The sequence below is a fragment of the Chiloscyllium plagiosum genome, unplaced genomic scaffold (genome assembly GCF_037043375.1).
Source record: "Chiloscyllium plagiosum isolate Xiang-an unplaced genomic scaffold, Cpla_swu_hap1 HiC_scaffold_15, whole genome shotgun sequence".
Lineage (NCBI taxonomy): Eukaryota > Metazoa > Chordata > Chondrichthyes > Orectolobiformes > Hemiscylliidae > Chiloscyllium > Chiloscyllium plagiosum.
In genome coordinates, this window is record NW_028270153.1 from 32,129,673 (window position 1) to 32,201,761 (window position 72,089).

Sequence of the window (72,089 nt, forward strand, 5' to 3'; positions counted from 1 at the left end):
ATATCCTGTGACCATGTCACCCTTTATTTACACAGGGAATGTCCTTGACACTGGTACAATTCCCTCAGGCCAACTCCCAGAGTGTCCAAATGTTTGACACTTTTTTTTCTATTTCTTTTTCTTTCTTTTTTCTTTTTTTCCCCTTTTTACCCCCATACTATCACCTAACAGCGGTAGTGCTTATTCTTTCCCCAGCACCCATGTTGTGTGTGTGCAGGTGTGAGACACAGTGAAAGACACAAGGTGCACAAATCTTTATTCAAATTTCCATCACCAGGAAGAAAGGAAACACCCGAGTGGCCTATGACAGGCAGTGCCCTTCACATCAAAGACACTCTTCTTTTTATCTGTCAGCCACGGCTCCCTGATTGGACCAGATTAACAGCCCCAATCTGGAAACTCATATTCTATGAGGTCTATCTGGCTGACATTGTTACAAACACTACAGGCTGTCTTCTATTTTCTTTTCTTTTTGCTCTTCTGTAAATAATGTTATTCAGCACTTTCCAACAACATGACAGTTTCATTAGAACCAACAAGTTTAAAATTACAATAACTTCTGCGGTGATATTTATTTTTGTAATGTTGTCAGTATAAATGAAAATTTAACAATGGGCTTTTTGTATCCGAATTGATTTTTCCATTTGATGAAAAACATTGTCAGCACTGCAAAGCAAAAAGCCTTCAAAGAAAAGAGCCAGGAAATTAAGCAGATTTACCTTTAATACAACAATGGATTGGGATCTATATACAGACACTAGTGAACATAATTTTCTCTGCCAGAGACTTAGGGTAGGTTTCGCAACAGTTCAGTGGTCAAATGAGTGGATGAGGAGTCAATCTAGGGGTGAAGCAAAGACAAAAATATAGGACCATACTCAAATAGTTGGAGGATAGGCATGTCGTAGTAGCAACTGATGAGTTGTGGAGGTAGGGAGCAGAAGAAAGCAAAGGGAAAAGGATAGAGGGCAGATGATGGGAGAATTCTTTGGCTGCCAATGGACTGTAGTTTTAATAAGGATCAGTGAGGGACATGTCTGCATTTCCCAGATTGACACTTGAGAAAATGTTTCTAAATAAATCGACCTTTTAAATTCTGTTCATTAAGTCATATGTAGACTTAGTATTCCTGCATGAAGGAATACATTTAGTTGGAATAAATTTGAGAAAGAAACATTAAACTCTTCTTTGCCTATGCAAGGTGTCTGGTGCCTTTTATTAGCCATGGGACTGGGACACCTGTACTGATATGATAGACATCACATTTCTGGTTCTGAATGTAAAATGTAATTGTGTACATACCTCCAATATTTGGTTTCAATTTCATGTGTGTCTCAGATTTCTAAGTCTTTGTATTTTTCATCTGGTATAACACTTTTACAAAGATGCAAGCATTAATCTCAAATACTCAGATGAGCAAAGTAGTCATCTGTTCATATCTAACATAATCCAACAATTCCTGCATAGTTCAGATACTTTTTTAGTTTTATTAAGACAGTTTTCTTTCTCAACCTCAACTACCCTTATGTATATTCATAAGACATCATTAATACTTAAAATAAATTACTTGTAAGCTTATGGTTGTGAAATGACTCAATTTGTGATTAATTCAGCAAACATTATCTATGTAGCTGGGACCATTTTTAAAAAATGATCAGTATCTCTGCCATGTCAAAGCTTATTGTATATCTTACTTAGGAGAAATGATGTTTGATTTCATAATAATATGCTTAGTATGACATCTAATTCAGCCATAAAGTATTTTATCATCTGAATTTGCCCGATTTATTTTCTACATCTTGACTTTCCATCATTATCTCTATATACTTACTTGTTGATTAAAGCTTTTAGATTGCATCATATCCAATTATCGATCCCACAGGAATATTGCTTAAAGTCTAGGAAATTGTGTGATCCTTCATTCAATTTTCATTTGATGTTAAGAAATTATTAGCTCTCTTTTGGAAAAGGAAGTTAATGATTGTCAATAAAGTAACAATATAACAGTCATTAATCTAAACGCAGGACCGAAAGATTTCAAGGATTATATTTTGGTTGATACTTTAGGCTGACAGATGTAAGTTAGCAGTATACCTATTTTACTAGAGTTTCAAGAATATCGTTGCCTTCAAAGTGGTAATGTAATAAGTAGTTGTTTGTGGCACAGAACAAAAGAAAAAGGTTTCAGCAGTCATAGAGTCATAGAGATGTACAGCATGGAACAGACCTTTTGGTCCAACCCGTCCATGCCAACCAGATATCCTAACCCAATCTAGTCCCACGTGCCAGCACCCGGCTCATATCCCTCCAAACCCTTCCTATTCATATACCCTTTTAAATGTTGCCATTGTTCTAGCCTTCACCACTTCCTCTGGCAGCTCATTCGATACATGTACCATCCTCTGCATGAAAACGTTGCCCCTTAGGTCTCTTTTATATCTTTGCCCTTTCACCCTAAACCTATGCCCTCTAGTCTGGACTCTCCCACCCCAGGGAAAAGACTTTGTCTATTTATCCTATCCATGCGCTCATAATTTTGTAAACCTCTATAGGGTCACCCCTCAGCCTCCGATGCTCCAGGGAAAACAGCCCCAGCCTGTTCAACCTGTCCCTATAGCTCAAATCCTGCAACCCTGGCAACATCCTTGTAAATCTTTTCTGAACCCTTTCAAGTTTCACAACATCCTTCCGATAGGAAGGAGACCATAATTGCACTAAAAGTAGCCTAACCAATAACCTGGACAGCCGTAACATGGCATCCCAACTCCTGTACTCAATATTCTAACCAATAAAGGAAAGTATACCAAACGCTGCCTTTATTGTCCTATCTACTTGCGACTCCACTTTCAAGAAGCTATGAACCTGCACTTCAAGGTCTCTTTGTTCAGCAACACTCCCTAGGACCTTACCATTAAGTGTATAAGTCCTGCTAAGATTCACTTTCCCAAAATGCATTTATCTGAATTAAACTCCATCTGCCACTTCTCAACCCATTGGCCGATCTGGTCAAGATCCCGTTGTAATCTGAGGTAACCTTCTTCACTGTCCCCTACACCTCCAATTTTGGTGTCACCTGCAAACTTACTAACTATACCTCTTATGCACACATCCAAATCATTCATATAAATGATGAAAAGTCATGAACCCAGCACCAATCCTTATGGCACTCCACTGATCACAGGCCTCCAGTCTGAAAAACAACCCTCCACCACCACCCCTCTGTCTTCTACCTTTGAGCCAGTTCTGTATCCAAATGGCTAGTTCTCCCTGGATTCCGTGAGATCTAACCCTGCTAATCAGTCTCCCATGGGGAACCTTGTTGAACACCTTACTGAAGTCCATATAGATCACATCTACCGCTCTGCCCTCATCAATCCTCTTTCTTACTTCTTCAAAACACTCAATCAAGTTTGTGAGACATGATTTCCCATGCACAAAGCCATGTTGACTATCCCTAATCAGTCCTTGCCTTTCCAAACACATGTACATCCTGTCCCTCAGGATTCCCTCCAACAACTTGCCCACCACTGAGGTCAGGCTCACTGGTCCATAGTTCCCTGGCTTGTTTTTACCGCCCTTCTTAAACAGTGGCACCATGCTTGCCAATCTCCAGTCGTCCGGCACCTCACCTGTGACTATCGATGATACAAATATCTCAGTAAAAGGCCCAGCAATCACTTCCCTAGCTTCCCACAGAGTTCTAGGGTACACCTGATCAGGTCCTGGGGATTTATCTACCTTTATGCGTTTCAAGATATCCAGCACTTCCTCCTCTGTAATATGGACATTTTTCAAGATGTCATCATCTATTTCCCTACATTCTATATCTTCCATGTCCTTTTCCACAGTAAATACAGACGCAAAATACTCATTTAATATCTCCCCCATTTTCTGTGGCTCCACACAAAGGCCGCCTTGCTGATCTTTGAGGGGCCTTATTCTCTCCCTTGTTACCCTTTTGTCATTAATGTATTTGTAAAAACCCTTTGGATTCTCCTTAATTCTATTTGCCAAAGCTATCTCATGTCCCCTTTTTGCCCTCCTGATTTCCCTATTAAGTATACTCCTGCTTCCTTTATACTCTTCTAAGGATTCACTCGATCTATCCTATCTATGCCTGACATATGCTTCCTTCTTTTTCTCAACCAAACTGTCAATTTCTTTTGTCATCCAGCATTCCCTATACCTACCAGCCTTTCCTTTCACCCTAACAGGAATGTACTTTCTCTGGATTCTCGTTACCTCATTTCTGAAGGCTTCCCAATTTCCAGCCGTCCTTTACCTGTGAACATCTGCCCCCAATAAGCTTTTGAAAGTTCTTGCCTCATACTGTCAAAATTGGTCTTTTTCCAATTTAGAATTTCAACTTTTAGATCTGGTCTATCCTTTTCTATCACTATTTTGGAAATAATAGAAATATGGTAGCTGGCCCCAAAATGCTCCCCCACTGACAGCTCAGTCACCTGCCCTGCCTCATTTCGTAAGAGTAGGTCATGTTTTGCACCTTCTCTAGTAGGTACATCCACATACAGTCACATGATACACCTATCATATGTCATTATTTTCTTCCTCACTGCAAATCTATTATGGTATATAAAGTTGCAATCACATTTTTTGAACAAATTGATGTGTTGAGATGCATGTGGAGAATGCAGTTAAGATTTTCCTGGCAGGCACAATGGACACAAAATTACAATTGTTTGATCAATTTTAGGATGCTACATGTAGCCTTCAAGCTCCAAAGTTATGTTAGTGGCACAGATAGAGACTTTTGTGTCAAACTGTGTCAGTTGCCATGTTAGTAAAAGGTGTGATTAGCATGCAGTGAAAGATTGCTGGAAATATACAGAGCATGCAGATCACAATATCAATTAGCATGTTGTTTTTGAATTCAACATTCCTTGTGGAATTTAGAAGATGGGGACACAGTCTCAAAATAAGAGGCTTAAAATAAGAGTTAAGGACTGAGATGAAGATGAATTTCTTCACTCAAAAGGTGTGAAGCTTTGAAATTGTCTATACCCAGAGGGTTGTTGATTCTTTAAAATATTTAAGTCTGAAACAGACAGATTTTTGGTTACACAGGAAATAAAGGGATATGGAAATTGGGCAGGAGAATGGAGTTGAGGTTAACATGTTAGTCCTGAAAAGCAGATTCAGCTAAAATTATCGTATCTACTACTCCTTCTCCTATTTCTTCTGCCCTTCAAACTTGATTAAAAGGCTAAATCTTTCGGTGAGAGTTAGAAAAAGCTTTATCTTCTAGACAGCTTTGATTGACAGATTGGTAGAAAAGAATAGGCTTTGCTGTTCCACAGTTTCAGTACAAATCTTTGTTGATTTTGCCGACAGATGTTAATATATTATCATGAATGTTTGGCTGAGATTTAAAGCTAGTATTTTCTCAGCAGGCAGTTCTAAGTTCACAATTTGACTGACACCTTAAAAAAGCTAATGAGATTTTAAAACTTTGAATGGGCTTGAAGAAGAAGGGTTTTTTCAGGATCAAGTGTGTATGAGTGATGCCTGTATTAGATTGTTAGGTTCATTTTTTTGTCTCCCTGTGGCTTCTGAAGTCTGCTCCTGGTGGATACTGACTGAGTGATGATGGAGGTGACATGGGTGTATGAGCGGACATGAGGATGGGAGGGAAGAGTTGGCATGGAGATAGCATGGATGGAATGGGTGGGAAATAAGACAATCTGAGAGGTTAGGGCTACACAGCCTAACTGCTGCTAAAATAATTGGGTCAGTCCCAGAAAACCAAGCCAGTCCTTCTAACCAGCTCATCTCACCACTTGCCGATTTTCATGGTCCTGTTTAAGAAAAGATGGAGGCAGAAGTCAGGAAACTATAGGCCAGTTAGCTTGACCTCAATTGTTGATAAGATTTTAGAGTCCGTTATTAAGGATGATATTACTGAGTAGCAGCACAGCTTCATTAAGGGAAGGTCATGTCTGACAAATCTGTTAGAATGCTTTGAGGAGGTAATGAGCAAGTCAGACCATGGAGAGTTTATTTGGATTTATTTCGTGATCCATTTGACAAGGTAACCAACAGATGATTGCTAAATAAGATAAGAGCCCATAGTGTTAGGGACAAACTGCTGGCATGGATAGAGGTTTGGTTGACTAGCAAAAGGCAGAGAGCGGGGATAAAGGGATCTTTCTCAGGATGGCAGCTCATCATTAGTGGAGTTCCGCAGATGTCAGTGTTGGGACCACAACTATTCACATTATAAATTACCAATCTGAATGAAGTAGTTGAGAGTATAGTTGCTATGTTTATATATGACATAAATATAGATGGAGGCATAGTAGTGTTGAGGAAGAGGCAAGTCTGCAGAAGGACTTGGATAGGCATTAACTCTGTCCCTCTCTCCACAAATGCTGTCTGACTTACTGAGTATTTCCACAATTTTCTGTTGATTGTTCAAATTTCCAACATCTGTTTTTCTTTACTTTCCTATTATATGCTCCACAATGAACATTTGTAAGTGCGGTTAGTTTCTATTTAAGATGAGAAAAAACATTATCACACAATGCAATGTGTAATTTTTCTGTTTACAAAGTTAGTTTTCTGTTACGGGTGAACTCATTGGTGCTAATTCCTGGAAGGTTTTGCATTTTTAAACTTGTAAGAGAAACCAGGAGTCATGTACCAAAGATTCATGTACATAGTTAGCTCAAGATATTCCCATTTGTACATGGGATTGTTTTGTGTGGTCCTTGTGAAGTTCAAGTCTTTTGGATATTACTGTCAGGATATTATATAGACCAGATTCAAAAAAGGTTGGTGCATGATATAATTGAGCAAATTGTTTGTAGTTTTTTGAATAAGCTGTGATGGTAATGTTGAAGTCTTACCTAGCACAAAGGAACATGGATGTGTTTGTTGGAAGCCAATCATTTCAGCCACATTATATCAATTCAGATGTCCCTCAGCATAATGCCCTAAACCCAACTATCTTCAGTTGCTTCATCAAAGGTGTTCCCTCTATCATAAGGTCTGCATAAGGGAGTACACTCATGATTGCATAATGTTCAGTGCCATTCGCGACTCCTCAGATACTGATTCAGCACTGAAACATCTCCCTCTTTTCTCTGTATTGCATGGTATTAAACACAGCATCTGTCTCCCATGCCATTTATTAATCTTCTAACCTGCATATTTCTATGCTAAATAGTTCAGGTCACAGTCCAGAGATAATTGAAGTTCTGCTTCTTAATTTGGACGTTAACCCTTTAACCTCACCAGCAGAATATCAATCCTGGTTTTTCCTTTGTTATTGGTTCCTACAAGGATCATGACAATCAGATGCTCACACATCACTGCCACTCCAATCTCCTCTCCAGCTTCAAGGAGGTGTCTTCAAACCAGCACTGGGCAGTCAACACAAATATCTTCAATTTGAACATCTAGTTCCTGCTGTGCAGACCAGTAACTGTTCCCTGACTACACTAGTCACTATCTCCAACTGTCCTTTCCCTTCCACTTCTCCAACTTAAATGGCCTTCTGAAACTTGGTACGATGATCATTCTTCCAATCTAGTCTGCAGTCCTTGTTCTCATTCATAAGTCCCTTCTGCTTTCTGGTCAACCCAAGCAAAGAAAAAATTATCACGCAATTGACTCCATCACTATATGCTGAATTCCCATGCCTACCTGTCCCACAGTCACACTCTCCTGTCCTGACAACTAATTAACTCTAAAGATTATACTTAAATCTAAGAGGCATGACTACCTCCCTCTCCTCCCTAATGATTCATAATGTTAGCACCGCAGGCTCCAGCTCAACAGTTCTGAACCAAATTTCCTCAAACTACATTTTCTCCTCACGGATACAGTTGTCCTGGATCACGATGTTCTCTACAAACTTCAACATGTTGCAGTTATGGAACATCACTTGCCTAGTCATGTCCATCGGACATCAATTTACTGATGAGTTCAAAAATTTTAGACTAGCTTTAAACAATGCAAGCGTTCTTCAAATTGTGTTCAGCATTCATAATATTGACTCCCTGCTGATGCATTGCAACTAGCACTGGCTGGGTACTGAAAGACAGCAAGAAAATGCTATGCTTCCATACTACAAACAATGGATTTAGCTTATTCACATATTATACTTGCCGATTTCTTTATCAAATGCTTTTAAAATTTTGTCCCTATTATTCCCAAACATAGGTAGATCAGACTAATGACAATTACTTTCCTCCCTCAATCAATATCACTAAATACAGATTAACTAGGCATTCTTCTAATTTGCTGTTTATGAGATTTGTTTTCCACAATTCAGCTGCACAATTTGCATACTTAACAACAGTAACTGCAATTTAAAGGTAATTCATTGGTTGTGGAGTGCTTTGAGAAATATAATCCAAAATGCTGTTTTCTCTCCATAATAGAAAAGAGATTTCTTCGGCACCAAAGCAGCTCAGAAATAGGATTCTTAAAATGGAGTTAGGAAATTCAACCCAATCTGTTCCACTTTTATATCTGGCTTCTTATGGACCATATCCTTGCCAGTGTTGTTTTTTCCCCACTCTCAGCTGTGTTTGCAAATCCTTGACTACTGTCCTGTTGACCACAAATGTGATTTTAAAAATTCAAATACAGCAACCAGATTCTAAATGCAGAGGTTAAAGAAGAATTTTAAAAGGATAAAATATAATTTTGTTAATGTTGCAAGCAATATTCTCAAAATTACATAGTCAATTAGGGTCGCATGGTGGCTTAGTGATTAGCACTGCTGCCTCATATGACCAGGGACCTGGGTTTGGTTCCACCCCTGGGGGACTGTTGTATGGAGTTCACACATTCTTGCTATCTCTGTGTGGATTTACCCTGGGTGCTCCAGTTTCCTCCCACAGTCTAAAGATATGCAGGTTAGATGGGTTGGCTATGCTAAATTGCCCCATAGTGTCCAGGGATGTGCAAGCTATATGGATTAGCCACAGGAAATGCAGAGTTACAGGGACAGGATGAAGGAGAGGGCCTGGGAAGGATGCTTTTTGAAGGGTTGGTGTAGATTCAATGGACTAAATGGGCTGCTTCCACACTGTAGGGATTCTAATTATTTGTTGTTTGTTGAGTACTATTAAATAGATACTGATTTCACAATGGATAATAAGAACACTTTATAACTGTAAATGGCCATCTGGTATGTATTTGGACTTGCCATTTTAAAAAAACCAAGACTGAAAATGTATTTCAGTTGAAAAAGATAACTGTTATCCCCAAATTATCATAAAGTAAGTAACTAACTATTGTCCACAAAAGGCCCTGGGCATCTCTTTTCATTTAAAAGCGATCATTAACAATACAGGGAGAAAGTGAGGGTTGCAGATGTGAAGATCAGAGCCAAAAAATCTGGTGCTGGAAAAGCACATCTCGTCAGGCAGCATTCAAGAAGCAGGAGAGTTGACATTTTGAGCATAAGTTTGTCAGGAATGTGGGGGGATCAAAGGAGGCTGAGAGATAAATGGGAGGGAGATGGAGCAGGGAGGAAGGTAGCTGGGAATGCAATAGGTAGATGAAGGCCCTTGGTGGAGTGGGAGGGGGAGTTGAAGTGCTCGGTCATGGGGCAGTGGGGTTGCCGTGGTGGTGGTGGCTGTAGGGGCTGCGTGGCTAATGGCATGTGAGCAGTTCCGGAAGCCGGGAGAAGGTTCTGGGATGATTGAGGAATCCCAAGTTTGGAGCTAAGTACATGAAAGTTTGGTATACTTACGTTACACCACCGCCCTGTGGCCGAACACTTCAACTCCCCCTCCCACTCCACCAAGGACATACAAGTCCTGGGCCTCCTCCACCACCAAATCCTAGCTACCCGATCACTGGAGGAAGAGTGCCTCATCTTCCACATTGGGACCCACCAAATACAAGGGATCAATGTCGATTTCACCAGTTTCCTCATCTCCCCTCCCCTGACCTTATCCCAAATCCAACCCTCCAACTCGGCACCGCCCTCTTGAACTGTCCTACCTGTCCATCTTCCTTCCCATCTATCCACTCCACCCTCCGCTCAAACCTATTGTTTTCTCCCCCACCTTCATCTACCTATCACATTCCCAGCTACCTTCCCCCCCAGCCCCACCCCACACCCATTTATCTCTCAGCCCCCTTTAGCGTCCCCCACATTCCTGATGTAGTGCTTATGCTCGAAATGTCCACTCTCCTGCTCCTCGGATGCTGCTTGACCAGCTGTGCTTTTCCATCACCCACACTTTTTGACTCATTAACAATACATACAATCAAAGCTTTTCATGAAAGTATCAGTTAAAAATACTCAAGCTGACTCTTGTTAAAGTCCAAGATATACTGATTGATAAAAGCAATTTATTGTGAATATGCCATGATTAGTAAATTAGCAAGGTAACAAAGGATACCATGACTAGCAGACATATTTTACACTCCATACCAGTCTGTTTAATTTATTAAATGTTTTAAGAATATATTAACTTGGGCCAAATGATTCATTAATCTAATGTAGCCTTACTGTCAACAAATTATTTTGCATTCTCAGCTTGTTAATGAAAGTTCGTACAATGGAAATAAAAGACTTCAAGATATTTTGCTCCAATTAAGCAGGTATTTTCAATGTCTTTTGAAATATATGCTTTCTTTTCAGCATCACCTATCCTAGATTATACGTGAAAATATATAACTAACATTGGATAGACATACAAGACTAAACTCGACAGACCAGCAAAAACAAACCATTGAGCAGTGTCAGCCACGTAACATTTGAACTAGAAGGGCAAGCAACTTATGAAGGATCGGTTCAGAAGTAGCTTCTTATTCCATAAAAAAAATCCCTTTATAAATTTTGAAAGCAACCTGGTAGATTTGTTGTGTTTATTTAATTTATTTCTGAAGACTCAATCAGCATAAGGTTATTATTCTGCAGATATTGATATAGTAAACTGCAGATTAGCACACAATACAAAGTTGCTTTATTATGTTACAATCACATGGAGGCAAAGGTGTCTATGCAAGTTGGACTCATTCATCTATATACCCTAGCATTTGTGCACAAGTACAGGGGTGTTCTGCATTTGTGTTTCTACAATGGTTGTTTTAATTTCCAAGTGTACAGGTGTGATTCAACACTATCATCAGCTGGTTATGGTGAAAACAAATAACATTCTGTTTTTTTTAAAGACCAGGTCAATACTATCAGTGACCATATTGAACAAGCAGACTGTTTTGAAAATTGTAATTTTCTCCAGTAATCAAGAAACCCAGCACTTTATATCATCAATAAGTTTGTGAAATTCAAATAATTATTCAAAGGAAATTCATCTGAAGCACCATTATTCTTTGTTGCAAACTTATGTTATTTAACCAATTGCTCTGTGAATAACTAGACTTCAAGGCTGGTATCTTAAATTCTAAACTATGGTTGTGCATTTGCAACATACACTCGTAAATAATTGTTGTCTCTGGCTATGAGTCGAGAGTGTGGTGCTGGAAAAGCACAGCAGGTCAGGCAGCATCGAAGGAGCAGGAGAATCGACATTTCAGGCATAAGCCCTTCGTCAGGAAACTTTCTCCTCCCTGGCTATGAATCATGAGAAAGTTATAATTACATCACTATCAGACAACTATAGATTGAGCTATAGTAAGAAAGTCAACATAAGTCCAGGAAATCTGGAGGATACATAAGCATGAAAAGGTAGTGACACTTATACCAAAACAATCTGGGGTTACGATGCTGAAAAATAGATCCAATGCTATTGATGGATTATTCCAATATAAAAGGCCTAGGAAAGTTTGGGGATTGTGGTATCACATATATACTGTAATAATAACATATAATAATAATGCATGGTGATAAACTGTGTCTGCAATTTTTACTTCAGAATGTTTTCAACCTGGATTAGATTGAAGAATTTCTTCCTGAGATTCAATGATTCTATTGACATCTGAGCTACATAGACCTAAATGTTTGATAATGGTCTGAGCTAGCTATTTTTTGATGCTACCATAGTAGGATGTTACAATAGAGTCTCACCTAGGACAACAGAAATCAGCCAGAATTTTGCTATTCTTGACAGCTGCTGCAAAACCTGCACTTGTAAACATTGTGTAAAGTCTCGATTGCTGATGACTGAATAAGTTGACTCATGTCTGAAGAATGTCCATCGACATGAGGTACTGGAAGGTACCAGAGACTGATGAACAGGAGTCAATATCATCAGGGTATGGAGAAAAAGAACATATAAAGTTAATGACCATACGATAAAAAACCAAATCCAACATTTTCAGAAGTCATAGAGAGGTAATGGACAAGAAAAGAAGCCAAGGACATACATTTTTGGAGATGATGATCAGAATTTCCTTGAAGATGCTCCCAACAGTCCAGACCCAACTTTAATAGCAAACAGAAAATGGATGCATAAATGTAGTTCTGCTTTTACAAAACATACAGTCATTACGTAAGAAAACACCAGAGGAAATACACAGACTTTTAGATATTTTCTAGCCATGTGCTCCTTGAATACACTTCCGGTCAACCTGTTCAGAAATGCTATGATACACCTTCGAGCAGGTGGGACTTTAATCTTGAACTCCTGGCTCAGAGCTAGGAACATTATCACTGTGTCACAACACTCTCAAATGGTCCTTGTAAAATAAGCATGTAAATTGTATGCAGGAGCTGTGTAGTTGAGGAATGCACAACCAACCAAAAGTAACAATGCAGGTTAATAAGATAATACAAGTCCAAATAAAACTCAAGGATTCATTTTGAGAGGAATTAAAGTGAATATAGGAAGATAAAAACAGGAGTGGGTCATGCAATGAGCTTCAGGCTGATCTACAACCCAATTCCTTCCATCCACCTTTAGGTTTACCCTCATACTTAAGAAACAGCTATCATCCTCAGATTTAAATTTACTATTTGGTCCAGAACAATTGTAATTTGCAGAAGACAGTTTCAAACTTCTGTCATCCTGTGCATGTAGAAAAGTTTCTGAATTTCATTCCTGATAGTCTGGATGTAATTGTTGGACAAGTGACCTAGTTCCAGACCCCTCAGTCAGTAAAAATAGTTTCTATAAAGTATGTCCTGTTTCCACTAACATCTTAAACCTGTTAAACCTCCCTTCAACCTTCCAAATGGCAGCGAATACAAAATTAGTTTGTTAAATCTCTTTATCCCTTGGTGTGTAAGTATCATTCTGCTAAATCAATGTTTCATTTCGGAAAAAGCCAATATATCCTTCCTAAGTTATGGTGCCCAGAACTGTTCAGAGTACTTCAGGTATGGTCAAATCAGAACTTATAGCTGAAGCATGACATGTACTCCTTTGTACTCTAGAGCTCAATGTAAAATAGTCAGGTTTCCATTCAAATTATTTTAGATTAGATTAGATTAGATTAGATTAGATTAGATTACTTACAGTGTGGAAACAGGCCCTTCGGCCCAACAAGTCCACACCGCCCCGCCAAAGCGCAACCCACCCATACCCCTACATTTATACCTTACCTAACACTACGGACAATTTAGCATGGCCAATTCACCTGACCTGCACATCTTTGGACTGTGGGAGGAAACTGGAGCACCCGGAGGAAACCCACACTGTACCTGTTCATGATGTTTTAATGATTTTTAAAAATTCATTCACGGGATGTGGGCACCACAAACTAGGTCAGCATCCATTGACCATTCTTAATTGTCCAGAGGGCAGTATCAACCTAGTGAACCTTCACTGCACTCCCTGTATGGCAGCATTTCCTTTCTTAGGTAGAGTAATTGCTCACAATACCCCAAGTGCAGCCTTACTAAGGCCCTGGAAACCTGCAGTATGATGTCCCTACTTCTGAACTCAAATCCTGTTGCAATGAAGACCAATATAGCATTTGCCTTCCTAATTGCTGTACCTGCCTGTTTACTTTCTTTGACTGCTGTACAGGAATACTCTGATCCCACATTTCCCAATATATCACCATTTAAATAATATTCCATATTTCTGTTTTTCACACTGAATAGTATAACTTCACATTTAGTCACTTTATACTGCATGTGCCATATGTTTACCCACTCACTCAAATCGATTACCCTGGAACCTCCATGCATCCTAAATCTCACTCAATGTTGTTTGCTCAGCAAACTTGGAGATATTGCATTTGGTTCCTTCATCTAGGTCATTTCTGTATATCATGGATAGCTAGGGACCAAGCACTGATCTCTATATTATACCACTAATCATCACTATTTATTCCCACTTTCTATTTCCAATCTGTCAACCAATTCTTAATCTATGCTAGTATATTACCTCAATCCCTTGCGCATTAATTTTACCCCCTAACCTCTCAGGTTGGCCCTTATCAACAGCCTTCTTGACATCCAAATATGCTGCATCCACTGGTTCTCCCATATCTCTGACACTAGGTAGATCCTCAAAAACACTTCAGTAGTTTAGTTAAATGTGACTTCCCTTTCATAAACCCATGTTAACTTTGTCTAATCCCGTTGATGCTTTCTAAGTGTTCCGTTATCACTTTTTTTTAATAATAGACTATTATTTTCCCCACAATTAACATTAGACTAACTGGTCTGTCTTTGTCTATTTTTTGGTTTCCTCTTATTTTAAAAAAAAGTGTGATTACATTTGCCACCTTCCAATCTCCAGAATCTACAGAATTTTAGAGGATGAGCAAGATTCCATGCTAGGGCCACCTTCGTACTCTGGAATGCAGACTCTCTGGCCCTAGTGATTTGTTAGCCTTCAACACCCTTAATTTTTCTAGCTTTTTTTTAAAACTAATATTGACTTTCATGGAAGAGTACTGATTCATTAGCTACAGGGGGGGTTGGGCGATGGTCAGTGGAAATCAGCAGGTAGTTTTCATCATGATTGACCTGATGCCATCAGACTTCTTGTGTCCAAAGGCAATTTTGAGAACAGCAAATGAAATCCTTTCCAACTGTATATACCACAGTGCATAATCTCCCCTTTCAACTCCAGTTTGATTTAACTGTCACCCCACCTCTCCCTCACCTTTGGTGGTCTGCACTGCACTAACAGGCTTTGCATGTAAATGAATCAATTGGAAAACATGGGTGATTGATAGTGGTTAATAAGTGAAACATACCACAGATGATGTGATAAGGGAAAAAGAAAAAAACTGTTCAGTTGTGTGTAAGAGCACTTCCAGATATAGAAAAAAAAAGACAAAGAATATACCATGATGTGACCACACCTGGAGAGTTTGTCATCAGCTAAGTGTTCAACTTTCAATCTGGGGTTTCCTCATTTCACAATCCACTATCCCTCAAATTGCTCTCCCAATATCTCCCATTACCTTCATCTTTTCCTTCTCTTTCCTCCTTCCCTTCTGCTCAAATCTTATTCAAAGCCCTCCTTTCCCTTACTGTCCATCAATTCCCCTCTGTCTCATATTATCATTCTGCCTCACTGTTCCCTTTCCTCTATCCCTCTCCCTGTTTCCTCTCTCTCTTTCTCACCACTTCACCCACCTCTGTACCCTTAGACCCTCTCCCTTATCCTTTTCACCCTGTTTTACTGTGCCACCTCTAACTTTTAAAAAAAATCCATGTGGTTTTGCACTCCAATATTTCCAGCACAATACGCCACCAGCAAATATTTTGCATTGAAATTAAAGCCTCAACTGTCTTTTCTTCCAAAGAGACCTAACTGCAATTTGGCATAAGGCAAAAGCTTTTCAAATCTCTAGGCAAGAATTGCCATTCTGCTACTGTCCAGGGTTCTAACTGAGCTCCCCCCAGGATCTCCAATTAGTCAATTGGTGTGTCCTGACAGAATGACCAAAGGAGGGCACTGTAAGGCTGTCCAATCATGGTAGCAAAAGGCTGATCAAGTTCGAACATTTTTGCAGAGCCCCAGCAACCTGACTCTTATCCTGCTACTTGATACACCTTGTATGGTATGATTGCACCTGTAGAGCACGCAAAACAACACTTTTCACTGTATCTCAGTACATGTAACAACAATATTTCAAATCAAAACTTATTATCCCCTCACCATCCCAGCCCATGCTACGTCGAGGAGATGGTGGTGCAGTGGTAATGTGACTGGGTTTGTTACTGCTGGGGATGCAAGTGCTCCCATGTTGGCAGCTGATGAAATTTGAATTCAATTGGGTGGCGTGGTAAAAATAAATGTCGGCCCAAAACAGTCTCTCTGAAAGCCTCTCATTCTCAAACCCTGCCACAGACTCAGTGTGTGGCTTGCGGGCTCGAGGTTGGGCATCCAACCTACATTAAGGTCAGGCAGCAGACGTAGGAGAATCGACGTTTCGGGCATAAGACCTTAAAGGGTCTTTTGCCCGAAATGTCGATTCTCCGGCTCTTCGGACGCTGCCTGACCAGCTGTGCTTTTCCAGCACGACACTCTCTACTCTGATCTCCAGCATCTGCAGTCCTCACTTGCTCCATCCCTACATTAAGAGAAAGCCATCAAGGCCACCCCAATTCTGTTTTCTATTTCAGAGTTATAACACTGCTGTACACATGCATTAGGCAGTCCTGAATACACCTAAATGAACAAAACCGACAACTTGTCTAAACTTAACCCAGGTGCCTACCAACGTGCAAGGCAAACAGCAGAGACAGCATTTAACCCTGATTATTTAAACTATTCAGTTAAAACAAAGTTGAATTCTCGACTCCCTCTCTCGTGAAAAATAAATTTAAAAGGTGCAGAATTAAAAATAGTCACGAAGATGAATCACTATTTCAACGTGTCCTCATTAAATGTAGGCATTTTTACTTCTTTTGTGGATATCCGAACATTCCTTCAGACAGTGCAAACGGCAGTCAAATTCGCATTATAGATTTCTGTGAGAGATGTTCAGCATGTGCTCATTCTGAAAGAGTTAATTCTGGCTGCTGACCGTTTTCAATGCTGTGCCCAAAGGAAATGTGTAACCAATTTAGTTTACAGCAGGCCGCTAAATTAAATTAAAATGAATCCGTTTATTAACCAGACACAATCAAAATTACTAATTTATGACGTTGAATCATAATTCAAAATACGGCATGGATATTTGCAAAATGCGACAGTATGTCGTGCTTGGTTATGACAAATTAAAAACTGATCTGTTTAAGTAATTTTAGGAATATGTTAAGGAGGGATTCTGCTTATTCTTTGAACTATTACATCTTCACTTCAATCTTTGACCAAAAAGTCAATAAAAAATCTTAGTTTTCGGTACACCTACAATCAACAAAAGCTTATGTATAGAGAGTCCATCATTATCCAACCTGAAGAAACCAAAAGGTGATCAAGGTTGATCAGAATAGTTCAGTGTGCCGACTTCCCTCTAGTGTGTATCTGGCAGACTGCAGCCTGGGGGTGTTGCATTGCTGGATGGAAAGGCTTTTGTAAAGGTATCGGGACTTGGCAAGGGGCTGCACAGCAAAGCTAAGTAGCTGTTTGCTGAACGCGATGGAACAGTCTGAAAAGGGAGTCAGCACCCTGGAATAAAGAAGTTAAGGGATCAGACAGCCTCCTGCTCGATAATTGCCCGGGTGGAACATTTGCAAGTATTACATATGGAAAATTTCAAACATTCGGCGGTGCTGAAACGGTGATCATCTCCCTAGCCCCACCCGTGAAGGGGGAAAAATAGAACGTGTCTTAGGCTTTCAATTTATATAACTTGTAGATAATTTCAGCTTCCTCATTCTGATAGAGACAGCCATCGAGCTCTACTTTGAAATTGGCTCTTGTGGTCGAATTGCTGACCCAGAGTGTTCAAAATACTTAAGGGTTTAAGATGTAACTGTGATGTGTTGATTATTTGTAATGCGTTTATTTATATGTTTACATATCAATATGCATCGTCAGTCAAAAGCCATATTGTGATTATATCTTAATATTGTTTTACCCCAGGTCTGGCTGCACCATGGATATTGACACAGCCTGCGGCTTCGGGAGCCTTAAACAGTACAAATATTTTAATGACTCCGTTGCTGAAAATTACACGATTCTAATTGATCGCTGGTCCGAAAATGTTACCGACTTCCTCATGGAAGGGTCAAATACATTCAGAATTACCATCATCGTAGTGTATCTGTTTGTTTGTATCGTGGGACTGGTGGGCAACTGTCTGGTAATGTATGTTATCGTCAGGTAAGGTTTAGATTTTCATGTTAATATTGTTTTATGTGTATTTTGTTTTGAAAAAGAAAAGTTTATTAAGGTAAAAAGCAACTTAATGTTGTGGTAACTGCCTTAGAGCGCCCTCCCGAGGGAACAGGGCGCACTCGATTTAAATGGTTATAAATCTATAAATCCTTAACGTCTTATTAAGTACCGTGCAATAATACAACTATTTTACAAATACCGGCTACACTATGTGAACATGCGGTCAGATCTACAAACTGATAACGCCTTGTAAGATATAAGCGTTTTGATCCATCGGGATTCGAGTTGACGTTAAAAACAATTTTTTAAATCAAATATATGCATTTTTCGAATGTTAAGATTTTGCAATGAATCCATTGTAGTCGGGACCGTTTCTTCAAAGATTTTTAAACCAGTCATTTAATCTAAAGTCTTTCGATAATGTTGGGGGGAATGTGCAGTTTTTGGAAGCTGAGCAATTCAGCTTTTTTTTCTGGAATGAGCTTGTTAATGACTTTTTAATTGGGGTTTTGAGTAGTACCACACAGATCTGACCCCTTTGGACTAAGGAAGCAATCTACTATATTTATTTACCAAATTTAAAACTGGCCTTTACTGCATTTGTCCAGTCAGTAGTAATGGAGTAAATCATGATTGCAGTGAATATGTCACTTCTGCAGGGAAGGGTCAAATAAAAGCATTCATTTCACATTCCAATTGTCTGATAAACTTTAAGCCTTTTGTAGATAAAGAATAATGATACTCTGAACATGTTTGTTATTATTTACTGTCATCATTTACTGACCAATAGATAAACATTACTAAATTGTACTTTAGGATCAGTGGTGCTGGAAGAGCACAGCAATTCAGGCAGCATCTGACGAGCATTTTACACTAGTTTCTTTTCCCCATATCCTACACACAACTATGTGCCTGACTGATTTTTCTTCATTTTGTTTGGTGTGGAGATTATAATCCAAGAAAAACCCCATATGCTACGATATTTTCTTTTTGACAATTCCTCATGCTGCAAAGAACCGATTACATCTGTCTCTGGTCAATAGTATATCTGCCCTAAAGTTACTATAAAATTTAATTACAATAATCCATGCGCTGCTCTTGTGCAATTTTTACTTCTTTCCATGATAAAACTGGCATTTCCCCCCTTCCATTGTGAGGTTTGAGTCCAGTTCACTTTAATGTAAAATATCATGGGAAGTGATTGAGGGGCCATGAGGCCAAATCTTCATGTTGCTCAATGCTCAGGACAAAGCATGCTCCTAAAAAGACCTACCCTCTTTTACTAGTTGTTCATTCATCCTTCTCCTTTCATCTCCCTATTTGCCTTCTGTAAATTTCTTGGGAAGGATTAAATGTTCTTGAAACCAACTAGATATGACATAAAATGGCTGAGAATGAGGATAATTTCTTCTCCCCACCCCCCTAGATTTTCTAACCTCCTCTCATTTTAATTTGTGCAAATTTAGATGTGCTGAAGCCAAGGGTGTAGGCAGCACATTTACAATTGTACACAGACCTTCCATCTGTTCCTTACACTTCCAGCTCACTGATGTGCATTTCTGGGGTGATGGGAAGGAAATGCTTCACTGGATTTTTCAGACTTAATTAGAAATATATTTCAAATGTGTTTTTCTTTTTCAGATGATTTTAAATGTAAAACATATTAAACATTACATTTGTGTTGAACCTACATTCAGCAGGTATCACTCTCCTGAAAGTATCCTCCAATTGTCACTTTTCACCACTGCTTTGTCTGTCATTCCTTCATCATCTGGGAGTATGACAATCATTGCCAATGTTCCTGAAATTGATCCATTTGTCATGCCTTCATCGATATGTTCAATCCCTTAATTCACATAAGCATTTTTTCTCCTTTCAAGCAGGAACTGCTACCTTCCTTCATTAAAACATTTTTTTTTGTCCTTTCCCCTTTCATAGGCACTTTCTTCCATATACAAAGACACACTCATAACTTTATAAAGATCCATCCTCTCCTTTCACAGAGGTACAGCCTACAGTCTACACAGAGACAGATATTCCCTTCTTCTAGATACAATCTTCCTTCTTCATGAATGTGCTTTGGTCACTTTATTTATACATCTATTCCTCTTCAAGTGGATGTCTCCCATTCAGATATTCTCAGCAGTGTTTTCCTAATACTGTGTCACAAAAACAGTCTTTGCCCTATTGCAGAGGTACGAAGAAGATGCAGAGATGCTTGTTACTTCAACTGGGCTTGGTGAAAGTGGTACACATTTGCTTGCACTGCCTAAACTGCTGACACTAGCAGTTATAGTCCCAAAACAATTGATAAGGCAGTCAAATCACTTACAAAAAGGTTCTATAACTGCTGATTAAGATGTTGAGGAAGCCTTAATTGAGCTGCAAACTGCAAATCTTTGGTATTGTTGCTGCGTAGTACCAAATTGATAATGTGGAAAATGTGAAGTAAAGCATGAAGGAAGGCTTTGCCTTTGTAATGGCACTTTTAATTTATTTTTAGCATATTCCAAAGTGCTTTTAAAAATCTGGTTACTAGTCAAATGTAATATTCATTAGTACACTCCAAAGATTCACACCTAGTTAATGAGACATGTCACTTGCTAATCTGCTTTTAGAAGTGCAGGTTTGGGCATATCCTATTCCTTGATTAGTACTATGAAATCTTCTCCATTCAGCTGAACAGGCAGATGGAGATCTTTCAGATGATGGCCCCTGTCACTGCATAAACCCTTTAATGACAAGGCATCACTTTGTGTAAATAATAAAGTTCAACCTAGCTGGATGCAATGTGCTTTCCACTTGGTGTGCCTTACCATTTGTTTGAACTTGCCGATCAACAAATGATTGGACTAGATCAGTAATACTTATATACCGCGACAAGTAAACCAGATCAGAATCGTTAATTAGAGTGATGTTATAGCTATGTTACACTTGATACTGTTAGAGGGAAAATACATTTCAGTACATCGTTTGAGATCAAAATGATTAAAAAATGACAAAATGCACAATTATGTTAACCATGAGCAGAAAAAGACCCGCTTTTTAGTAATTGCTTCTGCAATCTTGCAAAACAATACACAACATAGTAAGCAAGAGATTCATAATTAGGCACGTATTTCTGAATGCAGTATGCATGTAACATTTAATAAATGTGCTATTGTGTCATTGCATAGATCATGCAAGAACTGTACCATTGGGCAATTTTTCTTGGATACATTAGGCTCTAAAGAGCCTGCAGAGTAGTCAAGATGCCTTCAACTGTATCACTGCTTTAATCTATGTTTAGTAAACAAGTTAAAATGCTTCCAAAGAATGGTCTCCCAACAGATTATTAAGGAATGGATTGAAATTTAAATTGCTGTGAGCATTTGTTAAGGAGGCTGCAAATTATTTTAGTGCATCATACTTGATTTAGCACTCTTCACTAAGAGCAGCTGGCTAACAGATCATTGTTGAGAATTTTGAGCACTGTATTTAATGGCATGATCAGCTTTCACTGTTTACTTACTGTTAGAGACTGACTGAGTACACTATGTTTGAAGCAAGTTTTGAGACACCTCAGGAGCTTCCTGGAACATTTTATCTTTCCTTCACCAATGGCTGATCAACAGCTTTCCTAGAAATGATCTCTGTACCTTATCTAAAAAGATTAAGTCCTCTGCTATCTTAGGTAGGAGTCACTAACAAAAATGGACTACTTGGCTATGGGGTATTTCTCAGCGAAATTAGAGGTGGTGGTGAACCGTCAAAGCAGCACCAGACACAAAGGAAGGTGAGAGTGAAGACAACTCTGATCTTTGCTGAGCCAGAGACTGGGCATTAAGATACAGCACTTTTTTAAGGAGGTCAACACAGAGATCTCTGATTATTATGGAATTACAAACTGATACTACACAGAGCATTTAGGATTGCACTGCCTGAGACACTCAAGCTCATTGTGGGTTACTGAATCCTTCAAAGGTACCCCAGAAAATATCAGTCCCGATATCATCTCACAATCAGAACTTCAGAATAATCAAAATCACTTTGGTTCCATACACTGAGGAAAGACTGTATATCATGCCTGATTGCCAGAGAACTCTTAATTTGATAGGCTCATAAGATTCCCCATCATTCACTGACACATTGACTACACGCATGACTCTGAAGTTTAGAAGCTGGAAGGGTTTCCATTCTCTCAATATGCAGTTGTGTGTGATTTGTAGCCAGACATTACACAAGTGAATAATGCCTGCTACCTGCCACAATGTATTTGTAATGCAAATGTCTTACATTCTAAAGATCTTTGTGCTTCAGTGCAATATGTACAACTGAGTGACAAGGGAGACCCTCTGACACCATGGATCCTATAAAGTTCCCAGACATTGACGACACTCCATACAATTACAGCCACTCACTCACCTGCAACATCATTGAGCATTCAGGCCTCCAAATTAATATTTTGCTGTTTTTAAAAGTCAGGTGCAATCTCAAAAGTCTTAGATTTCTGGAGAATTGTTTCTCTACAATCCAGTACATTGTGAGGTTAGCCCTTACACCAGAAATTGTGCCAGAGAGTCAAGCTCAGGAGCCACAACTGGAGGAGCAGGACAAGGAAAACACCAGAGGTTTTCAGATAAATGTCACAATGTCCCAAATTGGAGGCAATACTTGTTGCCACGAAATTAAAGAGGGTTTTTTTAAAGATATGGGGGCCGAAACTGCAAGTGATGTTGAACACTGAAACTTGGGCTAGTGAGCTGCTAGGCTGCAAGGATGGGGTTAGTGTGCTACACAATTCAGGCTTCTCATGTTAAGCTGCCCTCTGTTGTATTGTCAGGCACCTGACACAGCAGGATTGGGTCACTTGTGAAACCTACCTCCTCTGTGAAACTGAGGACTTAACTTAATTAAATGTCTGCTCTTCACTTTCTGCATTGGGGGAATAAACTACCAGCGCATTTCAGTTACCATTCCATTGCAGATGATTCATATGGCAATTGGGCCATTAATATACAGGAAGATCGAAAATGGACCTCAAATATGATAAATGAAACTTAATTCAAGTCAGGACACATGTCCCTTGGGTATTAACAACCCACTGTTAGAGGGAGACATGGAAAAATGTTTTTATGTAACAAGTTATTAGGATCTGCAATGCACTGCCTGAAGCAGTGACTTTCAAGAAGGAATTAGAAATATGCTTGAAAAGGAAAGCTTTGCAGGGTTATAGGCAAAGAGCAGGGAAATGGAACTAATCAGCTTACTCTTCCCAAAGAACAATCATGGATTTATTGGGCAGAATGGCCTGCTTCTGTTCTGGAAGATTCTATGGTATCTTTCGAGGTTATTTTTGAACCGTGAGCTATGACGACGCAAAATCATCTTAAGATGTGCACACACTATCCACTGAAAGCTGTACCTTTAGGACATGCCCAGCTTCATCCAAATTCCACATGTGTACTAGCAGAAGGTATTGAGGCAGGAGCCAATATAGATTGATTATTGAAAACTACAGTCTCAGTGAGACCACCAAACCAGGAATATTTTTGCAAACAGTAACGCTTCTCAAATACACACTTTGTTCATATCTACTTCAACATCAATTAATGACCAAACCTGGGATTTTGCTGGTTTGCTTGGTGTGATAGTTCAGAGCATATGTACCACCAACCCATCACCATAATCTAGTCTAACCCATATCCTTCACCAGAGTTGATTATTTCCTCTTAATGTTTAAAATTCTAAGAACTGTGCTGTAAAAGTGCATGTTGTTGATTTGATTTTGGAAACTTTGTGTCAATCAGAGATGGCAGTCATTTCCTCTGAGGCAATCATAAGTTTTCTGGTTGTTTGAGAAAGAAAATTGAATTCAAAACTTATCTTTGGAAACCACAATCCCCCAGTGAAACAGTGACTGGTAAATTCAGCAATTCATAACAATTACCAAAACCAATTAGGTTTGTGCCTGCTATAGTTGATTTCCAGAAGGTGTACAGATTCTAATGTAAGATTTTCATCATAGATGGATGTTTGATGGTGAGATAAATTGCCTGAATGTTAGATCCAAGTCTTGACTGCTCAGTGCTGCTGATAAGTGAATGGTGTGAATCTGGTCTACTGAGCAACATGAGAGCATTTGGTGATACGGAGAGTCGGACATAATCTTTGCAGACTCATTCACTGGCCATAACTACCCTTGGGAGACCACCGAATTTCTTCTGATGGCTCAGCTATTTCCTCTGATCCAAGCTGCAAGAATTAACCACCCTAGGAAAATGTTCCTTTAACTTCCATGAGCTTTCATTGAGGATCACTATAGAAAGGTGACCACTTCGCTCTTGTCAACCTCGTAGACTGGAGCTTGCAGCACCATATCCAAGGACCGGCAGTACTCTATCCTGGCTACTGCTCAATTTTATGGCTTTAACCTGAAGGCAGTTGCACTCTAGGCAGTCAACATCAACATCTATATAATGGGAGCATTGCTCCTCTAAGAAATCAGTGCAGCCTTTCTAAGGCCCGACTGAAACATGTTCTAGCCATGCACGGTCTTTGGTCCCCTACTGAGTGTTTGGTAAGCCAGCAATCTGGGTCATGCTTGGCTGCTAGCAACAATCATTCACTGTAAATGAGGATGAAGCATTAAATTTGCATGCTACCTATTGAACAGAAATGGGTGTGAGCCAAAAAATGTTATGTACCTCTTGATTTTCAGTATCCTTTTTATATATATTATATACACACACACACTATCTATCTATGGAACAAAGCATCATATTGTGCTATGAATTGGTGATAGAAAGATGAACATATCATAAGGAAATAGACACCTTCCCAAACTTATTGTGTCAATACAAACTGGAACTGATTGGTCATTACAATTCTGTAAGTGGTTCCCATAGTTATCATTCTAATTTTAATTCTTATGAGAAGACATATTCTATAAAGGTAACTAGCCTTGATCTCAAAAGGGATTTTACAAAGGCCTTGATTCTGTCATAGAGTGATAGAGATGTACAGTACTTCAGTCCAACCCGTCCATGCCGACCAGATATTCCAATCCAATCTAGTTCCACCTACCAGCACCCTGCCCAAATCCCTCCAAACCCTTCCTATTCATTTATCCATCAAATGCCTTTTAAATGTTGCAATTGTACCTGCCTCCACCACTTCCTCTGGCAGCTTATTCCATACATGTACCACCCTCTGCGTGAAAATGTTGCCCCGTAGATCTCTTTTATATCTTTCCCCTCTCACCCTAAACCTATGCCCTCTAGTTCTAGACTCCTTCACCCCAGGGAAAATACCTTGTCGAATTATCTTATCCATGCATCTCATGATTTTATAAACCTCTAAGGTCACCCCTCAGCCTTCGATGCTCCAGGGAAAACAGCCCTAGCCTATTCAACCTTTCCCTAAAGGTCAAATCCTGCAACCCTGGCAACATCCTTGTAAATCTTTTCTGGACCCTTTAAGTTTCAGAACATCTTTCCGATAGGAAGGAGACCAGAATTGCACACAATATTCCAACAGTGGCCTAACCAGTGTCCTGTACAACCGCAACATGACCTTCCAACTCCTGTACTCAGTACTCTGACCAATGAAGGAAAGCATACCAAACATGTTCTTCACTATCCTATCTACCTGTGACTCCACTTTCAAGGAGCTATGCACCTGCACTCCCAAGGACCTTACCATTAAGTGTATAAGTCCTGCTAAGATTTCCTTCCCAAAATGTAGCACCTCAAATTTATCTAAATTAAACTCCATCTGCCACTTCTCAGCCCATTGGCTCATCTGATCAAGATCCTGTTGTAATCTGAGGTAACCTTCTTCACTGTCCACTACACCTCCAATTTTGGTGTCATCTGCAAGCTTACTAACTATACCTCTTATGCTCACATCCAAATCATTTATACAATGATGAAAAGTAGCGGACCAGCACCGGTCATTGAGACACTCCACTGGTCACAGGCCTCCAATCTGAAAAACAACCCTCCACCACCACCTTCTGTCTTTTACCTTTTGAGCCAGTTCTGTATCCAAATTGCTAGTTCTCAATATAGAAAAATTATATTGCACGGACATCCACATAGTACTATTAACAATGAATGCTTGAATGTAATAGAAATTTGTGAGAAGCGAGTGAGTGAAAAGTGGATCAGTCTTTTTTTTTGTTTGCCAATCATTGACAAGTTGCATTTCTGCAGTGCTGCTTATGTAGAAAGCTGACTGACTGCTTTTCAAAAACAAAAAGCCAAAATATATTCAGCAGTCAGGAAAAGGAAAGAAACACAAGTGTTAGTGAGTGCTGACGATTGGAAAGAAATGCTTCAAGAAGATCTTTGAAGGCAGTATGGCATGGCACAAATTATGAAGAATAAGAGCAAAATAATTAAAGCAAGACTAGAAATGGGGAAAAAGGGCAAGAAATGAAATATAGTCTGGTGATAGAGGAGCAAAGGGTGTGTGTGGTACTATGAGATTAGAGGGGTTCACAAAGAGCAGGAAGATGCAATTGCTATGAAATTTACAGTTGTCCACGTCCTATTCTGTATACAATTCATTTACACAATATGCATTATTCTTGTCAATTGGCCACAATTCCAAACTCCCTGCCTTTACTAACCCAATTTGGCTACTCACCAATGTCAGCGTATTGTTTGCTCTGTAACCTTGGTTGGAACCTCCAGCAGTATAATGCAAGTCTGCTGTTAAATTCACCCTTTTCTGTATTTGCAATTATTGCTTGAACCAACTTGCTTCTACACCTTACTTCGTTATGAAGATGTCACCATATATTCCTCTGTCTTCTTGAACCTCTCCCATCTTGAAAATCCTCCTTTTAAGCCATTGTTTCAACAGGAAACTCTTTTTAGCTCATTCTTGGCTTTTCTTTTCCTACTTGTCCCTTCAGAATCAGAGTGTGGAAGCAGGGCATTGAGCCCATCGAGTCCACATCAATTCTCGAAAGAGCATCCCACTCAGAAAATGTGAAACTATTAAATACATAACTCCTGAGTAACTATTCAACAGGCCCCATAGTTAACTCACACACCCAAATGCACCTTCTCCAGACATCTCGCAGCCCCTATATCCTGACCCTGAACCAAGCCGCCCTCAAACCTCACTCCCTCTGCCAGATACAACACCCCCACCACCTCAAATGTGCAACAAATTCTGTTGGGCAATCCACTCTAATCTACCCAGAGCACTAATTTATTTACATGGCTCCTTTGCCACCTTGTGCCCTGGAAACATATCCACTTGGCACCTTGCCCCTTTCCATTTTGGTGCCCTATCAACCTGGCACCCTGTGCTGTTTCCAGCTGGCATCCACTTACCTGGCACCTAGCCAACTATTCATCTGTCATCCTACCATCCACGTATGCAAACATCATACTTGCCTTATGTACTTAGCTTTTAAAATTTCAGAATACAGCAGCTTCCTGCTATGAAAAGGGGACATATTTGTCTTCCTTTAACAGTTCTACGTTCTTGAAAGAACAGTCAGAATTTAAGAATGGCTCTGCATTTCTCAGGGACCTAAGCAGGATCTTCTGTTAGAATTGTGAAGCTCCCTTTGTTTTGAAGGGACAGGCTTGAGTGACAAACTGTGTGAGATAGCCATGCTTTGGCAAATCCAGCCCTACACATCGCCTATGCATTAAATCTGAATATTGTTCTATAAATTTAACTACAATTGAAAGCAAATAAAGCTCATTTTAGTTAATTGCTTGTGAGTTATAAATCTACATAATGTTATGGACTAGGCCAGACCACTCAAAACATTCTTAAGCAGGCAGCACCAGACCATAACTTTGCAATTTGTTTCAGTAAGTGTACAGTGAAAGTTACTTGGAGTAAGTTAGCTAGGTTGACAACTAGATTTCAAAATAGACAAAAATTTATTCACAAAATTACACAATGTAACACAAAGAACAGAATAAAGAACCCCTAGAGAACTGAGCCTATCCAACTAGACTTAATTATGCTGTTTCAAATATACACAACAGTCCCAATAAGCAAACTCCCTTTAAAACCCAGTATAAATGGAACACATGTTTACAGGTTGAAGTTGAAGGGCAGAAAAAAAGAGAGAGAAGAGAGAGTTTCCACATAGCTTTCTGTTGAACTTCTCACCAAGCCAAGACTGAACTAAAACTGCTCAGCTCAGTTAGCTAGAGAGCTGACCAACCCCCTTTCTTTAAACAGGTCATTTCTAAAGCATGACTACTTTGGCCTGAAGTCTCATCTGTTTATATATAAGCAAAAGGCCTCTCAAAATCCTTTTAATCTCTGTACCAAACCAGACTGATCAGAACCCGGCCTGGTTTATTACCCCTCTGAAAAAAAATCAAGGACAGAGTCTCCTTGAGCCAAGGAACAGCTTTTAGAAACAAAAGCGTCTAGCTTTGTGACACTTACCCCCTTAAAAAAATTAAACATCAATATCAAAAGATGGCTTCATTTTTAACCCTTCAAAACCTGGTTAGTAGTCTAAACACACATATATACTATACTAACCATACACATGCAAACATGCACAACCCCATGCGAATTCAGGCCGCAGTACACCCATCATCGAACACCCCCCAGTATCTCATTCGAGTCTCAATAACACATCGGCAATTACATTTCCACGACCTGCCCCATGTACAATTGTCAAATTGAACGGCTGCAACAACAAGCTCCATCTAAACAGTCTGGCATTTTTGTCCTTAAATTTTTCCACAAATGTCAATGGGTTATGATCAGTGTGTACGATTGTCTCAGATGCATGGATGGTAATATAAATATGGAAATGTTGTAATGCCAACACCAAGCTTAAAGTCTCTTTCTCCATCGTTGAATATTTCTGTTGATGAATGTTCAACTTCCTGGAAAAATACCCAATGGGTCTTTCTATTCCCTCAACATCCTCCTGCAGGAGCATTGCACCGACACCCACATCACTGCATCAATAGCCACCTTGAAAGGCTTTGTGTAATCCGGTGTGGCTAATATACTGGAGCAGTGATTAACACAGTTTTTAGGCTGTCAATTATCTTTTGACAGTCTGCTGTTTACTGAAACTTCTTGCCCTTTTTTAACAATTTGGTGAGTGGAGCAGCCACACTGCTACATTCGGCACAAACCTTCGGTAAAATCCACTCAATCCCAGGAACCGTAGTCCTGCTTTCTTCGTTGACCGTGTGGGAAATTCCCTAATTACTTTTGTTTTCGCATCCCATGGGGCCATTTGTCCATATCCAATAACATCGCCAAGGAAGGTGACTTGGGCTTTGGCAAATTTACTTTTAGCTACGTCTACCACCAAGCTTGCCTTCCGAAGTCGATCAAACAAGTCCGATAAATGATGTAAGTGTTCCTTTCATGAGTGACTAAAAATCACCAGGTCATCAATTTCCACCACACAGTTGGGTAATCCGGCAATGACCTTATTAGTCAGTCTCTGAAATGTGGCTGAAGCATTTTTCGTACCAAATGGCATGACTTTGAACTGATGTAGAGCTGCAAAGTGTGGTGCTGGAAAAGCGCAGCAGGTCAGGCAGCATCCAAGGAGCAGGAGAATCGACGTTTCGGGCATAAGCCCTTCTTCAGGAATGTGCCCAAAACATCGATTCTCCTGCTCCTTGGATGCTGCCTGACCTGCTGCGCTTTTCCAGCACCACATTTTTCAGCTCTGATCTCCAGCATCTGCAGTCCTCACTTTCTCCTATTTGAACTGATGTAGTCATTTGGCGTTACGAAATCCAAAATTGCCTTTGCTCTCTCTGACAGGTACTTGCCAGTAGCCTCTGAGCAAGTCCAACTTAGAAATGTAAGCTGCTTGTCGCATTTTTATGACACAGTCCTCCAAATGTGGAATTGGATATGCATCAATCTTTGTAAGGGCGGTGACTTTGCAATAGTCCACACATAACCATTACGTACCATCTGGCTTTGGCACCATGACTATGGATGAGCTTCGGGGTCACGGTAACTCACTTTGATTATGCCATCTTGGAGCACGCGCTCTATATCCTTCTGAACCTGTGCCAACTTTAGAGGGTTATGCCTATAAGGATGTTGCTTAATTGGAACAGCATCTCCTTTCTCTACATCATGCACAATTAGGTTAGTATTTCCCAGTTTATTTCCGCATATCTCCCCATGTGATAGTAATAACTCTCTCAGGTCATTTCGATTTTCTTGTGGAAGGTAATTCAATAATTTATCCCAATTTTTGACAACTTCCTCATTGTCTAAGTTGATTTGAGGAATGTCCAATTCAGAATCCTCTGAACATGGTTCTTCCTTCTGTGCTGTCATCATTAACACCTTCTTCTCTTGCTTTCAATCTCTACCAAAATACCTTTTGTGCATATTCACATGACATACTCTGTGAGATTTCTTCTTGTCTGGAGTCCTTATCAAATAGTTCACCTCATTCAGTTTCCTCTCGATTTGATAAGGCCCACTAAATCTTGCTTTTAAAGGCTCACCTGTTACTGGAAGTAACACCAATACCTTATTCCCAATTGCAAATTTATGATTTATCTGCTTCCTGTTTCATTGTATGCTGTGATACTTTTAAATGCTGTCTAGCCAACCATCCAGTTCTATTTAATTGTTCCCTAAAATTTGACACATAGTCCAAATAGGTGGTCTCTGAATTCTGACTTATTAATCTCTCCTTAATCAATTTTAACGGTCTTCTTACTTCATACCCAAAAATTAATTAAAATGAATTGAATTTATTCGATTCCTTCGGTGCATTTCTGATCACAAAAAGTACAAATAGAACTCCCTTATCCCAATCATCTGGATAATCCTGACCATAAGCCCTCAACATGGTCTACAGTGTTTGATGCCATCTCTCTAGTGCTCCCTGTGATTCTGAATGGTACACAGTAGATTTGAATTGCTTTATTCCCAAGTTATCCATAGCCTCCTTGAATAGTTTGGATGTGAAGTTTGATTTTTGATTTGACTGGATCTCTATTGGTAGTCCATATCTAGTAAAAAAAATTAAGTAATTCTTCTACACCCTTTTAGCTGTGATGTTGCTTAATGAGATTGCCTCTGGAAATCTAGTCGAGACACATATTATTGATAATAAGTATTTATTCCCAAATTTTGTTTGAGGTAGGGGATCTACGCAATCCTGAAGAAAGGCTCATGCCCGAAACGTCGATTCTCCTGCTCCTTGGATGCTGCCTGACCTGCTGCGCTTTTCCAGCAATACATTTTCAGACCTATGCAATCAATCAAGACTCTTGTGAAAGGTTCCTCAAATGCTGAAATAGGTATTAATGGTATAGGTTTTATTACTGCCTGTGGTTTTCCGATTAGCTGACTTTTATGACACATCTGGCAAAACTCAACTGCATCTTTGTGTAGTCCAGGCCAGTAAAAATGTCTGTATTTTAGCCTGTGTTTTCCTCACCCCTAAACGACCTCCAAGTGGTAGCTTATGCGCCACTCTCAGCACCCTACTGGCCATAATTGAGCACTTTTTGTCTCACCATGAATTCCTTTTACCAGTACCTTTTCTGGCAATAGTCCCTCAGGAGTGCATATCTCCTCATTCTTCATCATTACAAACTGAGAAGATCCTGTGTCCTTTAATATTGTAACCTCATTACCTACTGCTCCTGGCCTATGTGAATAAACTTTACCCTTTGCATGTATATTTGTTAAGCAGATCTGGCACTTCCTGCTTAATCAATGTCTGATCATCTTGTACACTCTGAGGCAGTTGTCTAACTTCCCTTGTGCTTTTTGTTACTAGTCCAACAAAACATCCAAGCTTGTCTGGTTTTCCGACATCTGGCTTTCTCCTAGTCCACCAACACGGTGATTTTGTGTGCCCCACTTTATTACAATGAAAACACGGGAGCTTTTTAACTTCTTTGTCCCCCTCAAGAGTTTCTTTTTTATCCTGTGATAAGTTATTCTTATGATCTTCACTGAGATGTAACTTTCCCTTTTCAAGTGAGGATTTCTCTTTGCCCCATGTTTATCCCTCATGAATTGAAATTGATTCTGGAAGCCAGACTGTGTTTTATGGATCAGCTGATACTCATCAGCCACGTCAGCTGCTAACCTTGCTGTTTTAACTCTGCTCTTCCACATGACTTCACACTACTTCCTCGCTAAGGTTACCTTCAGTCTTTATCTCCAGCCTTTTAAGCTGACTTCCCTTTTTACGTGTCAATTTTTTCAGTTCAAGCACTCTTTCTTTTTCTCTCTTGCTCTCTTTTTCCCTCTCTTCTGCTTTTAATCGTGAGTAAAACGGTTTCATTTCTGCTGCCCTTTCCTTATCTCTCGCCTCTTACTCAGGCTGCTTCATTTGCAATTGAATTCTTGCCATTCTCTATAGATTCTGATGGTTTCTCCGGCAAGTTTAAATGCTGAGCTACTGCTGTAATTATCTCTTCTTTCCTCACAGAAGCAGGCAGTTCCAATCCCAGCTTCTCTGCCAGTTCTTGCAATTTGGTCTTATTCACTTTCTGCAAACATTCCAAAGTCACTGCATCTACATCCAGAAGACTATTGGCGACTGAAAGAGCCATTCCTATCCCAAACTTTGTCTACCCAACCAAACCAACGCCTGAAATAAAGACACTAGCACCTACCACTCACTGTTTAAAATCCCAAATTAAGCCCTCAATCTGTTATGGACTAGGCCAGACTACTCAAAACATTCTTAAGCAAGCAGCCCCAGACCATAAATTTGCAATTGTTTTCAGTAAGTGTACAATGAAAATTACCTGGAGTATGATAGCTAGGTTGACCACTAGATTTTAAAACAGATAAAAATTTATTCACAAAATTGCACAATGAAACACAAAGAACATAATAAAGAACTCCAACAGAATTCAGCCTATCCAACTAGTCTTAATTATGGTTTTCCAAATACACACAACAGTACCAGTAAGCAAACTCCCTTTAAAAACCAGTATAAATGGAACGCATGCTTACAGGTTGAAGTTGAAGGGCAGAAAAAGGAGAGAGAGATTCCACACAGCTCACTGTTGAAATTCCCACCAGGTCAAGACTGAACTAAAACTGCTCTGCTCAGCTAGCTAGAGAGCTAACCACTCCCTTTTCTTTATACAGGTCACTTCTACAACATGACCACTTTGGCCTGAAGTCTCATTTGTTTATATAAAAACAAAAGGCCTCTCAAAGTCCTTTTCATCTCTGTACCAAACTAGATTATTGCCCCTCTGAAAACATCAATGACAGAGTCTCCTTGAGCCAAGGAACAGTTTTTAGAAAATCAAGGGACTGGCTTTGTGACAAAAAGCAGGCAGGAAACTTGAGGACTTGTGCTGGGAATTCTGGCAATATCTTCTGAAGTGACATTAAGTGGACAATTGAGAGACAGTTGATTGTATTTTCACACATGAAAATGAGAATGCATCTCTTGTGTCCAGTATTCATTACAAGGTCATTATTTTGATAAAATTGATTACAGACTGAATATGGGTCACTTAACCAATGAATCATTCCTGCAACTTATTGTTGTCCCTACAAGTCCCCTGACTCAAAAGACTGATCTCCTGCATCACTGCAAAATATTTAAATCCTTTGACCCCAGTAAATGAATGAAAATCCACTGATTTTGTTGCAGAGAGGGAATTTTGAGCTGTACAGTATATGCAAACAATGAATGTGTAAATGAGTTGTGGAGGAGACAGTTATTTAATTATTAACTTTTTAAAAAAAATTTCTCAAGTGCTCTTATTATGAACCAGATACATTAGTTTTCACGATGTGAACACACATTCTGGAATCACAATGTGAGTCTGTAAGTTCATTCCTTATTTGCGCAGAGTTTTCAAAAAACATCCTGGCAGTTTTCCATTGGCCATAATAGTGGTCTATAATGGAACTTAACAATGGAATTAATACTTTTTTTCCATTCTGTATATAATGGATATTTTTTGCATGATAAAATGATTTATGTTTTGCAAAATTTAATTAATTTATTCCATTTCACACACTTTTTATGCAAGGTTTTAACTCCAGATTAACATTGCCATTGTATAACATAGGATGGAAAAACAATTACCAATCACAACAAACAAATTAGTGGGATTCATATTCCAGTTTCAGCACGGTACTTAGATAAATTTGCTTTCATCTTTAACAATCTATTGGAGTTAGATAAACCATAATTTGCCTCATTTGTCTCATCTTTCTATATTCATGAACTAATAATGTATTTTCTGCAGCTATTTGAATTTTAACAGATACAGTAATAGATTGCAATTCTATTGCTGTATACTGTTTTTATGGAATAAAAGAATTGAATAGCATGTCATTTTGTATATTTGAACAAAATACAGAGGATTGCTGTTCAAAGTCTTCCATGCTAAAGCAATCTATTATTATGGACCAGATCAAACCCCCTCAAAATATATTAAGACAGCCGAGACCCTCACATTTTCTTAATTTACTGGTAAGTGTAAGGCATTGCATTCCAGATGCAATTGGTCAAGCTACTCGACTTTAACTGTTTTGCTTAAAGTATAGACAAAATAAAAATAGAAGAATTAGCTTCACTGTAAATGTATAGAAAAGCTTAACAAAATTGTAAACTACTACTAAGCAACTGTTTCAATATAATAACATCCCATAAACACATCCTTGGCAAAAACAAATTCAATAAAATAGATTGTCTCACATGCAATTCTAGCAGCAGGAAGAGATCCCCAGCTTTTAGCTGTAACAGAGAGAGGAATAAGAGTTTCCACATCCAGTTTCAAGACCCCAGCAACTGCTGAAAGCTAAAACTAAAATTCCTGGTTCTGTGGGAGCTTGATCCCACCCATTTTAGGCTGCCCTTACTGTTCCTACTTTAAAAATAAACCCAAGGCCTCACAAGCTGTTTATTGGCTTTGAGCAGACTGCTCTTACCTCTGTTGCAATCTTTCTTTATTAAAAAAAAAGGACAAAATCCACCTCTAAAAGCCATAGTATCGTCACATTATTACATATTTATGTATATTTTGACCCTTTCAGTTTGTACAACACCTTATGAAACCTATCAAAAAATGGACAGATAATCAGGTTTGACCTACAGAGAATGAAACCTGAAAGCAACAACACCCCCAGATTTTATGGACTACCTAAAGTGCACAAACCAGACATCCCACTCAGACCCATAGTATCACTACCAGGGACACCATCACACAAACTGGCTAAAGAACTACAGCAGAAATTGAAACACCTGATCAGCGGATCCAGACACTCTATACAATCAACACAGGAATTCTTGGACATCATCAGAAATATACACATTGACAAGGAAGAAACCATGGTCTCATTCGATGTAATGGCACTGTTCACCTCTATCGACAAAACCCTAGCCAGAGAAACAATAGCCAACCTGCTGGACATACAGAACAGACAACAGGATATTGAACCTATCAACAAAGATGGCATACTCAAACTACTGGACCTGTGCCTCACAACACACTTCACATTTAACAACCAAATATATGAACAAATCAACGGCACACTCATGGGCTCACCCATCTCTGGACTCATGGTAGAAGGCTTCAGAGGAGGCTCCCAAGCACTGAGGATGTCACCTAGACAGGGGACGAAACGTCTGCAACACAAATTCCCAGCTCGGCGAACAGAACCACAACAACCTATCATGCTGTTTTTGGTCTTTCACTGAAAACTAGTATTTGATGATTTGTTTGCTGTAAATCCAGGCTAAATTAAGTTTTTAGATATATATTTTTGATACCTTAGAACCTGTTGGCATGTTAGGTCTTCTATTTTATGTCCTTTACTACTGTAAACATCTTTCCATAGACTCAAGGTTACTACCATAAGAAATAAATAAGTATTTGAAAAAGAACATAAAAAGTACATATGACAAAGAACAGGTACACTTTATTGCTAGTATTGGCACAGATGCAATGGAAGGAATAGCTTCCTTCTTTCTGTATTAAACTATTTTTCAGTTTGAATCCATAATGCTGATAAAGGTCTTCACTTCAGACAATCAATGGGTTTACAGAAAGATTGACCAATGTGCTGTGGTTCAGTGGTGGATAATTCTTTTCTATCTCTGCTATAATGTGAGGAACCATGTTTCAATAAGCCCCAATAAAATCTACAAGAAATTATACCAGTAACAGACAGCATTACAAGTGAAGTAACACTTGGAAGTGATTTTCACAAATACAACATGATAAAAATTGGATCAGTTCTGCAAAGGTTTGTAAATCTACTGTATCAAACTAATGATTTATCCTCTCTCCATTGTATATGTATACACGAAAAGTTTAGGTTCATTTAATCATGATGTACAAATCTGATTTTTTTTTGAAAAAGTGTGCTGTTTAAATTCCTATAAAACCTCAACTTCCATTTCTTTCAGATACACAAAGATGAAGACAGCAACAAACATCTATATTTTCAACCTGGCACTTGCAGATGCATTAGAATTAATCACTCTACCTTTCCAGGCAACTGACACTCTCCTGGGATTCTGGCCCTTTGGAAATATACTCTGTAAAATAGCAATATCAATTGATTATTACAACATGTTCACCAGCATCTTTACCCTGACAATAATGAGTGTTGATCGGTACATAGCCGTCTGTCACCCTGTTAAAGCATTAGATATAAGAACCCCTTTCAATGCAAAGGTTGTCAATGTGTGTATCTGGGGACTCGCTTCCATGATTGGAATACCAGCAATGATCATGGGATCAGCTGAAACAGAAAACAATGGTAAATCACAGCAAAATGTGTATGAAATACTTTTATCAAATCTGTTGTATGTGACCAATACCCCAAATCTGGCTGTCTGAAAACTGAAATTGTCCAAAATTTGATATTTTCCTCTCTGGGAATTGTTTGGCTTTGACAGCATTTTTTGTCATTTACCTGTCCATTTGATCACGTGCATCTCAAGTACCAGTATACAGCAGCTGCCCATGGGCAACTCATACGTGAAATGGTGGTTTGGTTCTTTTATGGAAAATGTATAACAGAAATGCAGAACAGAAATCTATTCCTCACTCTTTGAAGTAGAAGAATGGGTTTCTGAAAACCTTGGTAGATATGGCCTCTTGTTCAAAGCTTGACTAACTTCCCTTCTCTTCTTACTCCTCAGTGTTACTTATGCTCATTCACTCTCTCACTCTGTAGGCCAAGAGGGTTAGAGAATGAAGTACCCACAACTGGGAACAAAAGATCCAAACATGACCATTGAAGTCAGAACCAAAGACTTTGTAATGTGTCATTGCCATTCCCTGTGGATTTAACCAACTTTAAATGACAGTCCAAACCATGAAACACTTCTAACAGCAACAAGTAAAAATCAGTCTGTGATTAGTTTGAGAGCAGTTGATAATCCCTTTCGATAGAGCTAGTTGGGGTAGGGAGAGATCCTTCTTGTTGCTTAATGCATGCTCAGTGATACAAGGTTAAGAGAAGGTATTAGTTGCAATGCTGAGCTCATGTGGTGTAGGGGATGGTGTCCCTATCTCTAAGCCAGGAGGCACAGGTTCAAGTCTCATCTGCTCCACAGGTATATAATAATACCTCTGAACAGATTGATTAAGAACTAGTTATCTGCAGTGTTAAGGTTAGAAATGACTGCTCAAGTCAAATCAATTAGTTGCAAGGACTGACACTACAACCCGCCTATACTACATTCTTCTGATGTACATTTCCAATGTCTGTGTGACCAATGTACCCAAAATAGCAGCGTGGGAAGCTGTAACAGAAGTTAGCAAGCAGGTATAGCATGGGTCCCATTTTGGATGCCAAACTACATCCTAACAGTAAAGACTCTGGTAATGTGACCCAATTTTTTTATAAAGCACATAGAAATCTACACTTGTTGAGTCCTGTTAGATCTTACCCTCATCTGATCTGCCATGGGAGAGCAATCAACAGTCTAGAATATGCACAATCACTGCAGCAAACCTGATTGACTTTAACTTTTCTTTCTTGTGTTGCAGAAATTGAATGTCTTCTGGTTCATCCACAACCACACAATTACTGGAAGCCCACAATTGAAATAGCTGTTTTCCTTTTCTCCTTTGTTATTCCAGTTGCTATCATAACAGTTTGTTACACATTAATGTTAAGGCGGTTGAGAAGTGTACGCGTTCTTTCTGGATCAAAAGAGAAGGACAGAAACTTGCGTAGAATCACAAGAATGGTCTTAGTGGTTGTTGCAGTCTTCGTCATCTGTTGGACCCCAATCCACATTCTAGTGTTAGTACAAGTTGTCTGTAATCATGAAATCATGACAATTATGCCAAGCTGGTATTTTTGTGTTGCTCTTGGATATGCCAATAGCAGCCTGAATCCTGTTCTTTATGCCTTTCTGGATGAAAACTTCAAAAGGTGCTTTAAAGAGTTTTGCTTTCCCTCCACTTTTAAAAAAGAACCTAAGGTGTCAAACGGGATGAGAAGTATCACAAAAGGTGTTGCTTACTCATGTAAAAATACAGATGGCACAGAAAATGTTGCATGACTGGAGATGATGACTCGTTCACTTAACTGGCCACAATGAGAACAAAATTAACTGAAACATGGAGCTAGCTCAAATTATGCAGATCTTCAAACGTGCACTTTCTGCTGCATTTTAACTTGAATGAGGGAGTCACATTTTTGGTTTTAATAAATCAAGTTTTAATATGATCAAACCCAATAGGAGGAATCATCTGAAACTTAAAATAATTCATATTAAGAATTTTTGAACAAACACATGCAAGTTAAAACAACAGTTTTTCAAATAAGATTAGCTTTCCCCTTGTGATGAGTTAAGCAACTCTTCAGGTTACAGTAATGTTTGTCTACATGAACAGCAGTATTCATTTATGTCAGCTATATTAATGAACATTGTGATAAAAGTCTTATTGCATGCTAATGAAATAGTTAATTCCTTCATTATACAAGTAACTGTGATAGTTTCAGTACAAAGTTAATTATAATGTCTGCTTTTTGTGACTGAATGCAAAAACACTTTGTTACTTTTAATATTTGAGTTTGGGGCTGTTTGAGTAATCTTAAAAACATTAAAGATTTTGTATTTAATGGTATTACAGTTAGGGGTTATTTAACTGGAAGCACAGAGTCAGCTTTAAAAAAATGTATATTTTTGGATGCATTTTGCTCTGATTAAATAACCAAGAGGTAAGGTCAAAGCACTTCTGTTTCTTCAAGTTTCTCAAAGTTCCAAAATATCCATGTAATTGTAATAAAACTATTGCAGAGCAAAAGCTGAAACAGTACTGCGTATTGGCTCATACTTTGGCAGCAACATGAAAAAATCTCTTAAACTTTTGTTATATGTGGGTCTTTGCATTTAAGATTGGTAAGGATTTTTAATCTTTACAATACAGTCTCCCATTATGAGAGCTACTTTACTTATATTGACTTTGTCACATTTGTAAACTGAAGCAGATAATTTTGAAAACAATATGTTGTAAATTATCATCATAAAATTTCTAATGTGTGGCAAATGCACAAATGGGATTTGAAATCATTCTGTGAGCTTAGCATATTAATACTGAACAAATTAACATCAACTTATCTCTATTATTTCCCATTTTCCAATGTTAGAAAAGCAGATAGAAAAGGTGGTGTCTGAATACGTTAAGCATTTGTACTCTGACAGTGGACAGCATAATTCTAAGTTCATAGTCACTCAGATACTCATGGTTGACAGTTCTTTTCTGCAATTTATCAAGGAACTTTGCTGTTTCTTATAATAAGTATGATACCTTGCATAAATGTTTAAAATATTTGTGTTTATATTGCAATACTTCAAAGGTTGTCACACAGTGGATTCTATTTGGAGTCCAGTTACTGTTGAAGTAAAAATATTTGTTTAATATTGTTTGGTCTATTCATCTACAATTTGACTGTATTTATGTTAATTGAAGAAAAGTTCAGTTAAATGAAAAAACAATTTTCACTTGCTGTATGTAAATCTTTAAATTAAAGCAATGCTTGTAATATGTAATTCTTGAATGTTCCAAATACTTCCTATTGCCAATATTTTATGCCACATTAAAATTCTAATGTGGAACGTTAATTGCAATGTTTGGCTCCAACAATAAATGGAAGTTATGAATAATGTGCTGAGTTGATTAATTCTATGTGACACAGTTGGTAAAACTCATTCTGTAAGCATGGGGGACATATTAAAAATTCTCAGAATGAGTGATGCAAACAAAAAAATTACCATCTTATTCACGGAAGTTGTAGGTATTTACTCCAGATGGGACTGCGAGACCTTAATATGATATGACTTCAATAGAGACATAAAGGGCAATTAAATGAAAATTTCTCCAGTTGTGTGGGAATATGATGGGGTGGTAATAACGGAAACATAGTGTAATAACAGATATAGTGCACCATGTTCAGGGAAGACAGTGCAGGAAAGACAGGCAGCTGTATTGATTTTGGATAAATTTACAATGCTGCAGAGAGAAGATCCCAGAGGGGCCAAACACCAAGGCCAGGGTATTTTTTTCTAATCTGTCTTAAAGTGTGGGACTGACATTCCCCCACCACCATCAGTGAGAAAGGCACTGATATGAACTACTGTCCGGTAACTACATGGTCATTTGCTGGCATCTCTGGTGCATCACTTCATGGCATTGAAATGCCTCGACTTACCTGGAGCTGCTGGGACCTCCAGCATTTGGAAGTGGCTGTGATTGGTGCATGAGCACCATCATCCAGACTCCTAGATGGAGGATCATAGGTGAGAAAGGAAAGATTTCCACATCACCCGGTATGGAAGGTTTTGAGTTATAAAAAAGGTGTAGGAGGAAGTGAGGATTGCAGATGCTGGAGGTCAGAGTCAAGAGTGTGGTGCTGGAATAGCACAGCAGGTCAGGCAGCATCTGAGGAGCGGGAGAATTGACATTTTGGGCAAAAGCTCTTCATCAGGATTCCATTTTTTGGCTACATGGAATTTGCATTGGATTTTGTTTTTGCAAGTGTTTCTCGCCACAGGGCTGAGTGACATTTCTCAAAGAATCTCACCAAATTTGCCTTTTTAATTAGTTAATCCACACCTATGGCTCCCCTCATATTCAATTCAATCCCACTTTACCAGGCACTGTTACTAGAACAACTTGCCATTCAAAGGATATCTGTGAAAATGCAGACACCCTTTGCCCCAGCACTATTTTGAGGGTCTGCTATACACCCAGATAACTATTGTCAGTCCCAAGATGCCCATCACTGGCCAAGTAATAGTACAACAGCAATGAAGGCATGCATTCCATAGCACATAGGTGACACCAATGGCTGATGCTCCCTCACATTGGCAACTCCATTCTCCCATGCTAGTCACTGCCTACCTACTACACCACACCACACCCTTTACTTGTTGAAGTGGCATCCTGTCTGAAGACCCAGAGTCTGCTACTCTTCCCCAGTGCCCGGTGGTCACTGTCATCTCATTATTGTCCAGCAGGAGGGGAATGCTACTTACAGGCAAGCATTTGGACAAATCCAAATATGAGGTTTTGTTGCTCTTACTCAACCAGTAAAAGTGATCATAAAGGAAATGAATACACCCCAATGCGAAGCAAACGATATCTGGACTTTTACAATCCATGATGGTCTTCTGCACCAGTGGGCATCTACTGAAACTAGGAGCCAATCAGATTCTGTCTCCATAGATGCTGTCAGACCTGCTGAACTTTTCCAGCAATTTCTGTTTTGGTTTCTGACTTACAGCATTCACAATTCCTTCGTTTTTTATTTAACTCCTTTGTCCAACTGGATGGCACTGCCCTTGACTGATTCCTTCCTAATCGTTATAGATGGAATCTTAGAGGGGACTTGAACAATGAGATATGGTGGGAAATGTGGCAGAATCACATGAGAAGTACAATGAAACTTGCTACATCTTTTAACTGAGATCCAGTCATCAAGGGGAGATCCTGTCTAGGCAGTGGTAAGTTGCCTGGTAAAGAGGATTATTGCTCGTTAAAAACCTTTTAATATGTAACTCTCTATCATACCACTCCCTGTAAAAAAAACTGGATGCTGAAAATGATTCTGAACATTGAAATTAGAGTGGGGACCTGGTGATTTCAGTGTGCAGCTTCCTCCAAAGGATATCAGGTACCAACAACTTAAGGCATTCATGGGCCTTAGCCACACACACACACTACACATCCACAAATATTGGCATCTGACAAATGTCTGACTCCAAGGACAGACTGAACCAGTTTCAGTACACTTCTGTTCTTCAGTGCTGCACATTGAGATGCAGTAGCAACTATCATTGTAATGCTGCAACAAGGGGACTTTCAAATTAGAGGCACACCCAGCTCATAGATTGGATCAAGCTGCATCTCCAGGCTATTCTGCTCTCATGGGGCTCACTTGCTTTGAGCCTACCCTGATACTCGCAGCAACCCTGCTTTGTCTTTCACACTTTACTCCTCATGTGGAGATCCTAGGCTTACCGTGCTGCTGCATTGCCTTGTTTAGTGCAGACATAAAGAGATGGAGCTTGTCATGGTTGTCAGCAGGTCCTCAATCAAATCAAAGGAGATAGCCTTCAGTCAGTAAATCAGCCAGCTGTATCAGTCCAGGGGCTTTGGTAAATTCAGTCAGCCACTTGGTACAGTCAGAGTCAGAATCTTCTCCATGTAGAGGGGAAAGAGCTGAATATTAGGCAGCTTAACAGTGTCTTGACTCTTTCTGCCCTATTGTGCTTTATTTGCTTCCTGGAATGAAAAACAGCCAGCTATTAAGGAAGATGCAAGTGGATGGCACAGATTTAAAAAAAAATCATTCATGGGATGAGGGCACCACTGGCTGCGCTAGTATGTATTGTCCATCCCTCATTGGCCAGAGGCCAGTTAGGAGTCAGCCATATTGCTGTGGATCTGAAGACACATGTAGACCAGGCCAGGTATATTTCCTTCTCTAAAGAACATTAGTGAACTGACAATCGATAATGCATTCCAGATCATAAGTAGAGTCTTCATTCCAGGTTCTTTTTTGTTATTGAATTCAAATTCCACTATCTGTCATGGAGGGATTTGATCCCAGGTCCCCAGAACTTTACCTGGATCTCTGGAGTAATAGTCCAGTAAAAATACCACTAGGCCATTGCCTCGCCTAAATTTGATTTTGGTGCAAGTGGAGCGGTGGCCCAAGTGAATAGGCACCAGAGAGTGTGCAGGGTTTGTGGTGTAGGGGGTTGAGGTGGATGAGAGTGAGTGAGTGAGAGTTGCAGCCAGTGGTGAGGGTGGTAGAGTGTGAGCCTTTGTAGTTGGTGGATATTGTAGAAGAGATAAAGTGAATGTGAAGTACTGGAGAGAAGATAGTGACAGGTACACTGGAAAAGTGGAGACAGCCATTAACCTTCTTCCCACATTACTAACATTTCTCCAGATTGCTAAGGCTGCACTGACCTGGGTGGGTAACCTCTGACCAGGCCGGCATGGTCTGGTGTGTGGCCTCCTCTGGTGGCCTTAGAGGAAGATGAATCCCTCCTTTGCATTATCCTGTCCACAAGGACCTCAATGTGCCTGTTGACAAAATAGTGTGCCAATTTTCCCTTTTCTGCCATGTAAGAGGTAAATGTCGGAAACTGTGCAGAGCACCATTAGGGAATCAGTACATGTCCGGGTGCCTTTTACTAGTGGTGCCTGTACCAAGAATGCTGATCCACTCTGGGAGATTCCAGCACTGGCGAGTAGTAGAATGGGGCTGGAATTGGAGGAGAGGGTACTATAGGGTTGGGGTCAGTAGTTAATGAGGTGAGTTTGTAAGATGTGATAAGAAACCTTGTTAGGCCTCATGGAGTAGAACCCTCCATGATACGTGACAAAGCTGCGACTTAGCTAAAGAAACCATCAGTTTCAGCCGTATGGCAGAGAATCATATGCAATGTCTCCTCATCCTACTTCTGTACAAAAATCTGAAATCCCCCAAAAATCCTTCCTTGGCTACATTTACCTGCTACTCCTTGGTGACATCAAAACAATAATTCTCATCTTCATTTTCAAATCCAACCTTGCCATCATCCATTGCTAGCTCAGGAATATTTTCCAGAATTGCAACCCACTGCACTTCTCCAATTCTAGCTTTTAGAGCATCACTCCACCAATTGTAGTTGTGCTTTCAGCTGTTTGATCTGGAAGCTCTGAAATTCTCTCCTGACACCTCTGTGTAGCTTTACCTTTTGCTTCAGTAAGAATGCTCCTTAAAACCTTTCCAATGAAATTTTTTGACTTCTGTTTTAATAACTAATACATCACTGGTTTATTGGGACTCTCAATGCTAATGTGTTATACTCTGAGTGCTGTCCTATATTCTTCATATAACATACACCTTGAGGATTACATTCTTGTTGAGATAGATGTTTACTAACAATGCTATTCATATTGCTATGATATCACAGGCTGTTTCTGTACTTGCTGATGCTACTGTGCATGTATATGCGTAATTGAATGACTGAGCACACTGACTACATTACATTGAAACTGTGAAAGAAGATAACGTGGCATCTTTATACATGAATGTCAAATTTTATAGTGTCATCTGTTTTAAATGTACACTACCTTTGTAACATGGAACCAATGTTTAAAAACACAACAATTAACTCTTATTTGAATCAGTGTCAGATTATGCTTAATAACACTCTTAGAAAATGCCTTGGAGCTCTTCCTACATTAATAGGTACTGTATAAATAAAAGTTGCTTTTGTTGTTGTTCATGTCTTGTGCAGTATTGCTGTTCTGTTAAGTTCTAGTAATCTTTTAGGAAATTCTGCAACCTATGATACTTTGAAGTGGCAGAAGGAAACATTGCTTCAAATTCATTGTAGAATTACATAAATGAATTTTGTTTTTACCCCTTCAGCCAGGAGTGAAAAAATTAATCAACCAGAATCTAGAGATAGATCTTTTGTGGACTTGGTGATGGATAATACAATGCGATCTAACAGTGAACATGCTATAAAGAATGTTGAAAACCCATATTTTAGCTGGCCTGCTGACAGTTAATGAACAACTAATCAGCCATCTCGATTGTCAGGATTCAATAATATCTATATTATATCCTTTTCTATTGATTGATTCCCAGGTCAGTCCTTCTTTTCGACAGAAACATAATTTTGTAAATACAAAGTTAAAACTGCACAGATGGCTAGATTCTTTCTTAACTATTGTGTTTTGATCTTGGAGCAGTCTAAGATGAGTCTTCTGTTACTTACTACGGTTTGGTCATTGCCTTCTTCAAGGATTTGATTTCATAAATAACTTTTTCAAGGAAGGTTGTAACTTTAATCAGAGTGCAGGACACCTGCGCCCACCAATATAATCCACCCTGCCAAATGCAAACCTAATGAACATGTAACCAAATTATGACCCTCAGCCCATCACAACTTTCTGAAGGGCAACTTGAAATGGGCACTAAATACAGGGCCAGCGAGCAACATCCACATCCCATGATTGAATAATAACAAACAAAAAGGGAATACAGCACTGAGCTGCTGGGTATATCCACTAGACATGAACACCTAGTATTTAAAAACCAGGTTTGAATCTCCAGTCACTGGAGTTGTCGAACTAGAGCATGAAACTTTTATCTTCTAAAATGCAGGAAAGCTTCCATGGAGCCAAAACTTTGTTTCATTTCTAGAACTTCTGAATTTAGAAATGTATTTAAGTATGTAATTTCAGAATGGAACTGTAATGGAAAAGTAACATTTATTGTGAAATCTATAAAGGCATAGGGAAACAAAGAGGTAAGGGCCTGATGGAAACTAGGGGTAAGTATTGCAAACAAACAGAAAAATGTAAGGGTAAACCAACCTAACAGCAGACTTACAAGGCCAGTTAAACTACCATATCAACAGTCAAGGAATGAGAAAAACAACTCCATGTATGGAAAGGAACTCGAATGTTCCAGGCCCCTAACCTTGCAGGTGTTGATAAGAAGAAGCGAATTATAGTATAAAGGGAATATGTGAAAGCTATCAAGCGCCCCTTACATGAGGCGTCTTGCCAATGTATTGGGTCCCTTTGCAGAGGTCTGAAATAAACTTTTTCTTTGCTCTTGCAAGCATTTGAGTTAAGTTGATTTAATTTCCATGACAGTAAACTTGGGGGCTCGCCCAGGAACCCGTGACTGGGGAAGATTCTGAAGGTTCCTAGGAAGCATAGGCACCAGTGCCTTGAAGGACTTTCACTTTGTCTCAAGTGCTGAATTGGCCCCTTTGTGCGAGAGGGCTGGGAATCTGTGGGTCGCCCCAGCGCCAGGGTCCGAATCAAATAGGGTTGGGGTAAGAGTCGTGGCTAAAGTAATCCTACATAGAGACTCGTTCTAAGAGAATAAATAAATCGGGAGGAGGGTCCAGTGAACTCTTGCCTGGTATTCGAGCAAAACTCAAGGGAAAGGATTGCCATCTCTAGAGTGTGTAAGAGACAGCAAGTTTAAGGACAGTTTTAGACTTGGAGCCACCACTGGCTGAGTTGGAGTCGCCAAAGACGTACCGGGTATGTGGTTTCTTGGTTTACGAAAACCAAGGTATTGAGGTGGACGTGCCCAATGAGAGGGGACCTCCGGTGGTAAAAGCAAGTCATATTGGCAAAAAAGATAACAGTACCGAGAGAGAGAAAGAGAGAGAGAGAAAGAAAGAGAGAGAAAGAGAGAAAGAGAGAAAGAGAGAAAGAGAGAAAGAGAGAAAGAGAGAGAGAAAGAGAGAGAGAGAGAAAGAGAGAAAGAAAGAGAGAAAGAAAGAGAGAAAGAAAGAGAGAAAGAAAGAGAGAAAGAAAGAGAGAAAGAAAGAGAGAAAGAGAAAGAGAGAAAGAGAAAGAGAGAAAGAGAAAGAGAGAAAGAGAAAGAGAGAAAGAGAAAGAGAGAAAGAGAAAGAGAGAGAGAGGGAGAGAGAGATAAACACTTTTCCAGTAACGCTGAAAATGGGCTCCAGCAAGAGCAACCAAAAAGTGGGTCCACAGAGGACTTGGAATGGTCAACCAAAAATACAATACGTGCTAAATAATTAAGGCCCAGAGTCTGTAAAGCAGTTAGAATTGTGGATCAATGAATGTGGTTTTCTGGAGGGAGTAAGTTTTAGTAAAAGGCAGTTGGAAATACTGAGGTCATGGTTGGAGGAGAGAGAGAGGGAGACACGGAAGGGAAAAATAGAACCTGGTGAATTGGAGTGCTTATAACATGTGGAAGGCTGAGGCTGATATCAGAGAAAGGAAATCTTAAGTAAAAGATTGATCAAATATGCGTACAAATGCCAGCGCACATGCAGACACGCACGGAGACCAACCTAATGAGGCTGTATAGTGTCTTAAGTCTGTTCCAGATCCTGACATTGATGGCTGCCCTCCAAGACCAACGCCCCCCCTACGAGATCCGCCTGACGAAGATTCCAAGCCAGCGGCCGCCGCCTCAGGGTCTGCTGAATCATTGGTAGCATTTCATACCCGGAACAGATCGAAGCAAGAAGGCCAAGCGGAGGACAGCCACTCCAAGACGGAAAGGCATCCACGGCCTGTCCGCAATCACCCACGACTGACGATGAGTCAGATGGTGAGAGTACTGATGCACAATCACCTAACCAGGTGGTTCTGCAAGCACCAATGGTTGAAGTTGCAGGTCCAGAAGGGTACCCGATGTTGGTCCACCAGCCATGGACCATGAAAGATTTGGAAAGTGCCTATGGGCAGTTGCCTTACCCACGTGAGGTTGGAGGTAATAAGTTCGCCGAAGAAGTGACAAGGTTCTGTACCGAGTTCCGCTCCATGTCACATGAGATGAGACGTCTCCTGGGACGAAACTTGGGGGCCGGTGTCACCAAAATCAGGTATAACTGACCAGCCGCAAAAATCCATGCCAGAGTAGCCAACCCACAAGCGGAGCGGCACAGAGACTTTAATGATTTTGTCGCAGTGCTGGCAACCGCTTGTAGGGAGGCATTCCCAGTACGAATGGATATGACCAAAATTGCAATGTGTAAACAACGAGAAGGTGAGACAGTGTCCCAGTACCTTACGCGCCTCACTGAAGTCCATAATGCCCATAGTGGACTGACACCACCAGAGGACATAACGACGGCAGAAATCATGCCGTATGAGGCACACCTGAGGAACAGCTTCATCAATGGAACAAAGGACGAAATATCAAAAAAGGTCAAAGACACATGTATTATTTGGGACACGGGAAAGCTGAATTTGATAGAACAACATGCTGAAAAATTGTTGGCCCAAGAGAAGGATAAGCGGAAACTAAAGATGGAACAACAAGCACATAAAGCTCAGCTTACTATGATGCAAATGGTAGCCCAGCCGTTGGAGGGAGGTGCTGCAGGAAAAGGGAGAGGCAGAGGAGGAGGTCGCAGAAGAGGAAGAGGTTGTGGAAGTGGTCGCGGAAGAGGCGCGGGCAGAGGTAGATCTGGTGGGTGTTTTGTTTGTGGAGCAATGGACCACTGGGCGAGGCAGTGCTCGCACAGACAGCCTCAGTCAGCACTGGAGGCTCTACAGCAGAATGACTGACAGGGGAAAGCTAAGGTGGAGGTGGGCAGCCCACAAAGGACAGGTAAGCCTCTTTCCTTTATGCTTGGCTACAAAGACTCACTAATCTCTTCTACTAACTATATGGGCACTGAAACACATCCCACCTCCATATTGAGTGCTGAGATTGTAGAGCATGGACCATATATTCAGTACAACGATGATACGTATAAGTCAATGCCTACCTCACTGTTATATGTGGAAGGTACACCAGCTACCTTTTTGGTAGATACAGGGGCAACATATTCAGTCCTTAAATCAAGCCAGTTCAGAGACTCGCCATCAATAAAGACGAGTCAACACCAATAAAGATAAGTGGAAGGTTCCTGAAGTCAATGGGTGCATCAGGAGTCGTGATACAAGAGAGATTTATTGCACACCTGTTGTGCATAACCAGTAATGGGGAAACATCCCAATTCTCATTTTTGTTATAGGAATTCTGTCCTTTAAATCTGATGGCTCAGGATCTCATAGTGAGACTAGGGTTGGATTTACTCAGTAACCCGATGGGCTTGCAGGTAATACGAAAAGAAGATTTACCAGTGCAGGCTGTAAAATACGACTCATGACCCCTGATGTATGTTATGAGTGGCGATTAAGCCAAAGAGCGATAAGTTCAGTGAGCAATTCACTCGCCCTAGAAGCAAGTAACCATGTTTATCCAATTAACACCAATTTTCTTCCCGGGGATATGCTGCACTGTCCAGCACACATACACTGCGATGGCCTGACGAATCATATGAGAGGGACTGGTTTAGGAGATTGGTTAAATCAGATCAGTTGTTATTGTGCGAATTTTATTGGAATGATCACAGATGTTTAGTCAGTGTGAACTTATCTAAAGTATCAGCAAGTAGACCCTATCTTTTTGATGTGAAAGGCTCTTTTCCTCACGTGTCATTGGCAAAGGTGTCCAGTGACAGGTGGCAGGATTTGGGACCATGGGTACTAAAGGCACAAAAAAAATGAAAGATTGGGTCTTAAGGGACGATTTGGGTATCTGGTTCAATGAAGATATGCGGACATATAGGAAGAAACTAAATTGGCTAACTCAGGCAGCTAGGGCAGTCCAGATAACCCCCACTAGTTCTGAAGAGCCTAGGAGGGTAGCCTGGCATTTTCCTAAGGTAGAAGTCTCGGACCCAAGATTGAGAAAGGTCCCCATTGAGTTGTAGGCAAAAGGCAAACATGATGTGGGCCTCATACGAGGCTGCGAACCCATAAGAATAACCCCGAAGTCTGAGTATCGTCCTTACAGAGCACAATACCCATTAGAATTTGAGGCTATAGAAGGAATTACTCCAGTCTTTGAATGTCTCCTAAAGGCTGGAGTGATAATCCCCTGTGAAAACTCACCAGTGAGAACCCCCGCTTTTCCGGTCAAAAGGGAAAACATTCCAGGTGAACTGGAGGAATGGAGGTTTGCTCAAGACCTGCAGGCAGTCAATAATGCTGTTGTTCCGCACGCCCCAAATGTTCCCAACCCCTATACTATATTGGCTCAAATTCCACCGGACAGTAAATGGTTCTTTGTTGTGAATTTAGCAAATGTCTTCTTTAGTGTAACGGTGTACACAGATAGTCAATTCTGGTTCGCTTTTTCATTCAAAGGGAAATCGTATACCTTCATGCAACTTTGTCAAGGACTGCAGATGCTGGAAACCAGATTCTAGATTAGAGTGATGCTGAAAAGGCACAGCAGTTCAGGCAGCATCGGAGGAGCAGGAAAATCGACGTTTTGGGCAAAAGCCCTTCATCAGGAATAGAGCTATATTAAATTCATCGATACGTGGGCGAAGGGGGATGAAGGTGAGTCCTTTGCTGAGGACTGATCGTTCATCCTCAGTGAGGTGAAGATCTGGGGGAATGGTGAAAACTTGGCAGGGTTGGGAGCTGGGATCCGGTGTGCGGTGGAGCTGGGAGTGGGGGCGAAGCCTGTAACTGGAGTGGGTGTGGTGGTGGGGGGGAATGGGGGGTGGAGTCATGAGCTGGGGTGGTGTTCCCCTCAGGGTTCTGGGGGACGGGGATGGTGACAATGGGATCTGCGGGGAGCATGTCAGCAGAATGCAGGTGAGTGGCGTTGGTGGGGGCGGAAGTGGTTGCAAACACGACAAGTGGGGGGGGGGGAGCGGAAGTCACTGAGCATGTGACATCAATGATGATGTGAGGGGTGGAAGTGATCTCATGTGTAGTGCATGAGGAATTGAGGGGGGGGGATGTGGCTGTGGAAGCGGCCATGATGGGGGCTGAAGTGGCATCATCGATCACCGTGGGGATGGTAGCTGCATTAGCTACATGGCTAATGGCGTCCAAGCAGTTCCAGAGGCCGGGGGAATCTTCTGGAATGTTTGAAGAGCGCTGGTTATGGAGGTTGGTAGATAGAAGTTTGTTGTACTTATAGATTTTGATGTTGGAGACGGTATTGAAATACTGTTTGTTGAGAGTATAGTAAAGGAGGAGTCCTTTGCAATTCTGAGAGAATGTAGCCCTTAGCTGAGGCAGGGCTGACTGTAGAGAGGTTAGGTGCCAGCGGATTGCTGCGAGCGTGGAGCAGAGGAGAAGGAGAACCATTGCTGGTGTTTTTGAATCTGTAGTCTGTACTGTTTGTCCTGTTTGGATCCGAACTCTGCTGGTTTAAAGGTGGTCTGGAGTCCATGTGGGATGAGTTGGTTATGGAGGCAGGCACTGAGGAAGCAAATGTGGCTGTGGTAGCGAGTTTGTTTCACGACATGGTTGAAGAGCTTCAGGGCAGAGGAAATGACCTGGGAGTTGCAGTGGGAGAGGGACTCCCTGAGATTCTTGGAGAGAGAGAGGAGGAAAACTTCTTCAAGGCAGGCATCCTTGCAGAGGATTTTCCTGCTCCTTGGATGCTGCCTGAACTGCTGTGCTTTTCCAGCACCACTCTAATCTAGAATCTGATTTCCGAATCCAAACAAGCCTTTTGTACATACAGTAGATGGGAAGCATGGCTGCATGACATCTGTGCTGTTGCAGGATCATGGGGGATAAATTGAGGCCAGTAGCTTATTTTTCGGCTAAACTAGATCCCGTAGCGGCAGGATTGCCTAAATGCCTGCAAGCCGTGGCTGCAGCTGAAAAGGCTGTTGTAGCGTCCAGGGACATAGTCGGCTATGGTGAATTAACCCTACTGGTCCCACATGCAGTATCCTTACTGCTTTCCGAGCAAAAGACATTACACATTACACATGAGCAGTACATTGGCTCAAGATACAATACTGTGTTATTGGAGATGCCTAACATTACAATAAAACAATGTAATGTCCTTAACCCTGCTAGCCTTCTTCCCACATAGAAGGAGACAGAGACCCACATGACTGTATCGCTGTAACTAATGAAATTTGCAGCCCTAGACCAGACTTTCAAGATTCACCACTTCAGAATCTGGATATGGAGTATTTTGTGGATGGGTCAGCATTCAGGAGCAAGAAGACAGGCCAGAATTGTGTTGGTTATGCTGTAGTAACTACCCATGAGGTAGTCAAAATGGGATCATTCCCTTCTCATCTGTCAGCACAAGCAGCAGAGCTGATTGCCTTGACTGAGGTGTGTAAATTCTGCCTAAAATCTGGTTTCCAGCATCTGCAGTCCTCACTCCTGCCGATTTTCCTGCTCCTCGGATACTGCCTGACCTGCTGTGCTTTTCCAGCACCACTCTAATCTAAAATCTGGTTTCCAGCATCTGCAGCCCTCACTTCTACCTGAGGTGTGTAAATTGGTATAAATATTCACTGTCCTTCCCTTAGCCAACAGCAGAAATGCATTCGGGGTTGTACATGACTGTGGAAACACAGGGGCTTCTTGACCTCCACCGGAAAGCCCATCACACATCATCACACCGGCTAGGAACCCTCCAACCACAAGGGATGAACTCGGATTTCACCAGTTTCCTCATTTCCCCTCCCCCCACCCTGTCTCAGTCAAATCCAGCAAATTCAGCACCGCCTTCCTAACCTGAGATCTTCTTCCCGACCTCTCCGCCCCCACCCCAGTCTGACCTATCACCCTCACCTTGACCTCTTTCCACCTATCACATTTCCGACGCCCCTCCCCCAAGTCCCTCCTCCCTACCTTTTATCTTAGCCTGCTGGACAAACTTTCCCCATTCCTGAAGAAGGGCTTATGCCCGAAACGTCGATTCTCCTGTTCCCTGGATGCTGCCTGACCTGCTGCGCTTTTCCAGCAACACATTTCCAGCTCATCACACATCATGGCCTGATTCCTGACCTCCTGGAAGTGGTCCTATTGCCCAAATCAATCGCTGTGTGTAAATGTGAAGCCCACATGAAAAATAACAATTCAATTTCTCAAGGCAATGCAAAGGCAGACTCAGCAACAAGGACAACAGCCCAGCAGCCATCAAGTGATCAGTTTTACATGTATATGACAAAAAGTTTGTACCCCAACAGCAGACATACGGGAGTTACAGTCGCAGGCCACGCTGGAGGAGAAGCGTGAGTGCACAAGGGCAGGGTGCAGCGTGAAGGAAGAGGTGTGGTATGGCCCCAATGGTAAATCCTGTGTACCGTGATCCTTATTTCCATTCTATGCCAAACTAACACACGGTAAGGACCATGTGTCAAAAGGGAGGATGTACGACAGTATTTCGGCATACTGGTACACCAAGGGATTTACTCATTACTCCCAGAAATATTGTGAACGATGTGTTATCTGTGCCACTAGTAATGAGTCAGGCAGCACATCCCCAATCCCAAAGACCCTTTGAACATTTATAGATGGATTTTATTGAACCAACACCCAGTGAAGGGAAAAGGTATTGTCTGGTAATAGTTGATATGTTTCCAAATGGGTGGAAGCATTCCCCACGTCTTCACAGGATGCCAGTGCAGTAGCCAAGGTTTTGCTAACTGAAATAATTCCGAGATGTGGCATCCCTGAAAGGCTTAGTATCGACAATGGGACACCATTTGTCAATAATGCCCTATAGCAGATCAGTGTTTACTTGGGAATAAACATTAGACAACACTGTGCCTACTACCCAGTGAGCGGTGGGACAGTGGAAAGAGAGAATGCTACCCTAAAAAATAAATTGACAAAATGCTGTGAGGAAATGGGGGTGACGAGGACAAAGGCACTTCCAATTGTGCTGATGTAAATGAGATCTAGAAGGAGAGGAATAGCCAATCTTAGCCTGTTTGAGATTTTGTTTGATAGGCCGCCCAATACAGGATTCTGGATTAGTGGTGCTGGAAGAGCACAGCAGTTCAGGCAGCATCCAACGAGCAGTGAAATCGACGTTTTGGGCAAAAGCCCTTCATCAGGAATAAAGGCAGAGAGCCTGAAGTGTGGAGAGATAAGATAGAGGAGGGTGGGGGTGGGGAGAAAGTAGCATAGAGTACAATAGGTGCGTGGGGGAGGGGATGAAGGTGATAGGTCAGGGAGGAGAGTGTGGAGTGGATAGGTGGAAAAAGAGATAGGCAGGTAGACAAGTCCAGATAAGTCATGGGGACAGTGCTGAGCTGGAAGTTTGGAACTAGGGTGAGGTGGGGGAAGGGGAAATGAGGAAACTGTTGAAGTCCACAGTGATGCCCTGGGGTTGAAGTGTTCCGAGGCGGAAGATGAGGCGTTCTTCCTCCAGCCATCTGGTGGTGAAGGAGGCCCAGGACCTCCATGTTCTTGGCAGAGTGGGAGGGGAAGTTGAAATGTTGGGCCACGGGGCGGTGTGGTTGATTGGTGCGGGTGTCCCAGAGATGTTCCCTAAAGCGCTCTGCTAGGAGGCGTCCAGTCTCCCAATGTAGAGGAGACCGCATCAGGAGCAACGGATACAATAAATGATATTAGTGGATGTGCAGGTAAAACTTTGATGAATGTGGAAGGCTCCTTTAGGGCCTTGGATAGAGGTGAGGGAGGAGGTGTGGGCGCAGGTTTTACAGTTCCCGCGGTAGCAGGGGAAGGTACCAGGATGGGAGGGTGGGTTGTAGGGGGGCGTGGACCTGACCAGGTAGTCATAGAGGGAACGGTCTTTACGGAAGGCGGAAAAGGGGTGGGGAGGGAAATATATCCCTGGTGGTGGGGTCTTTTTGGAGGTGGCAGAAATGTCGGCGGATGATTTGGTTTAGGTTGGTAGGATGGAAGGTGAGCACCAGTGGCGTTCTGTCCTTGTTACAGTTGGATGGGTGGGGTCTGAGGGCAGAGGTGCGGGATGTGGACGAGATGCGTTGGAGGGCGTCTTTAACCACGTGGGAAGGGAAATTGCGGTCTCTAAAGAAGGAGCCATCTGGTGTGTTCTGTGGTGGAACTGATCCTCCTGGGAGCAGATACGGCGGAGGCGGAGGAATTGGGAATACGGGATGGCATTTTTTTCCTGTTCGGGTCCGAACTCTGCTTTACCTCGCCCAATACAGGAATTGGCCCAAGACCTAAAGTAAGACAAATAACAGGCCACTGTGAGGATGAGATGTTATGTTACTGTCTAAAACTCTCTATACTTTTGTCTCAAATACAGAATCAAGTGAAGGCAGCACTACCCCCAACCAGCAGAAGGGAAGCCGCACGTTCTAGAACCTGGAGACTGGATAGTGATGAATGACTTCAGGAGGAAAAGCTGGAAGACGAAGACGTGGCTGTGGCTGTTTCAAGTGCTCCTCAATAAACGGAGAACTAGCCATTTGGAGACAGAACTGGCTCAAAGGTAGAAGACAGAGGGTAGTGACTGGAGGCCTGTGACCAGTGGAGTGCCACAAGGATCAGTGCTGGGTCCACTACTTTTTGTAATTTACATAAATGATTTGGATGTGAGCATAAAAGGTACAGTTAGTAAGTTTGCAGATGACACCAAAATTGGAGGTGTAGTGGGCATCAAAGAAGGTTACCTCAGACTACAACAGGATCTTGATCAGATGGGCCAATGGGCTGAGAAGTGGCAGATGGAGTTTAATTCAGATAAATGCGAGGTGCTGCATTTTGGGAAAGCAAATCTTAGCAGGACTTATACACTTAGTGTAAGGTCCTAGAGAGTGTTGCTGAACATAGAGACCTTGGAGTACAGGTTCATAGCTCCTTGAAAGTGGAGTTGCAGGTAGATAGGATAGTGAAGAACATGTTTGGTATGCTTTCTTTTATTGTTCAGAGTACTGAGTACAGGAGTTGGGAGGTCATGTTGCAGCTGTACAGGACATTGGATAGGCCACTGTTGGATTATTGCACGCAATTCTGGTCTCTTTCCTATCGGAAAGATGTTGTGAAACTTGAAAGGGTTCAGAAAAGATTTACAAGGATGTTGCCAGGGTTGGAGGATTTGAGCTATAGGGAGAGGCTGAACAGGCTGGGGCTGTTTTCCCTAGAGCGTTGGAGGCTGAGGGGTGACCTTATAGAGGTTTACAAAATTATGAGGGGCATGTATAGGATAAATAGACAAAGTCTTTTCCCTGGGGCGAGGGAGTCCAGAACTAGAGAGTATAGGTTTAGGTGAGAGGGGAAAGATATAAAAGAGACCTAAGGGGCAACATTTTCACGCAGAGGGTGGTGCGTGTATGGAATGAGCTGCCAGAGAAGTGGTGGAGGCTGGTACAATTGCAACATTTAGAAGGCATTTGGATGGGTATATGAATAGGAAGGGTTTGGAGGGATATGGGTCAGGTGCTGATAGGTGTGATTAGATTTGGTTGGGATATCTGGTCAGCATGGATGGTTGGACTGAAGGGTCTGTATCCATGCTGTACATCTCTATGACTCTATAAGATCGCCAGAAGAGCCATGTGGATACATGCCAGCCTTTACAAATGTGTAGCTGGACCTGAGGAGACATCGGACAACACTGGAACCAAATAAGTGCAAGTAGTGGCTAGAAGCCTCATACAAATACTAGGCTGCCCCAGCTCACAATGTTGGATCCTACACTCTCTACTAGTTGTAGGGCTGGTCATACTGATAGTGCTTTGCATAAGACCCTGCTTGTGTACCTGCCTATGGTATTTGCTTACGAGTGCAACGGAATACCAAATGTAAAATGATCAGAGGCTCCACAGCAGGAAGACCGATTGCATGGATCCCACCATACAGTAACGTTGAAATATGTGACGAGTGAAAATGGGCGATGTGCAGGGCACACCAGACCAAGTGACAACACCACCAGAAAGCTGTGTTGCAGGTAGATGATGTCTGAGGAAAGGCCTGGTGCTCCCTAAGCAGCTTGATGTATAGCTATCTGGCTCTGTATATTTTTTATGACATTGTCATAAAATTACAAAAAGGGGGGAAATGTAATGGAAAATTAACATTTATTGTGAAATCTATGAAGGCATAGGGAAACAAAGAAGTAAGGGCCTGACTGAAACTCGGGGCAAGTATTGCAAACAAACAGAAAAATGTAAGGGCAAACCAACCTAACAGCAGACTTACAAGGCCAGTTAAACTACCATATCAACAGTCAAGGAATGAGAAAAACAACTCCATATATGGAAAGGAACTCGAATGTTCAGGCCCCTATCCTTGAAGGTGTTGATAAGAAGAAGTGAATTATAGTATAAAGGGAATATGTGAAAGCTATCAAGCGCCCCTTACATGAGGCATCTTGCCAATGTATTGGGTCCCTTTGCAGAGGTCTGAAATAAACTTTTTCTTTGCTCTTGCAAGCATTTGAGTTGAGTTGATTTAATTTCCATGACAGGAACACAATAGTTTAAAAGCTCTGACTGGAATGAACATTGCATGGATGCCACAACTTACTGTTGCCAATTTCTAACATAGAAACATAGAAAATAAGAACAAGAGTAGGCCATTCAGCCCTGCTTTTCAATATGATCATGGCTGAACATTCACCTCAGTACCCTATTCCTGCTTTTGTCCCATACATTTGATCCCTTTGGCCCTAAGAACTATATCTATCTTTTGCTTGAAACACTCTCATGTTTTGGCCTCAACTGCTTCCTGTGGCAGAGAATTCCACAGGCTCAACATTCTCTGGGTGAAAAAAATATTTTCTTCATCTCAGTATTATATTTACATAATCATTTTCCCTCAATGAGAAATTTAATGCAGCACTGATAAAAAGAGCTCTGAAGGCACCTATAGTAATGGAATTCTGGTATTGTGTTGCAACTGAACGATATAAGTAAAGCCGGCATTTAGTAATTCCCTCCCATTTCCAACATTTCAAAGTCTTCCTGACCTAACTGATCATGTTAAAAATGACTTATGGATAATAATGTAGTTCTTGAAATCCATGTGCATGATTGGGTTGTGGTCCATAAATCAAGACAATGGCTAATTTCAAGGTATAAGGTAAAGCTTACTGTTGTCAAGAGATTTGTCTGTGAAAAATATTGCTCCCAATGCTAAAAATATACATAAAAGGGCCTATATTCATTATGTTGTTAGTTTATTTTATGTGGCTCTGGGCATCAGGTTGTTAATTAAGAACATAAGTAAAATATTACTGTTTCTTTTATTTTGTTATTTTCACTGATGGTCCACTAGTTCCTTGGGGAGATGAAGTCCAGACTTCACATTGAATATACTTCCATTGTGTTATGTGGGATTGCCAACATGTTAAATGGTATAGGCTTCAAACAGATCTATCTATTCAAGACTGGTATTCCTGTGTCCATCCTCAGAATCAGAATAGTGCTCTAGCACAATCTGCACACTCAGGCATATTCTCCAGTCTGCCATTACCATTAAGCCAGGGGATCAATCCTGATTCAATGTAGAGTGCAGGAGAGTATTTCAGGAACAGCACCAGGCAGACCTTAAAATCAGGTGTCAGTCTGGGGAGCTACAAAGCAGGCCTACTTATGGGCCAAAAAGCAAGTGATAGACAGAGCTAAGTCATTCCACAACCAAGAGTTAAAATCTAAGTTCTGCAGTCCAGTCAATTGTAAATGGTAGTGGACAACTGAACTCACCCGAGGAGTAGGCTAGACAAATGTCCCCATCCTAAATGATAGGGGAACCCTGCATATCGGGATGAAATCTAAGTCTGAAACATTTGCAACAATTTTCAGTCAGAAAACTGAGCAGATTATCCATCACAGCCTCTTCCAGAGATCCCCAGTCTTCCTCTCCACAGAAACCTTTATTCAACCAATTTGGTTAATTCCATATAATATCAAAAAATAACTGGGGCTTTGGATACTGCAAAATCTATGGGCTCAGACAACATTCTGGCAATAGTACTGAAGACACGTGTTCCAGTACTTGCTGTGCTCCTAGCCAAGTTGTTCCAGTATAGCTTCAATACTGGCATCTACTCAACAATGAGGAAAACTGCCTAGATATGTCCTGTGCACAAATAGCAGGACAAATGCAACCCAAACAGTTACTGCCCCATCAATGTTCTCTCACTCACTCAACCATAAAGTGATGGAAAGTGTCATCAACAGTTTTATCAAGCAGCATTTGCTGAACAATCTGGTAAAATTCCAGCCTTTGCTGTTTTGATATTTGAACAGAATAATAAATTTGAATGTTTTAAAAAAATCTGAGACTTTTCATGAGAAATCTTTCATGAGGTATAGATAGCTAGGGCCAGTACTTGTTGATCACACCAAATTGTCCTTGAGAAAGTGTTGGTAAGATGCCTTCTTGATTCACTGCAAATACACCCACAATTCGAGATATCAGTGGGCTCCACACACACCACCCCATTCCCAATGTCACGTTCGTCTATTCCAGGGACCTCACCTGGAAAGCTCATAAGCATAACTGACTAGGCTTCCTGCTTAGCAAGTGCCCCACCTTCCAGTGGGTCAATATCAGTGGTGGTGGTGGAATGAGAAACTAATTGTCTTTTTAAAGGCCTCAATTGATCACATAGCAGGCAAGCCAGCCATTAGTTTCCTAACCACCGACTTAATTGATAGTGAAGACTCCACCTACCTTCCTCCAACCCAAATAAATGTTATAGGGAGGGCATTCAATTCTGCTGCAAGGCTACATGCAGCATTATCTCAACAGCATCCACATTTGGCTTGGTAAGTGGAAGGTGATATATGTGCTGCAAAACTGTTAGGCAATAAATATGTCCTATAAGGAAGCAAATAACGAACTCTCTTTGATACTCAAACTGAATTGGACAAGCTACATTATTATTGTGACTACTAGAATAGATCAGTGGATGAGTATTCAACAGTGGGTGGTTCATCTTTTGGTTACCAGACATTTGAATATCACCGACAAAGGACAAGTGAGGTGTGCAATGGAAAACTGTCAACTTGCTTGAATAGGTGCAGTTTCATTAAGAATCTTGACACAATCCAGGACAAGGCAGTTCATTTGATTGGCAACCCATTCTCAGATTTAAGCATCCACATCCTCAGCATGCCATTGTTGAAGTGTACATTAACTTTTCGATGCTCTGTACGAATTCACCAAGGTGTGTTCAGAATCAATTCACACCTAAAAGGAAATGGACTGCAGGTGAATGTAGACACTATCACATCTAGGGTCTTTGTCTCAAAGTCACCCACTCTTTTGGCCTACAAATATATATCATTATTTATTCAATATCCTCACAGCTCCACTTAATGTAAAATATAAAATAAAGGGAACAATTCTCCAGGTGTTGCAGAAACCTGAGTTTTACAATCTTCCTAGAAACAGTTAATGTTTAAAGTGAAAAATAAATACCCAATAAATAACTGACAGAACAGCACAAAAAGGTTTCATATTTTTAAACAGTAACAAACTTTATTATATATTAGACAGTGTAAGCATAACTACCTTGCAACTACAGTTTACAAAGCATTATACTTTAATTGTAGTACTTCTTGCCAATACCTCCAGAGATTCTCTTACATATTACAAGATTCTTCATGTTTCATTCATTTTTCTGGGACAAACATAAAAGTATGCCATAGTCCTCCAGGGGTAACTGTAATCCTCCTCAATTTCCAGCTATTCTCTGAGATAAGAGTTTACAGGTATCCTTCCAATTGTTCTTTTAGCTAAGCAATCCTTCAACTTTTGTTTAAGACTTCACAAAGTGGATGCTTCAACTCCTTGTTCATTTGCAGCATTCCAAGATTTCTCTGCTAACACAATTGAGAAATACTCTTTCCTTTTAAGGTAGCGTCACCTTCGATCGATCCAGCAACTACATATATGACTTGAGTTATTCATTGAACTAAAACTTACAATAATCTCGGATAGAAGACCTCTTGTTTTTTTTTCATACCTCTGCCTCTGGCCTTGAAAGAAAACACCAGTTACTGAACTTTAAGCTTGTTTGAATCACATTCACTTGAGATGCATTCTAATTTCTTAATCAAATGTTTGCATTTAGCTTAAAATTAACATTTTAATTCCTAAATTTAAAGTTCTATTCTAAAACATGTCTGGAGGATTTACAAGGATGTTGCCAGGATTGGAGAATTTGAGCTATAGGGAGAGGCTGAATAGGTTGGGGCTGTTCCAATGGATAGATTAGAAAAGCTGAAGTTGATCTCAAGGAACAGAACATTTATATGAGATTTGATGGAGGTATTCAAAATTATGAGTTCTTGACAGCCTCCTGCGAAGCGCTTCTTTGATGTTTCCTCCGGTGTTTATAGTGGTCTGTCCCTGCCGCTTCCGGTTGTCAGTTTCAGCTGTTCGCTGCAGTGGTTGGTATATTGGGTCCAGGTCGATGTGTTTGTTGATGGAGTTTGTGGATGAATGCCATGCCTCTAGGAATTCCCTGGCTGTTCTCTGTCTGGCTTGCCCTATGATAGTAGTGTTGTCCCAGTCGAATTCATGTTGCTTGTTGTCTGCGTGTGTGGCTACTAAGGATAGCTGGTCGTGTCGTTTCGTGGCTAGTTGATGTTCATGTATGCGGATTGTTAGCTGTCTTCCTGTTTGTCCTATATAGTGTTTAGTGCAGTCCTTGCATGGTATTTTGTACACTACTTTCGTCTTGCTCATGTTGGGTATCGGGTCCTTCGTTCTGGTGAGTTGTTGTCTGAGCGTGGCTGTTGGTTTGTGTGCCGTTATGAGTCCTAGGGGTCTCAGTAATCTGGCAGTCAGTTCAGAGATCCTCCTGATGTATGGTAGTGTGGCTAGTCCTTTTGGTTGTGGTATGTCCTCGTTCCGTGGTCTTTCTCTTAGGCATCTGCTGATGAAGTTGCGCGGGTATCCATTTTTGGCGAATACCTTGTATAGGTGTTCCTCTTCTTCTTTTTGCAGTCCTGGTGTACTGCAGTGTGTTGTGGCCCTTTTGAATAGTGTCCTGATGCAGCTTCGTTTGTGTGTGTTGGGGTGGTTACTTTCATAGTTCAGGACTTGGTCTGTGTGTGTGGCTTTCCTGTATACCCTTGTAGTGAATTCTCCGTCTGGTGTTCTCTGTACCATCACGTCTAGGAATGGGAGTTGGCTATCCTTTTCTTCTTCTCTCGTGAATCGTATTCCTGTGAGTGTGGCGTTGATGATCCGGTGTGTTTTTTCTATTTCCGTGTTTTTAATGATTACAAACGTGTCATCGATATATCTGACCCAGAGTTTGGGTTGAATTTGTGGTAGGACTGTTTGTTCTAACCTTTGCATAACTGCCTCTGCTATGAGTCCCGAGATTGGTGATCCCATGGGTGTTCCGTTGATTTGTTCGTATATCTGGTTGTTGAATGTGAAGTGTGTTGTGAGGCACAAGTCCAGTAGTTTAAGTATGCCGTCTTTGTTGATAGGTTCAGCGTCCTGTTTTCTGTTCTGTATGTCCAGTAGGTTGGCTATTGTTTCTCTGTCTAGGGTTTTGTCAATCGAAGTGAACAGTGCCGTCACGTCGAATGATATCATGGTTTCTTCTTTGTCTATGTGTATATTTCTGATGATGTCCAAGAATTCCTGTGTTGATTGTATAGAGTGTTTGGATCCGCTGACCAGGTGTTTCAGTTTCTGTTGTAGTTCTTTGGCCAGTTTGTATGATGGTGTCCCTGGTAGTGATACTATGGGTCTGAGTGGGATGTCTGGTTTGTATACTTTAGGTAATCCATAGAATCTGGGGGTGTTGTTGCTTTCAGGTTTCATTCTTTGTAGGTCAGCTCTGGTTATCTGTCCGTTTATTTGTCGATTCCTTAGTGTGTTATTTATCCTATTGGTGAGCTGTGGGGTGGGGTCAAACTCCCTCTTTTGGTAGGTGTTGGTATCTTCAAGTAGTTGTTGTGCTTTTTGGATGTAATCAGATTTATCTAGGATGACCGTCATTCTGCCTTTATCTGCTGGTAGTATGATTATGTTCTTATCGTTTCTTAGTGATTTCAGTGCTTCCCTCTCCTTGGTGTTGAGGTTATGTGTTTGTCTTTTCTTTATAATCATAGGTACAACAGTTTGTCTCACTGTTTGTTGTGTCTCTTCTGTCAGTCCATTGTTCCTGAGTGTGCCTTCTAGTGCTGCTAGGAAGTCTGCTGTCTTGGCGTCCCTGTGGTTGTAGTTGAGCCCCTTGGCCAGTATTGTTCTTTCCGTGTCTGTGAGTTGTCTGTGGGAGAGGTTTTTAACCCAGGTGTGTGTGTTGTAGTGTCCTCTTTGTTGTGTGTTAGTTTGGCCATTTTTTCTTTTAGTGCCGTTTTTTTTGCGGAGTGTAGTCCTGTTCTGTCCTATGGTGACAGCCTGTTCTATGGTCTGGGTCCATTCCTGATTCGTGGTTTTTGAAATTAACGACTTTTGGCGCGCAATTTCATGTCTGTATCTGTGAAGTCGGTTGTGCGCGTCTGTAATCATTACCTGGATCATCCTGAATCCTTTCTGTCTGGCTGTTTCCCTGGCTTGTGGGTTGTTGACTGGCGGTCTGTATCTGACACATGGTGGAAGGATTAGATTCTTTCGGCATTCATGCAGGAACCGGAATTGTTCGTATGTGGCGCTTAGTCGGTTAGCGCAGGATTTCCATTTCCTGGCTTGTCTCAGCGTCTCTCGCCCGTAAGTGTTCAAAGTTTGTGCGAAGATTTGTAGCTCAGGTGCTCGTTGTTGTGGTTCTGTTCGCCGAGCTGGAAGTTTTTGTTGCAAACGTTTCGTCCCCTGGCTAGGCGACATCATCAGTGCTTGGGAGCCTCCTGCGAAGCGCTTCTTTGATGTTTCCTCCGGTGTTTATAGTGGTGTGTCCCTGCCATCAAAGAAGCGCTCGAGAGACGCTGAGACAAGCCAGGAAATGGGAATCCTACGCTAACCGACTAAGCGCCACATACGAACAACTCCGGTTCCTGCATGAATGCCGAACGAATCGAATCCTTCCACAATGTGTCAGATACCATACATCAGGAGCATTTCGGAACTGACTGCCAGACTACTGAGACTCCTAGGACTCATAACGGCACACAAACCAACAGCCACGCTCAGACAACAACTCACCAGTACGAAGGACCCGATACCCAACATGAGCAAGACGAATGTAGTGTACAAAATACCATGCAAGGACTGCACTAAACACTATATAGGACAAACAGGAAGACAGCTAACAATCCGCATACATGAACATCAACTAGCCACGAAACAACACGACCAGCTATCCCTAGTAGCCACACACGCAGACAACAAGCAACGTGAATTCGACTGGGACAACACTACTATCATAGGGCAAGCCAGACAGAGAACAGCCAGGGAATTCCTAGAGGCATGGCATTCATCCACAAACTCCATCAACAAACACATCGACCTGGACCCAATATACCAACCACTACAGCGGACAGCTGAAACTGACAACCGGAAGCGGCAGGGACAGACCACTATAAACACCGGAGGAAACATCAAAGAAGCGCTTCGCAGGAGGCTCCCAAGCACTGATGATGTCGCCTAGCCAGGGGACGAAATGTTTGCAACAAAAACTTCCAGCTCGGCGAACAGAACCACAACAACGAGCACCCGAGCTACAAATCTTCGCACAAACTTTGAGTGTTCTTGACAGATTAGATAGGGACAAACTATTCTCACTTATTTAAAGATGAATAGCAAAATAATCATTGTTATCATAAGGAAAATCTTTCTTTTATGCAAGGAGTAGTTTTAATCCAGAATGCACTCCCTGAAAGAATTGTGGGGCAAGCCAGCTTTCAAAAAGCAAACTGGATGTGCTGCAGTGAAGCAAAATTTTGCACACTACAGAGAAAGGTCAGCGGAATATGATAACTAACTTTGTCTTGCAATGAACAGAATGGACTTGATGGGCTGAATGGTCTTCTTTTGAGTAGTTATCATTCTATGATTCTCTATGCTGCAGCATCTTCCTCCCACATAAATTAGTCCCTACCCATTGTATGTTATCTTGTATTGGAAGTAGAAGAGAAATAGTGCAAATGTCAAGTGTAAGTAAAAGGTACAACAAATGTCCGATCTGCTCAATATCATGTGTCCAAGACTCATACGCATGTTATATTTGGCAGACAGTAATGATAGCATTATCTTGACTGATCTTGTTATATTTGGATAACTTTTCTGAATTTGGAACCAGGCATGGATATAGCATTGAATCATCTTCTCAATGGTTTTCTCTCTTAAAGCTGTGTTTAGAACAACAAACTTGCTATCACTTTGTATTGCACATCTTCCAGGAGCACTTCCAGCACCGCATTAGGAAACCATAATGTTTGGACACCATACGCTGCTCCAAGCAAGCGTTACAAAGTCTATTGCTGACAAAAAAATGTATCTACAGTGGTACCAAATTTCTCAATTCTGAACAGCCCCATTTCATTTGATAGATCAGAATCATTTGTTCACTGTGAATGAGCAATAGCATCTGCAGTTGGACGATTTGTTCAGAGGCCATAGTACGTGACTTGAGCTTCTACCACTTGAACTAGATTATTGATTGCAACCACCTTCATACTCTTTACAAAGGCCAGACTTTGTGTGTTTAGTTACCAACCTGTACTGAAATGTTATATTTTATTTTAATTGCTTGTTTATTCAGAATTAATAGCAAATTAAACCACCAAATGAAAGTTAATCCTCAAAAATTGTTTAAACAGTATAACCTTCTGGAAGGTGCTTCAAGTTTACGTTTTAACATTCTTCTCCATTCTTCTCATGATAACCAGCATTTTATTGTTATTATTTTGATAAGTAGTGGAAATACTTGTTAATTACCTTATTAAAAGTATTTGAATTTTAAAACCTCTATCGATTTCCCTTTGAACTTTCCTATTCTAGTGAAAGTAATCTCAGGTTGTTGGCAGAAATGTGTTCTGTTCAGATGTAGTGTCAGACACATTTGGCAGCACACCCCTGATCTGGACAGAGCTATTTCACTGCCAGGTAGAGAAATCATTTCAGCTGAATTCCCAGTGACTAGCTCACAACTAAATAGCAATGCCTGCTGAACATTTGCCTGTGTAAACATTTGTTGAGTGTATGACAGGTTTTACTGCTATTATCCTTGGTGTCGGTAATCTTGTCAGCAGTTATTCTACAGTTTTATAATTGCCACTTAGGTTAAGTGACTGGAAGACTGTCAAGACCAACAGAACCAAACAACTATTCAAATTTTCAAACTTGAGTGAAGACAATTAGTGCAATGATTTGTAGGGCATAATTGTGTCATTTTGTACAGCCAGCTGGGTACAACAAAATTACTGTGTCTAACATTTGTTTTCCTTTGATTTGCAGACCTCCTGATATTCTGCAATAAAAACATTCTGAATGTAGTGATCATTTATAAAATATTTGTTTTTGATGCTTGTGAGCTGTTACTTTCCCTAAGCCTGCAATAAATGAAAATAGGATCAGCATGCAATTATCAATGAACATCTGTCCACAACAAAGTGCAGCAGATAAATCAATGTTGAAATATTTCTCATCATTTAGTCCTATTAAGGTTTCATATATTCTTAGTAGCAATTGTCTAGGATGAAATGATAGTTGTATTGTACTTACACAGGAGAAATATATTCTAAAATAGCATACTATAAGATAATATCATTTGATTTTCTAGATATTATGCAGCAATACATATCTCTTATGTAAGCCTCAATTGCTGGCAAGGCATGAACACAATCAGATCCTGTGCCTTACTGTAAATGAAAAGAAGGTCCATGATGCATTTAATTATCCAAAAACTCTGCTGCAAAACATCTTGCCGCAGTATAATCACTACCAAGTTTGATAATGCAGTGAAAATTAAGTTGAATGCAGGCATATTCTACCAATCCAGAGGCTTTCATGCTATGACACAAATAGGGAAGAACTAAAACACTGGCTGGCATTCTTGATGACAGGTTTTAGTTTTGCAGTAAATAAAGCCATTTTAAATACTTTCATGCAATATAATCAGATCTGATGGAATATATTTTTGCGTTTCCTGACTGGTAGAAATGGGACCGAGCACTCCAAAAATGGTGGGACTGACTCACCATCCCTTTTGTGATACCGCCTTGCCAAAGGCCCCCAGTCAGCTGACTAAACCTTAGACCTATGTCAGGCATTTGATTTGCAGATCCTGCAACAAGCTTTGCTATTTTAGACAGTGCGTGTGCAAAATGTACATTTCATTTGCTTCAATCAGGTGGCTTTGGCTGTCAAACTAAATCATAGCCAATAGATAATTCGGTGTTTATTTCCAAGGGGCTGGGGGAGTAAGAATGATTCTGAGTTTGCAAAACAGTGCTGTGCTACAGAACACCATATTGTCAATTTGGAATCTTTCCTGTCATATCATTTTAATAACAGTACCAATGTTAATGTGAATCTTGATGAAGAATTGCAGTTAACATAATATCATCCTGAAATGGGTAAGCAAATGTTGTGAGTAATTACATCAGGCTCGAGGTTCTACCAGCTGCCTTTTTAACAGGCTATAGGAGAGGTAGGGAATTCAAATATGATGCAGAAGAATTATTTCAATTAACTTCAATTTGTGTCTCTCTATCCAAAAGTACAATCCCTCAATATTTTAACTCTTGAATTGCTAGGCTTCCACCCGAATATTTCATAGCTCATTTTTGTTTTGCTTTGCTTAGGCTCCCTGTTATAGTGACTTTTAACATTTGATTTGGATATTATGAAAGATTTTACCTGCATTTTACTCCATATTCTCAGTAAGCATTCCTTACATGTGACATGGAACAGAGAATTGGGAATGAACTTCAGTGCTCCTCATTTACAATGCTCTCTATTTGGCAACATAGTGCCTGGTACACAACCCCAAAACTTTGCTTCTGTCATGCGCATTGTTTTCTAAATTCATTACAATGGTTTAAAGTTGTTCAAAACTGAAACAGCACAATTGTCTTCCTTTGTCAATACATGAAACTGAAGCTATGTGTTATCAATATATTCATGATGCCAGTCAAAATATCTCTCAGTTATCCATATAATCATGCACAGAGGTGGCCACTTGCCAGTTCATTTTACAGACATTGATTTAATTCTTACATTCTACAAGTGGGAAGATATTGAGAGAGGAGTACATCTTCATACATCCTTGAAGATGGCAGTTAGGAGGTAATGTGCTAATGAACGCATATGGAATGCCATAACCTTCCTGTGCTTCACTATTCAAATTGTGATTTTCTAAATCTTTTCCTGCATCAAAGATTTGACAGCAGTTTGCATAAACAGATTGCACCCCTGCTTCTAGGTTACAACCTGAGACCTGCATCTTTTGCCCCCTGCTGCACTGATATTAACAGAACCAAAATAAACAGTTAACACCAGGTGTGGTAAACCACATGATATTCACCACATCAAATGGTGAAACATAGGCATAAAACCAGGACAATCGGTACAGGCTAAATTACTGGTCAAATTTATTCACAAACTAGAGAACTCAAGTGAAAATTTAGGCAAAATACCATACTAACAATTTCCATCACTTAATTGAGATCACTGTTTGACCAGCCTTTTATTCATCTAACAAGCTTTTGAAAGCAAAATTCTATAGTTGCAAATACATACTTTTTTCCTTTTGGAATGCATTTTACATGACTTTTGTGGTATTGACATGATATATATTACTGATGAGTAGATATTTCTTGCAAGATTGAATCTTTTGCAGATGACAAGCATTTTCTTTAATGGTAATATTGCTTGTAAATTTCAATAAATTGAACGAGGAAGTATCCATGATATTTTTCCCCATCATAATAACAATAATCTTAAATAAAAACAATCTACAGATGATGGATGATCTTTGTCTGTCCATCACATTTGAGAACAAAAGTGGATACTTTCTACAGTTAATTCATTATCACCTGTTTGCAGTCTGAATCAATATTATAAAGCTACTTCATCACTGTCCTCTCATTCCAAAGGGTGGAATAGAGAACTGTGATATGTTATTCATAATCAATCCTTCAAATGATGGGACTAGCCTATTAATCAGAAGAAGATTATTAAAGCTTGATCTGACTTTAAGGATGCAATAACTTAAAAGTTAGTGGAAATCAGCAACAAGGAATAGTAGCCACACCATTCAAGGACAATGAGGATGGGCAAGAAATGCTGGCCTTAACCAGAGACATTCACATCCCAAAATCAAGTACAGTATATGAAAGAAGTGACCCCTAGTGGAGATATCATTGAAATAAATGTCACTGTTGATATTACGTGGATGGAAATCATTAATATAACTAGGTCATTGTGTTTTTACATGCTTTTGTGTAAAGATTGTATATCTAATCTTTCAGAAAGTCATTTTTGCTGCCTGATGTGTGGTAGAGTCAGATGTCCACCTCCCTGCCTGCCCAAATAATGACCACTTTGAAACTCCGAGGGATGAAATCAATTGCATAATAGGCACAAATCTGTATAATGTATACAGCACAGACATTTGTCAACAGATATTTAGGACGTTGAAGTGGTACTTTGCCATTTCTTTGAAGGAGACTTCTCTAAATGAGGATGGAAAGTTTAATTAGATAAGAGTATGTTTTTACTATTGCTGCATGAGTAATTTCTATTAGTAAATGAGCATTGTGGGCCAGCATTTTGCCTGACTGTAATTCCAGCATTGTAAACAATTTGTATTAGGATTTCTGATGGATGATGTCATTCCATCATCTAATCATCTTCTCTGATGAGTTGGAGGGGATTGGAAGTTGCTGAAAAAAGAACATTACTAACTAGGCAGAGACTTGGTGAATCAAGGTACCATACTAAATATAAGTTTATTGAAAGTTTTGAGTACAGGAGTAAAGATGTCTTGCTGCAATTATATACAGCCTTGGCAAGACAGCATCTGGATGCTGTATAGTTATGGTCTCTTTACCTAAGGAAGAATAATTTGGCCATAGCGTGAGTGGAATGAGATGCACCAGACTAATTCTTGACATGATAGGATTATCCCAAAAGGAGAGATTGAGGAGACTGAGCTTGTGTTTTTTTGGAGTTTCGAAGAATGAGAGGTGAGGTCATTGAAACATACAAAACTCTAACAAGATTTGACAAGGTAAATGTTAGGAGGGACACTGTCTCGAAATAAGGACAGCTTAAGTAAGATTGAAATGAGGACAAATTTCTTCATTCAGACAGTGGTGAAGCTTTGGTATTCTCTACTGCTGGAAATTGTGGAAGTTCAGTCATTGAGGACATTTACCATAGAAATCAATAGATTTCAAGATATTAAATGCAGCGAAACGTATGGAAATAATGTGAAAAAATGATGTTGAAGTTGAAAATCTGCCATGATCTCGTGAAGTGCTACAGCAGGGTCAATAGGACCAAAAGGCATATTCCTGCTTCTATTACTAAGTTCCAATAGGACCACAAGACCATAAGAGGTGGGAGCAGAACTTAGGCCATTCAGCCCATCGAATCTGGCTCACCATTCAATCATGGCTGATAAGTTTCTCTCTCCTGCTTTCTCCTCATGACCCTTCCTCCCCTTGACACTCAAGAACCTGAATGTTTAGATTCAGACTACTTTGGAGCATGGTTTATAAATTGATGTGACATATAACACAACACAATATTTTTAGTTTGATCAACAATTAGTAGAAGAAACACCTCTCACCTCCTCTCCTGCTAAAAGAAATTGGACAATTTAACAAATATCAGAAGGCAGAGGCTCCAAAAATGAAGGGCTTATGCCCGAAATGTCGATTCTCCTACAAAAATATTCCACACTTCCATCATACAGAGACCAGCACATTCGTGCAAATGTCTAGGCTGAAGCATTCACATGAATCTTTAGCCAGAAATACCAAGTGAATGAAATATCCCGGCGTTCTCCTGAAATCTAGTTATCGCAGATGTCAATTGGCAGAGAATTTGATTCACACTATTAGGAATAGTCAGCATGGCTTTGTGCGTGGGAGATCATGCCTCACAATTTAGTTAGAGGTCTTTGATGAAGTGAGCAGGAAGGTTGACGAGTACAGGCCAGTAGACGTAGTCTATATGGATTTCAGTAAGGCCTTTCATAAGGTTCCGCATGGTAGGCTGCTCTAGCAGGTTAGATCGCATGGAATCCAGGGAGAGCTGGCAAATTGGATACACAGTTGGTTTGATGGTAGAAAGCAGAAGGTAATAGTAGAAGAATGCTTATTGGGCTGGATGTCTGTAACTAATTGTGTGCTTCAGGGATCAGTGCTGGGCCCATTACTGTTTGTTATCTATATCAATGATTTGGATGAGAATGTAGAAGGCATGATTAGTATGTTTGCTAATGACACTAAAATAAGCGGTTTCATGGACAGTGAGAAAGGTTATCAGAAATTGCAACAGAATCTTGATCAGCTGGGGAGGTGGGCCGAGAAATGGCAAATGGAATTTAATATAGATAAGTGTGAAGTATGGGCCAAGTGCAGGGAAATGAGGTTAGCGTGGATGGACATTTTGATCAGCATGGACCAGTTTGAGCCGATGGACCTGTCTCTGTCCTCCAAGACTTTATGACTATGCAAGGTAGCTGAAGACATTGGAAACTGCAAAGACTGTGGGTCCTGACAAAATTCTGGCAATAGTACTGAAGACTTCTCCTCTTGAATTAGCCATGCTCCTAAACAAACTGCTCCAGTAGAGTTGCAACACTGGCATCTAACTGGCCATGTGGAAATTTATGAAATGTATAAAATATATTCATCAGGTCTTGGCCATGTAAAATACCTGTTTATTGATGCATATGTTTTCCATATTTCTACAAGTCCTGGCATCAGAATTTCATGTGTTACTCATAATATCTCTTTACAATATCTGGGCTGTACCACTATTTAATGAACAGCTATCCATTATTTATCTGCAGATCTGCAAGGATCTCTCTATTTCCTCATGAAAACTCTTTATAATATAACATTGTAACTCCTTCATCCTCAGCTTCATTAAAAACTGACAATGCTAACCTATTTAGCTTTTGGTTTGCTTCCTGCACTCAAATAACAAAGACATGTCAAACACCTCTTTTGAATTATCCTTATCTCTATACAGAGTTTAAGCTACTCAAACATATGCTCAAACATATACTCAAACATATGCACTGTGACCTCGGATGATAAACTTTGTATGGCCTTTGGTATGGTCACTGCACACATTGGAAAAATACCTAGAG

General features: G+C 40.5%; 1 protein-coding gene and 1 pseudogene across 4 annotated transcripts; both read left to right on the forward strand.

The window, feature by feature from the left end:
* Positions 1 to 17,395: 17,395 nt before the first annotated feature.
* Positions 17,396 to 40,233, forward strand: LOC122560153 (delta-type opioid receptor). Of its 4 annotated transcripts, none has more exons than XM_043710475.2 (4): positions 17,396 to 17,529; positions 17,883 to 18,122; positions 36,517 to 36,872; positions 38,111 to 40,233. In XM_043710475.2, exons 2-4 carry the CDS (start codon positions 17,896 to 17,898, stop codon positions 38,629 to 38,631), a joined length of 1,104 nt encoding a protein of 367 aa, XP_043566410.1. In that variant the 5' UTR covers positions 17,396 to 17,529; positions 17,883 to 17,895; the 3' UTR covers positions 38,632 to 40,233. The 4 variants fall into 4 exon arrangements, with proteins under 4 accessions (XP_043566410.1, XP_043566409.1, XP_043566406.1 ...); XM_043710474.2 differs by having other exon boundaries at positions 17,404 to 17,533; XM_043710471.2 differs by having other exon boundaries at positions 17,499 to 17,577.
* A 3,488-nt stretch (positions 40,234 to 43,721) lies between these two features.
* Positions 43,722 to 55,344, forward strand: LOC148147638 (uncharacterized; annotated as a pseudogene).
* The last annotated feature ends 16,745 nt before the right edge of the window (positions 55,345 to 72,089 follow it).

Excerpts from the sequence above, each read along its gene's own strand:
- LOC122560153 (XM_043710471.2), top strand. The coding sequence starts at position 17,543 with ATGGAAAATTTCAAACATTCGGCGGTGCTGAAACG. Across the intron at positions 17,578-17,882 it reads CATTCGGCGGTGCTGAAACG|GTCTGGCTGCACCATGGATA; the intron begins GTGATCATCTCC and ends GTTTTACCCCAG. Across the intron at positions 36,873-38,110 it reads AGCTGAAACAGAAAACAATG|AAATTGAATGTCTTCTGGTT; the intron begins GTAAATCACAGC and ends CTTGTGTTGCAG.